Source organism: Mesoplodon densirostris, chromosome 16 (assembly GCF_025265405.1).
Source record: "Mesoplodon densirostris isolate mMesDen1 chromosome 16, mMesDen1 primary haplotype, whole genome shotgun sequence".
Taxonomy (NCBI): Eukaryota; Metazoa; Chordata; class Mammalia; order Artiodactyla; family Ziphiidae; genus Mesoplodon; species Mesoplodon densirostris.
Window position 1 is genome coordinate 84,101,801 of NC_082676.1, and position 69,241 is coordinate 84,171,041.

General features: G+C 49.3%; 3 protein-coding genes across 10 annotated transcripts; all 3 read left to right on the forward strand.

Annotated features, from left to right (window-relative positions):
- The first annotated feature begins 5,718 nt into the window (after positions 1-5,718).
- On the forward strand, positions 5,719-19,760 carry ZDHHC4 (zinc finger DHHC-type palmitoyltransferase 4). 3 transcript variants are annotated; one of them, XM_060077779.1, is made up of 9 exons: positions 5,719-5,782; positions 6,489-6,682; positions 7,300-7,423; positions 7,663-7,695; positions 8,597-8,670; positions 9,169-9,347; positions 11,448-11,573; positions 13,315-13,559; positions 19,379-19,760. In XM_060077779.1, the coding sequence occupies exons 3-9, from the start codon at positions 7,307-7,309 to the stop codon at positions 19,667-19,669; spliced, it is 1,065 nt and encodes a 354-aa protein (XP_059933762.1). In that variant the 5' UTR covers positions 5,719-5,782; positions 6,489-6,682; positions 7,300-7,306; the 3' UTR covers positions 19,670-19,760. The 3 variants fall into 3 exon arrangements, with proteins under 3 accessions (XP_059933762.1, XP_059933760.1, XP_059933761.1); XM_060077777.1 differs by having other exon boundaries at positions 6,489-6,656; XM_060077778.1 differs by lacking the exon at positions 7,663-7,695 and having other exon boundaries at positions 6,489-6,656.
- A 1,383-nt stretch (positions 19,761-21,143) lies between these two features.
- On the forward strand, positions 21,144-35,150 carry INTS15 (integrator complex subunit 15). 4 transcript variants are annotated; one of them, XM_060120643.1, is made up of 6 exons: positions 21,144-21,645; positions 22,090-22,311; positions 24,349-24,514; positions 29,100-29,624; positions 30,420-30,459; positions 34,532-35,150. In XM_060120643.1, exons 1-6 carry the CDS (start codon positions 21,454-21,456, stop codon positions 34,542-34,544), a joined length of 1,158 nt encoding a protein of 385 aa, XP_059976626.1. In that variant the 5' UTR covers positions 21,144-21,453; the 3' UTR covers positions 34,545-35,150. The 4 variants fall into 4 exon arrangements, with proteins under 4 accessions (XP_059976626.1, XP_059976625.1, XP_059976624.1 ...); XM_060120642.1 differs by having other exon boundaries at positions 21,144-21,615; positions 34,343-35,150; XM_060120641.1 differs by having other exon boundaries at positions 21,145-21,645; positions 34,343-35,150.
- Positions 35,151-50,009: 14,859 nt separating this feature from the next.
- ZNF853 (zinc finger protein 853) lies at positions 50,010-55,964 on the forward strand. Of its 3 annotated transcripts, none has more exons than XM_060077840.1 (3): positions 50,010-50,413; positions 51,199-51,321; positions 53,824-55,964. In XM_060077840.1, the coding sequence occupies exons 2-3, from the start codon at positions 51,237-51,239 to the stop codon at positions 55,962-55,964; spliced, it is 2,226 nt and encodes a 741-aa protein (XP_059933823.1). In that variant the 5' UTR covers positions 50,010-50,413; positions 51,199-51,236. The 3 variants fall into 3 exon arrangements, with proteins under 3 accessions (XP_059933823.1, XP_059933822.1, XP_059933824.1); XM_060077839.1 differs by lacking the exon at positions 50,010-50,413 and adding an exon at positions 50,958-51,099 and having other exon boundaries at positions 51,204-51,321; XM_060077841.1 differs by lacking the exon at positions 50,010-50,413 and adding an exon at positions 51,059-51,099.
- The last annotated feature ends 13,277 nt before the right edge of the window (positions 55,965-69,241 follow it).

A 69,241-nucleotide genomic window follows, 5' to 3' on the forward strand; every position in this document is an offset into this window, starting at 1 on the left:
GCTGGCTTTCGTCATAGTTACAAGTTAAGGGAAGTGAAGCTACAGGCTTCCTCCTTAATATCTTTAGTCAATCTAAGGGAGAGGAGACACCACTGGAAAGGAATCCTAGCTTCATTCTAATTGGTTCACTTGCATCCCAGAGGCTGGTCATGCATTCCAGACATCGGTTTTTGTTTTGAAAAATTACTGTGATAAGGAGGATAGGATTATCCTGATTGGCTGAGACCAATTAAGACCCACTCCTAGTGGTGGGGGTAGTTCAGTCATACCCAAAGAGCATGCATGGAGGTGTGTGGCTTACATGTTGGGTAGGAAACACCAGTGTTCACTGTTTCATGTGGAACGTGTGCAGAAGATTGCCATGAAAAGCAGGAAGGTGAGTTGTAAGGCAGTTGAGAATTTGATACAAACAGTCCTGACTTAAAATGGTTCGACTTATGATGGTGCAAGAGAAATCATACTTCGAATTTTGAATTTTGATCTTTTCCTGGGCTAGTGATATGTGGTACAACACTCTCTTGTGATGCTGGACAGTGGCAGTGAGCTGCAGCTCCCAATCAGCCACACAATCATGAGGGTGAACAACAGATACGCTTACAACCATACTGTGCCCATACAACCGTTCTGTTTTTCACTTTCATTACAGCATTAAATAAACTACATGAGATATTCAATACTATTATAAAATAGGCTTTGTGTTAGATGATTTTGCTCAACCGTAGGTTAATGTTAAGTGTTCTGAGCACGTTTAAGGTAGGATAGCCTAAGCTATGATGTTTGGTACGTTAGGTGCACTAAATGCATTTTCAACTTAACGACATGTTCAACTTACAATGGGTTTATTGGAAGGTAACTCCATTGTAAATGGAGAAAGATATATAGATACATAATGCCTTGGCTACACACTTTAAATGTTTCCTTTCCCTTCTGAAATGATCTCAGCCATCAGGGGAAGAAACTCCAGATGAATTCGAGATAAAAGTTTAAATCAACTAGAAGAAAACACTGGAGAATATATTTGTGTGTATGAGTGTGTGTGCTTTTTATTTTTGGTATATGTAATATGGAGAATACCTTGCTTTGGGAGTTTGGGATTAACATGTACACACTGCTATATTTAAAATGGATAACCAACAAGGACCTACTGTATAGCACAGGGAACTCTGCTCAATATTATGTAACAACCTAAATGGGAAAAGAATTTGAAAAAGAATAGCTACATGTATACGTATAACTGAATCGCTTTGCTGTACACCTAAAAGTTAAAAAAGAAAGAATACCTTGCTGAATACGATACAAAAACAAAAGCCCCTTGGTACTTCCCTGGTGGCCCAGTGGTTAAGACTCCACGCTTCCACTGCGGGGCGCGGCCAAAACAAAACAAAATAAAACAAAACAAAACCCAAAAGCCACAAAAGAAAAGGCTGATAAATGTGTGTACTTCAGAATTTAAAATCTCTGTATGACAAAGACACCATAAACAAAGTTAACAGAGATGTGATCTGTAGGAGAAAATATTTGGAATTTATATCACAGACAAAGGATTAATATCCAGAATAAGATAGAGAATAATTTCTATTTCTTCCTTTTAGAAGTAACAACCTTCCAAGTGTTAGCTAGACACACAGCAGTACAGCCAGAGACTACATTTCCCAGCTCCCCTTGCAGCCAGGTACGGCCATGTGACTAAGTTCTGGCCAATTGGATCTGAGCAGGAAAGACTAAGTGCAACTGGAAAGTTCCATTCTTGAAAGTGAACAGCCTTTCATTTCCTTCTTTCCCCTACTCAGGGGCTGGAAGGTAGTGACCTTGGCGTAAGGGCAACACCCTAGTGCTGTGGCTCCATACTGTGCCCAAAGTGCCGGGGGTGGGGGTGGGGGTGGGGTGCCACAGCAAACTCATGGGGATGCTATGGGATATCTTAAAAATTTGAGAAAACAAAGTAACATCTGTGTTGTACATGAAATGCTAGCTTGAGTTAGTTCACATTTTCAGCCGTTAGATGGAGAAATTCCTGACGTCTCATCTTTGTGAAGATGGATTTAGAAAGCAAGTGCTGCTGGAATGTGGAGCAGGAATGAGAATGGTGGTTTTCAACCTGATTTTAAAGTTTGATAAACTGTGCAGTGTGCAAGGGGCACTAAGTTGTTTGGACACAAATACTTATGAAGTTGTTCAGAGATAATTATTTAATAGATGGGATTATTAGATATTTCTTTTGGCTGAGATGCTCTGTGAAAAAAGTTCTAAGTCCCTGAGGGGTGTTGTAATCAGAGAAAGTTTGGAAATTTTTACCGAGTAGTGGAGCAACAAGATAGGAAGGATCTGGGTCTTTGTGTGATCGCATGGATCTCCTGGAGCGGAACTGCCTACCACGCCTGGACTGTCCACCTACCTCTGGACTATCGCATGCGAAAGAAATAAACTTCTTTCCTAATAAAACCATTGTGTTTTGGGGTCTCTCTGTTATAACAGCAGAGCAGACACTGTAGGTGCCCTGCCTGTATCCCCACAGCCCTCCGTGGAGATGGATGGCTTCCTGAGTGTCTGCCTGAGGTGTCCTCTGTAGGTGGGGCTGGGCTGGCCTACGTGTGGGCAGGCTAGAAGGACTAGGGAGTTACTGTCCCAGGAGTAGCTGCTCCTCCATGGGACAATTCTGAGGCGTGTTCTGTGGAGCCTCTCAGATGATCCCCAGTGGGACTGAGCCCTACATGCCCCCCTCTACTCATCAACATCTGCTTTCCTGGCTTTCCTCTCCTTTCTCTCACTCCCCCAATCCCTCACCATGTTCCTTGGGAATCTCTCCCTAAACAAACTACTTACACCAAATCCTTGTCTTGGGGTTCGCTCTTAGGGAGCCTGAACTAAGAGAAGCACCTTAGCCTGTTCCCTAACAAACACATAAAATATGTAAATAAGTACCACAATGCAACAAGAAAATGGTAAACAAATAAAAGTGGCAAAGGATAATTGTAAGCAGTTCACAATAGAGGATAGACAATTGGCCAATAAACACACAAGATGTTCAACATCACTAGAAACCAGCCAGCTGTAGTGAAGACAGCCCAGCACAGCAATTAAGCACACTGATTCTTTAGCCCAATGGCCTGAGTTTGAATCATGGCTCTAATACTTTTTAACTCTATGACCTGAAGGAAAATTATTTAACTTCTCTATGCCTCCATTTCCTCATCTATAAAAGTGGTATTATATTAATAATAGTACTTATCTCATAGAGTTACTATAAAGATTAAATGATAAATATTTTAAAATATTAAACTAAATAGAACGGTACCTGGAACCCAGTAGGTGCTACATAAGTGTGTGGTGAGCAAATAAATAAAATGCCATTTAGCCCATCAGAATGTACATAGTAAAGGAGCTGATCTGGGAATTCCCTGGTGGTCCAGAGTGCTGTGGCCTGGGGTTCTACCCCTGGTCAGGGAACTAAGATCCCACAAGTCTCATGGCAGGGCCAAAAAAAAAAAATGCAGAAGCCGATCTATCAAATGTTGTTAAGAAACAGGCTCTCTCAGACATTTGTAGTGCAAGGGCAATTTAGTATTTATTAAAATTAAAAATGCCTATATATTCTGTGGCCCAGAAATTCTACTTCCTGTAGCTGTCCTAGAGAAATACACCTACTTGTGTGTAATCAAGTTCATGAAGGTATTTTCACTTCAGCACAGTTTGTAATAGCAAAATGTGAAATTAACCTAAATGTTTAGTAATAGGACCATTATATTAAAGGTCGCAAACTGGTGGCCCTTAGGCTAGATTTGTCCTGAAGGTATGTTGTGCTTAGCCTGAATAGTGTTTTAAAATCTTGAATTAGTTGCCAACATTAAAAAATTTGATTTATGTCATAAAAATCCAGGTTTTCAAATACTCTTAAAACACTGGAATTCAAGTTAACAATCCTTTGGTCTGCGTAAATAGCTACTTCTGCTTCGAACAAAACACACCTGCTCCACTTCGTCACTTTACTGATTTGTTACCTGCATATCCCCTGTAGGCACTAGAGTTTGGGACCCTGGCAGATGAGTTATGGCTCAGCTAAACAATGAATTGCACATAATGAGGTAAATACGATATAGCAAATATATACGTATTGGTGTGGAAGGATCACCAAGACATATTTTGGGGAAAATAAAAAGAAAGCAAGATGTAGAGCCATTATGTATAAGATAATGCTATTTCGGTAAACAAAAAATTATAAATGTGTATGTACAATCTAGAATGTAAACTATGAAGTTCAGGGGTTTTTCTGTTTTATTGCTATGTTCCCAGTGCCTAAAACAGTGCCTGGCATATACTGTGTACTCAATACATATTTGTTTAATAAGTATATATGTAAAAATGTATAAAAGAGTTGTGGAAGATACACACTAAACAAGTGATTAATCCTGCCAAGGGACTGAGATTTGGGAGGGGTGACGGTCAAGGGAGGTTTCTGGTTTTGTTTTGTATAGTTTGACTCTTTTACAAGGAGAACACAAGATTGTATCACTTGCATAAATTTTAAGAAACGAAAGAAAAGCAGTCCAGCGCAAAATACCACAGGTAATCAAACGAAGATTTAAAGTTAGGCTCAAATGAAACTATCCAGAGAAAAAAATGAATGGGGTTAAAACTAAAATTCGGCATTTATGAGTGAGGAAAGCTAATCAAAATACTTAACCACCGGCTCAGAATTAACCAGCAGGGCGAGGAGTCAGCTGGAGACACTGATGAAGTCCAGCCACTCTGCATACGTGATGAGGCTCCATCCATAACCACAGTCCTCCCTGGTGGTATCACATTTTCTGACTTGGGGGTTTTGTTTTTCAACTCTGTGTCCACAAGTTCGTGAAGGCCTTTCACACAATGTACCAGAAAGTGCCCAGCTTGGTAAGTTTTTTAAAAAGGAAAAAAAAAAAAAAATTGAAGCTGTAAGCTGGGTAGGTAGCAAAGGCCGGAAAAGAGAAGCGCTTTAATGCCAGTGTTTGGAGATCACAGACATTTCCCCTCAAAAGGAGGATAGGCCTGGCTCAGTTACAGACAGGTTTTCAGAGGCATCGAGAATAGACTGGTCTCAGCGGATTCAGAGGCGTTCAGGGTAAAAGGGACACCCCACAGGGGACTTGTCAATGCTATGTTTGGAAGCAGCTTTTCTCACTCCAGGTTCAACTATCATTAAACAGCCTTCCTTCTTATCCTCTAGGTTTGGAGTCAAACAATCGTCATCCTCCCAGGGGCAGGATGTTCAGAGGCGTTCTGAGACAGCTGGAGCAAAGACACTGGAACGGTTCAGACAGGTCCCAACGGTGTGACTGGCAGAAAGCAAAGCGAACTCTGTCCACCACTAAGACACAGGGTATGAGCCCCTAGGTGTGCCTGCCCTGGGGTGCCCGGGGTCCCTGCTCGGCTGGGAGCCGAGCCATGACTGGGCTCTACACAGGCCGGTGGGCGGCTCGGTCCGCTTCACAACAGCGGCGTCCTCGCCCGCACCAGGCCTGGGACAGTCTCTTTGTAAGATTTCTGGCAACGGCTCTATAAAGTTGGACCTCCCAGCCGTCAGACTTGACCACATTCTGGAGGAGCCAAGGCGGGAAGCGAAAGATTACTCCGAGGGTGCACAACACAAGCGGCAGCCCCGCCCCACCGGCTGTCCGCACGCACTTCCGTCGGAAGTCGGCCTGGCCGACGGCGTCTCGTGATGACGTCACGGCTCCGCCGGAAGTCTGGGGAAGCGCCCTAAAGGCGCGGCCCAGGTGCTGCTGGCGGTAGACAGGTCTCGGCGGTAAGTCTGCCTCCGTTGGGCTCTTAGACACCCGGGCTGGCAAAGGGCCCTTCGTCTGCCTGTCTGACCCGCCCTTCCCCCTTGTGTATGGAGCTGCAGCCCCACCTCCACCCCTCCCGGCGCACAGACACCCCCAGTGTCCCCTCTGATCTTTCTGCACCCTCCATCCCCCCAACCCCGGTTTCGGCTCCCGGGGAAAGCTCCGGCCAGGCCCACCCGCTGGGATCTTCGGACGGAGAGTAGCCTCGGGAATGCTCTTCTGTCAGGTCCCCAGCGCGGGCTCCTCAGGTATAGGGATAAACACCGAGATCCAAGGCTCCCGGGTTATTTCTTCCCAATGAGCTTTTTGTCTAGAAATCTTACAGCCCCGTTCACCCTGCGGGGTCTCAACATCCCTTGACTTCCAAATTCTTTTTTTTTTTTTTTTTTTTTTGCGGTATGCGGGCCTCTCACTGTTGTGGCCTCTCCCGTTGCGGAGCACAGGCTCCGGATGCGCAGGCCCAGCGGCCATGGCTCACGGGCCCAGCCGCTCCGCGGCATATGGGATCCTCCCAGACCGGGGCACGAACCCGTATCCCCTGCATCGGCAGGCGGACTCTCAACCACTGCGCCACCAGGGAGGCCCCCAAATTCTTTTACACGATGTATTCCGCCCCTGACTCCTAGCCTGTCATATTATGTGAGGGTTGAATTGATGTCTCTGCAGCCAGATCCAGCTTCCTAGAGGAGCCATGTCTCCTGCAGCTTTGGGTGCCACCTGTTGTGCCAGGCGCACGCCGCTGAACACGAGGAGATGCCGTTTGGATTCTCCGTGAATGTTCGGAGGAGGAACGCCAGAGCTGCCGGCTGAAAACTATCCAAACAAAAGAAATATGTAGGCTCGGGACCCTGAATCACCTCGTGAGAATTGCTGCTCTTTGTTTCCTCTGTCTTATCTCGTCAGGAGTTTCTAGTTTGGTTATCTTAATTGAAAGTTCTGCCCAGAACCATATCTGCCAAGGCCAATAGTAGCCATTTCCAGTTTCTTAATACAGGCCTGTGTGTTGACTCTGGTCCCCCTGGGTGATCCCTGATTGTTGTGGTCACTGTCCTGGAGGGATCTTCATAGGACAGCATGCCTGATCCTGGCTGGGGGCCCCTGACTGCCTCTGGTGGATGCTTGTTCCAAGGGCAATGCCAGCAGATTCTTTTGGGTACATTCATATCAATGTCATTGTGAATATTTATATTCAGGGGAGTAAAAGACGGATTTATCGTTGTGGGAGGGAAGGGGGTGCATGTTGCATATTCTTCCCCACTTATTTTGGGATTTGCAGGCAGGAGATGCCACAAGGCGGACCACAGTGGTTTGATTAGGAAACTTTTGAAGGGTGACCAGATGGGAAGCCCCACTGAGAGGCAATTTGCGCTTGAAGGATGAAGAATTCTGCTTGGAGTCACTTAGGGAATTGATGTCTGAGCATATGTGTTGGACTATATCCCTCAGTAATAGTCACACTCCTTCTGTTCCTTTGTAGCCCCAGGATGGACTTTCTGGTTCTCTTCTTGTTCTACTTGGCTTTTGTGCTGATTGGTGTTGTTACGATCTGCATCTGCTCGAACACCCATTGCTTGAAAGGCCTGGTCAGCAGAGGAGCACAGGTAACAGTGATGGTTGGAGACCACGGGATTTTGAATACCACCAGTCTAAAAGGCTCACCAGTTTTCTGCCAGACAAAAAAGAGATGCCATTTTTTATTCGTTCGTTCACTTGTTCTTTCATTTATGGCACTTGCGGAATATTCGAAAGTCTCTCTCTCTGTTTTTGTTACTGTTGAAAGTAATCTTTTTTAAAAAAATTATTTAATTTATTTATTTTCCTTTTTTTTGGACTGTGTCAGGTCTTAGTTGCAGCACACAGGATCTTTGTTGAGGTATGCGGGATCTCTTCATTCCAGTGCTTGGGTTTCTCTCTAGTTGCGGCGCTCAGACTTCTCTCTAGTTGTGCTGCGCGGGTTTTCTCTGACTAGTCGTGGCACGCGAGCTCCAGAGCATGCGGGCTCTGTAGTTTGCAGCACGCAGGCTCTCTCGTTGAGGCTCGTGTGCTCAATAGTTGTGGCACGTGGGCATGTGGGATGTTAGTTCCCCGATCAGGTATTGAACCTGCATCCCCTGCATTGGAAGGTGGATTCTTTACCACTGGACCACCAGGGAAGTCCCGAAAGTAATCTTTTGATGATGCTTTAAAAGAAGATAGCATTCTCAAGGTCGACTGTTTTTTTCTAGAGTTGATGCCTGTAATTGGTCATGGGTGTGAGCAGTGTCTGCCTGGAGGGGCCTGATGGGTGAAACTGGGGGTAGTGTGAGTAGAAAGCTGAACATCGGGCTGCCCACACTCCTCCAGGGATCAAAGTGATTAGAATTGGGGTGAGCGGCCTTGGGAAGGGGTTGGCCTGGTGGGGGGACCTGGGCTTATGCTCTGTGATCTGGAGGTGGACTCTGGAACCTAGGATTGAACCCAAGGCAGGGAAAGGCTACATTAACAGTTCACATCAGCATTACCTGATCCGGCCCCTCTGCTCACCCCTCTTTGCCTGAAGACCCCGACTTAGTGCCTTGTTTGGGGTCAGGATGGAAATGGAGGAGTTGACATCATAGGAAGGCCAGCTGAGGGAAGCCCTCCTCTTTATTCTCACTTAAATCTCTTCTCTGCTCACATGCAGAAACATGCCGTAATATCCCCAATATTGCTGGCTGAAAGTGAAGCACCTAATTTGTTTAGGAGTGGGGAGAAAGAGAAATGAAACTGAACCTTCCTCTTTTCTTTTGTTTCAGATAATTTCGTATATAATTCCAGAATGCCTTCGGAGAGCCATGCTAAGATGGCTTCATTACCTCTTCCATACACGGTATTTATATTTCAGAGTTTAAGTATTATCTTCTTTTCTGTTTCGATTGTTAACTGTTGCTGTCCTCTAGCTCTAGGAGGTTCCTTGTTTGTTTCCAGCATGATACAGGGAGGGATGCTGGAGGGATCGAGTCCTGGGCTCAGAACCTCGACTGACAGATAATCTGCCTTTTATCTCTGGGGTTTTGACGTATCAAATTTTAAGTATCAGTACTTAAAGAACGGGAAAGTATTGACATGCATTTCTGTAAAAAGAAATATGTACTGATACTGAGACCTCAGTTCCCAACAGAGGTGATGATGATAATAGATAACATTTATTGAGTACTTACTACGTGGTAGGCACTAGGTGAAATGTTTCACATGATTTCTAATGTAAGTCTTACCGTTGTCTCAAACCCAAAGGAAGTGGTTGTCCGTTGGTCCACCTTCTGTAGCGTGGTGTGATGTTTTCACAGAGAAGCCCCTGTGAACAAGTCATGTACCTGTGTCCTTTCAGAAACCACACCTTTGTTATCCTGCATCTCATCTTGGAAGGAATGGTTTATACTGAATACACCTGGGAAATATTTGGCCTCTGTCAAGAGCTGGAGTTCTCCTTGAATTACCTTTTTCTGCCTTATCTGCTGCTGATTGTAAACCTGGTTTTTTTTGCCCTAAGTTGTGAAACAAACCCTGGTAAGTTGAGGCTCTTAGTGTAGAAAATGGTGACAGATCAACTGTCTGTCTCACTGACCGTGCTGCAAACAAGCAGTGATCCCTCCAAGGGCTTTGCAACAAATTGGGGATGTAGGGTTCGCATGATCTTTCAGTTTTGAATGTTTTCTAGGTTTATTTTTTTCTTCTTTGTCCCACAGATTATTTAGAACTATTTAAACATTATCACTTAACTGTGTTATATACAGAGCTTGCAGTCTATATGAAACTGTTTCTTTTAAAGTTGTTACTGATATTTGCATTATGCCCAGGCATGTGGTCAGTTTCTGTAAATGATCCATGTGTTCTTGAAAAGAGTATTATATTTTCTAGTTCTTGGGCACAGGCAACCATATAAGTCCATTAGATCAAGATGTTAATTATGTTCAGATTTTTTATATTCATGCTTATATTTTTGTTTGATTACTGAGAGCGGTATGTGATCTCATTCTGTTGGTAGATTTGACAGATTTTTTCCTTCACGTATTTTGAAGCTATTATATGTGTGTGTCTGTGTGTACAGTAGTTATATATACTCATATTAGATGTATTCAAGTTTAGAATTAGTATTATCTCTTGAATCTTTTTTCAAAGTACAGTGAGCCCCTTTGTTACTAGTAATACTCCTGGCTCTCAAGTCTCCTTTGTCTGATACTCATATTTATTATTACACTGTTTTTAGATATATACTTGCTAGGTATTTTTTTTCCCATCCACTTATTTTAATAAATTAAATTTATTTATTTAAAATTTTTGGCTGCGTTGGGTCTTCATTGCTGCGCGCGGGCTTTCTCTAGTTGCGGTGAACGGGGGCCACTCTTCGCTGTGGTGCACGGGCTTCTCATTGTGGTGGCTTCTCTTGTGGCAGAGCACAGGCTGTAGCTGTGCATGGCTCAGTAGTTGTGGCGCACGGGCTTAGTTACTCCGCAGCATGTGGGATCTTCCCCCACCAGGGCTCGAACCCGTGTCTCCTGCATTGGCAGGTGGATTCTTAACCACTGCACCACCAGGGAAGTCCCCATCCACTTATTTTAATCTTTTCTATCCTTGAAGGACCAAATGTCCATTAATTAATGAACAGATAAATAAAATGCGATATACCTATTCGATGGAATGTTATTCAACCATAAGGAGGAATGAAGTACTTATACATCCTATAACATGGGTGAACCTTGGAAGCATTATGCTCAATGGAAGAAGCCAGATACAAAAGACCACATATTGTATGATTCCATTTATATGAAGTATCCAAAAAAGGCAAATCCATAGAGACAGAAAATAGATTAGTGGTTGCCAGGGGTTGTGGGATTAGAGAAATGGAGAATGACTGCTGAAAGGATTTCTTTTTGGGGTGATGAAAATGTTCTAAAGTTAATTGTAGTGGTGGTTGTACAACTCTGTGACTATAAAAACCACTGAATGGGGGCTTCCCTGTGGGCGCAGTGGTTAAGAACCCGCCTGCCAATGCAGGGGACATGGGTTTGAGCCGTGGTCCGGGAAGACCCCACATGCCGTGGAGAAACTAAGCCTGTGCGCCACAACTACTGAGCCTGTGCTCTAGAGCCCGCGAGCCACAACTACTGAGCCCACATGCCACAACTACTGAGCCCGCATGCCACAACTACTGAACCCGCACACCACAACTACTGAGCCCGCACGCCGCAACTACTGAGCCCGCGTGCCACAACTACTGAGCCCGTGCGCCACAACTACTGAAGCCCGCACACCTAGAGCCCGTGCTCTGCTACAAGAGAAGCCACCACAATGAGAAGCCTGGGCACCTCAACGAAGAGTAGCCCCTGCTCACCACAACTGGAGAAAGCCTGCGCGCAGCAATGAAGACCCAATGCAGCCAAAAATAAATAATAAATAAGTTAATTAATTTTTTAAAAAACCATTGGATGATACACTTTAAATGGGTGAATTGGGTTTATGAACTATACCTCAAAGCTGTTAATTTAAAAAATAAATTATTTGGAATATTAAATACAGCAGTTTTAGTTGTCCTTTGCCAGGACAGATTGCGTGAACATCTGGTCCACTGTATTGCTCGAAACTGACACTTGTCCCTCCTTTTTTCAGGTACCATAACAAAAGCAAATGAATTACTCTTTCTTCAAGTTTATGAATTTGATGAAGGGATGTTCCCAAAGAACGTGAGGTGTTCTACTTGTGATTTAAGGAAACCAGCGCGATCCAAGCACTGCAGTAAGTCTGTTTCTGGCCCCTCCAGCTCTGCCCTCGCACAGTGGACAAGTGGGCTTCATCTGTAAGGGAATGTTACATAAATCTAGAAGCAGGGCCATTTGACCTCCAGACATGAGGCGGCCTCTGCTGGTAGGGGATAGTTAGATAGTGGTTTCTTTGAGATGCGTAGAGGTGAGGTCTTGTGTTCTCCTGTAGTGGGTAACCTTCAGCTCTGGGCAAAACAGCCCTTCCTTTGCCACATGGCAGTGCTTGCTGCTCAAGAGATGTTTCTGTAGGATGTTGTGTTTGCAGACTTCAGTCCTGGCAGAGCCTACTCTTCTGGGCAGTGGCCAAGATTTCTAGATTAGTGCTGTCTAACAAAAATATAATGTGAGGGCCTCCCTGGTGGCGCAGTGGTTAAGAGTCCGCCTGCCGATGCAGGGGATACGGGTTCGTGCCCCGGTCTGGGAGGATCCCATATGCCGCGGAGCGGCTGGGCCCGTGAGCCATGGCCGCTGGGCCTGCGCATCCGGAGCCTGTGCTCCGCAACGGGAGAGGCCACAACAGTGAGAGGCCCGCATACCGCAAAAAGAAAAAAATATATATATATATAATGTGAGCCACCGATGTGATTTAAAATTTTCTAGTAGGCATGTTGCGAAAGTAAAAAGAAATGGGAAAAATTTATTTTAATTATATGTCACTTAAGATATCTAAAATACCATTTTAACATGTAATCAGTATAAAAATATCATTCATGGATTTTTTTATATTCTCTTTTCATACTAGTTCCTTGCAATTCTGTGTGTTTTACATTTACAGTACATCTCAATCAATAGATACTAAATTTTTATTGGAAACTCTTGATCTGTATTTAGATTTCATAAAATTTATAGTTGGAAGAGCTATTAATACCGAAGCTATTCTAGACATTCTTAAAAGTTTTTCAATGACTGAATCAGTATCAAAACATCATTTTTCTTGGGACTTCCTTGGTGGCACAGTGGTTAAGAATCCGCCTGCCAATGCAGGGGATACGGGCTCGAGCCCTGGTCCAGAAATATCCCACACACCGCAGAGCAGCTAAGCCCATGTGCCACAACTACTGAGCCTGTGCTCTAGGGCCTGCGAGCCACAACTGCTGAGCCTGTGTGCCACAACTACTGAAGCCCACGCACCTAGAGCCCGTGCTCTGCAACAAGAGAAGCCATAGCAAGAGAAGCCCGCGCACCGCAACGAAGAGTAGCCCCCACTCACCACTGCTAGAGAAAGCCCGTGCGCAGCAACGAAGACCCAACGCAGCCTAAATAAATAAATAAATAAACAAACCAGCATTTTTCTTTAATATCCATATCTATATTGACATAATGGTTTGTCTTTATCAGGAGAATTGATTTGACTTTAAAGCAAAAGCATCAGTTTCAAAATTATGTCTGTCCAAGTTAATAAGTTCACTATTTTGTCATCTCAGCATTATTCACATTGATCTCAAAGGAGCAATGCATAATTGAAAAACAGCTGTGAATTTATCAATATCAACAAAGTATTCTTTGAAGTTTCTCTTGTAGCCACATTTCAAGTGCTCATTACTCACATGTGGCTACTGTATTGTCCCCTTCGGTTCTGAAAGCTTGGTGACAGCAGCTGCCATTGACACTACCAGCTCATACTGCTAGTGTCAGTGTGTGAAACTCTCAGTAGGAGTGCACGGTGTCGTTACCAAGGATCAACGCAGGGTTGTGGCTCCCCCATTTCTGTGCAGGTGTGTGTAACCGCTGTGTGCACCGCTTTGACCATCACTGTGTGTGGGTGAACAACTGCATCGGGGCCTGGAACATCAGGTACTTCCTCTTCTACCTCTTGACGTTGACGGCCTCGGCTGCCACCATGGCTGTGGTGAGCACCGTGTTTCTAGTCCAGCTGGTGATGATGTCGGACTTGTACCTGGAGACTTACGTCAATGACTTTGGACACTTGCAGGTGGTGGACACTGTCTTTGTTATTCAGGTAATTAATATTCAGGTAATTATGTTGTGGGCTGTATGTTTCTGACTTCAGGTTTCAAAATTGGAAAAAGGGCATTTGTTTTCTGAGTCAAAACATGAAGGCATTCCTTTTTTTAAAAAATTGATACATAATTTAAAAAAATCAATATATAATTCACACACCATAAAATTCACCCTTTTAAAGTATACAGTTCAGTGGTTTTAATATATTCACAGAACCACGTAACCATCACCACAATCTAATTTCAGAACATCTCATCATTTGCAAAAAAAACTCATATCTATTAGCAGTCACTCCCCATTCCCTTTTTCCCCAGACCCAGGCAGCCACCAGTTTACTTTCTGTCTTTATGGGTTTGCCTTTTCTGGTCATTTCACATAAATGGAATCATACTATATGTAGCCTTTTGAGCTGGTTTCTTTCACTTAGCATAATATGTTCAAAGCTCATTCATGCTGTAGCATGAATCAGTGCTTCATTCCTTTTTATGGCTAAATAACATTCTGTTGTAATCATTTGAGGAACCACCAGACTGATTTCCAAAACATTTGCATCATTTACATTCCCACCAGCAATCTATGAAGGTTCTAATTTCTCCACATTCTTAACAATACTTGTTATTATCTTTTTTTTTTATTATAGCCATATAGTGGGTATGAAGTGATATCTTACTGTGGTTTGATTTGCATTTACCCTAATGACTAATGATATTGAGTATCTTTTCATGTGCTTATTGGCCATTAGTATATCTTCTTTGGAGAAGAAAGTTTAAGGAAGAAGCAGCTCATTTTTATTTGGGTTGTCTTTTATTCTTGTGTTGCAAGAGTTCTTTTTTATATTCTGGACACTTGACTCTTATCAGATACATGATGTGCAAATATTTTCTTCCATTCCGTTGGTTGTCTTTTCACTTTTTTGGTAGTTTTCTTTGAAGCACAGAAGTTTTAAATTTTGATGTTCAATTTATTTTTTTCTTTCGTTGCTTTGGCTGTAGTGTCATAGCTAAGAAATCACTGCTTAATCCAAGATCATGAAGATTTACACTTAAGTATTCTTTAAAGTATTTTATAATTTTAGCTCTTACATTTAGGTCTTTGATCATTTTGAGTTTTTTTTTTTTTTTTTTTTTTTTTTTTGCTGTACGCGGGCCTCTCACTGTTGTGGCCTCTCCCGCTGCGGAGCACAGGCTCCAGACGCGCAGGCCCAGCAGCCACGGCTCACGGGCCCAGCCACTCCGCGGCATGTGGGATCCCCCCGGACTGGGGCACGAACCCGCATCCCCTGCATCAGCAGGCGTACTCTCAGCCACTGTGCCACCCACCAGGGAAGCCCGAGTTAATTTTTATATATTGTGTTTGGTAAGGTTCCAACTTTAGTCTTTTCTTTCTTTTTTTTTTTTTTTTTTTTTGCGGTACTCGGGCCTCACTGTTGTGGCCTCTCCTGTTGCGGAGCACACTCTCAACCACTGCGCCACCAGGGAAGCCCCAACTTTATTCTTTAGTTTGTGGATATCCAGTTGTTCCAGCATCATTCATTCATTCATTCATTCATTTATATTTTTGGCTGCGTTGGGTCTTCGTTGCTGCACGTGGGCTTTCTCTATTTGCAGCAAGCGAGGGCTACTCTTTGTTGTGGTACACGGGCTTCTAATTACGGTGGCTTCTCGTTGCAGAGCATGGGCTCTAGGTGCATGGGCTCAGTAGCTGTGGTGCACGGGCTTAGTTGCTCCACGGCATGTGGGATCTTCCCAGACCAGGGCTCGAACCCGTGTCCCCTGCATTGGCAGGCAGACTGTTAACCACTGTGCCACCAGGGTAGTCCCCCAACATCATTTATTGAAAAGACTATTCTTTGCCCATTAATTTACCATAATGTAAAAGTCAAAGCCATTCTTTAAAAACTCATTTGATTGCTAAAAGATTTCTATTTCATTTATTGGAAATGGCTTATGAGCAGTCTTTTTTTAGGTAACTGCCTAATTCTCCTTGAGTGTTTTTTTTCTTTTGTTTCAAAGAAAAGAAAATGAGCAAGTGGGACGTATTAAATGAATGCAAGGTTGGTTCAATATTGGGAAATTGATTAGTATCTTATACAGCATTATTAAGTATTAGGAACAATGATATGATTATTTCTCTAGATGCTGAAAAGCCTGTCAAAAAATTCAATACCCATTATAATAAAAGCACTTAGAAAATAGGAATTGAAGGATAGTGTGTTAATATGATAAAATACACACATAGTCCTAAAGCCTGCATCTTTTTTTTTAACTCTTATTTTAAAATAATGATAGATTTACAGGAGGTTACAGGAATCCTGTGCACCCCTAAGCTCCTCTCCCCATGCCAGAATCCCTATGCAAGCACAGCACAAAAGCAAGAAATTGACATTGGCACAGTCCACAGTGCCAGTTATATATGTGTTCGTTTGTGTTGTGTGTGTAGCTCTGTGCAGTTTGTCACGTGTAGCTGTGTGTAATTACCACCACAACTAAGGTGCTCTTCTGTCCCATCACCACAGACTCCCTGTGTTATCCCTGATACCCACATCCTCCTCCCCACATCCCTAATGCCCGGCCACCACTCATCTGTTTTCTATCTCTGTTATTATGTTATTTATTGTGACATACATGGAACCCTACAGTAGCATTTTGTGATTGGTTTTTTTCACTCAGCCCAGTTTCCTTGAGATTCATCCTAGTGGGTGCACGTATCAGTAGTTCATTCATTCTTACTGCCGTATAGTTTTCCATGGTGAGAATGGATCACAGTTTGTTTAATGAGTTAACCTTTGAATGACATTTGGGTAATTTCCAGTGTTTGGCTATCACTAATGAGGCTGCTGTGTGAAAAGAAGTCTTCAGTGTGATTGTTGGGTTGTATGGTAAGTCCGTTCTAAGTTTTTTTTTTTTGTGGTACGCGGGCCTCTCACTGTTGTGGCCTCGCCCGCTGCGGAGCACAGGCTCCAGACGCGCAGGCCCAGCAGCCACGGCTCACGGGCCCAGCCACTCCGCGGCATGTGGGATCTTCCCAGACCAGGGCACGAACCCGTGTCCCCTGCATCGGCAGGCGGACTCTCAACCACTGCGTCAGCAGGGAAGCCCCATTTTTAGTTTTGAAAAGGAGAACCACGCTGTTTTGCAGAGTGCTTGTACCTTTCTACATTCTCCTCCCCAGAGACGGGGGAGTAAGTGTTTTCTCTGCATCTTTGCCAGGTTTATCATTATCACTGATTTTCACTTCAGCTGTTCTCAAAGGTATGTCATGATACCTCCTTGTTGTTTTAACCTTGAGTAGTTTTATTCTCAAGTTTTTTCCCAATTATGTAAATTTGTAATCATACTGAAAAGTTAAAAGAATAACAGAGTGACTACCTATATACCTTCCACCTAGATTTTAAAATTGTTAACATTTTAATCTGTTCTCTTTCTATGCATGTGTATATATTTCTCTGTATTATTAGAAATAAGTTGGAGACGATGTTGCTTCACCCCTAAATACCTGAGCATGCATTTTTTCAGAATGTCAACATTCTCATACGTATCTACAATTCTATTATCCCATGTAAGAAAAGTAATAATAAGTCTATATACTCTCTAGTCCATATTCAGATCTCCCCATTGTTTCAGATATATCTTTTATAGCTCTTTTATTTCCTTGAACCAGATTCCATTTTATAGTTATGCATTACATTTGAATATTATGTCCTTTTATTCTAAAATAATGCCCCTGCTTTTTTTTCATTAAATTGACATTTAGTAGTCTAGTTATCTTTTAAAATGTCCCATGTTCTAGATTTTTCTTTTCCTAATTGTCATGTAATTTTTCTCTCTTCTTTATATTAGTGTAAACTGGAAGTTAGTTCTAGAGCCTTGATTAGATTCAAGTTAAATATTTTTGGCAAAAATGCTTCCTAGGTAGGGATGTGTATTTCATAGTGCATCCCATCAGGTGACATAGGAGCAGTGAAGCCCAGGTTGATTCATTGGTTTAAGGAGGTGACCACCAGTTCCCTCCACTCGTGAAGTGCATTTTCCCCTTTGCAATGGGTAATCTTGTGTATATGGTTTTGTTTTTGTATTTAGGACTTTCTTTAGGATAGATTTCCAACAACATAAATACTGGGTCAAAGATTGACAACATTTATAAGTCTTTCGATATTTATATATGTTGTCAAATTGCTTTTTAAAACCTGGGGTTAGAGCAGTGTGTAAGTGTTCCTTTCACTGCATCAGACCAGGCATTGATGATGCCTGGGATGGGAAGTGCTTCTAGTTTGCCAGAATATGGTTTACCCTTTTTTACAAATTACATTTCTTTCATTACGTTTGATTATTTTCCTTGTCTGTCAGTCATTTGTATATCTTTTTGTGTGAATTCTGCCCTTTGTTTACCTATTTGATATTAGAATAACTTTTGATTTGAGGTCTTTGGATAATAATGATAGTTCATTCTTGTTATATTTGTTTTCTGTTTGTGTGTCTCATTTTTTGTTGTTTAAAAAGCTTTAGACATTCTTCCTCATCGAATCTGTCTCTTTTCTTTGTAACTTCAGTTAGCAAGTCTCGACCATCAGGAGTTTTGATGGAGTTTTGATAAGTATCTACTTCTTTTCTGCTAACTTTCAAAAATATTGAACTCTTTCAGAATTCTTTGTCTATCATAAAAACGAACTTATAGAAATTCAAGTAGTCCAGAACTTTTAGGGGTGGGGGGAGGTGGGGGAAATAAGTGAAGGTAGTTATTCCAATTGAAAGATGAATAAGTCCTGGGAATGTAACGTACAGCATGGTGACTGTAATGAACAATACTGTATTGTACATTTGAAAGTTGCCAGGAGAGTAGCTCATAAAAGTTCTCAACACACACACACACACACACACAAATTGTAACTGTGAGGTGACAGATGTGTTAACTAACGTTATTGTAATCATTTCATTATATAATATATATAATCATGTTGTATATTACATGCACCTTAAACTTTCATAATGTTATATGTCAATTATATCTCTATAAAGCTGGGGCGGGGGAGAAGAAAATTTAAAACATCTTGGACAAAAATAAAATATAAACTGGGAATTATTCCCCTCCCCTCCCAACAGTTTCATTCTCCAGAGACAACCACTTTTATAGTTTGGTGTACATTTCAGGCTTTTTTGCTGTGTTTATTTATATGGCCATACACTTTCATCGAGTTAGTTTTGTTTTTGCACAAATAGGATTCCATTGTGATTTTTGCATTTTGTCTTTCTTGGGCAATATATTACCAACATCTTTTCCAAATTAGTACATACACACTAACCTAATTTAAAGGCTCCTTGTTGTTCGATAGTATGACTATCCCAGAGTTTTACTCTTCCTCCTGGATGGACATTTAACTTGTTTCTTTTGGGAAGAGGGGCTGTTAAAATCAGTGCTACAGTGAATACCCTTGTACGTGTATTTCTGTGGTAATATTGTTTTCAGAGAGAGATTGATCTCTTCTGTCCGTCCGGACTTTATGTTGATGCATGAACTGAGATCTACATTCATTTCTCTGTTTATTTTCTGAAGAGCTAACTGGCATCATCTCCTGAGTGTCCTTCCCCTTTTCCTTCAATGCACACACTTAATTTATCCCATATGAAATTCTTCCTGGGTTGTTTGTCAGTGCTGTTTTTGGTTCTGATTTTGTGTTCAGTGGGTCAGATGTGTATGGAGGTGGGGGAGCTGGGAAGGCAGTTCTGAAGTGTATATGGATGTGACCATGGCCGGTAGTTCCTGACCCCGACTCGTGTCACAGCCCAGCTGCCTAACGTGCTGCTTCTTCTTTGCCCCCAGTACCTGTTCCTGACCTTCCCGAGGATTGTCTTCCTGTTGGGCTTTGTTGTGGTGCTGAGCTTCCTCCTGGGGAGCTACCTGTGCTTCTGTCTGTACCTGGCCGCTACCAACCAGACCACTAACGAGTGGTACAGAGGTGCCCGAGCCTGGTGCCAGCATTGCCCCCACGTGGCCTGGCCCCCATCAGCAGAGCCCCAGGTTTACCGGAACATTCACTCCCGTGGGCTTTGGAGCAACCTTCGTGAGATCTTTCTACCTGCTGTTGCACATTATGAGAGAAAGAAGAAATAAGAATGGGAAGAGTGTTACTGCCTTTTAAATATAGTATATGTTTATTTATACATATGGATACTTTCTTTTTAAAAAAATTTTTATTTATTTATCTGGTTGCGTTGGGTCTTCGTTACTGCACGTGGGCTTTCTCTAGTTGTGTCAAGCGGTGGCTTCTCTTATTGCGGAGCACGGGCTCTAGGCGCGCGGGCTTCAGTAGTTGCGGCTCATGGGCTCTAGAGTGCAGGCTCAGTACTTGTGGCGCACGGGCTTAGTTGCTCCGTGGCATGTGGGATCATCCCGGACCAGGGCTCGAACCCGTGTCCCCTGCACTGGCAGGCGGATTCTTAACCACTGCACCACCAGGGAAGTCCTGGATACTTACTTTCTAAGCATTGGTTTATTTCTTTTTTCCCGGTTTCCGCTGTGTTTATGAATTGGTTCTCAGTAGCTAAGGAAGGGAAGGGAAAACTAGTGTTTACTGAGTGCCTAAGCCTTGCCAGGTGCGATGCTAATAAACCCTGGGGCAGAAATACCCCTTGCTCATCCTCTGTTCATTCAGCCGGCTGGAGTGGAGCATCTCTGAAGTCCTGGTGCCAAGGGGCTCAAAGGTGAATTCCCAGAGGTTCCAGTTGACCTTGGTCTCCCACTGGGCTCCTGGACAGGAGGGGCCTTATGGCTGTGTCCCCTGATATGCAGGAGGGTCTCCGTGACTTGAAGTTGTCCCAGCTGCACCCTCTTTAATGTCCTTTCCATCTTTCCCTGGGAAAGACCTTGGCTTTTTTCATCTCCTTGACCACACCAGCATCCTCTCCTAGGCCCACCCTCAGGCCAATATGGACCTTTTACAGAAGGCTCATTCCTGTGGCCTCTGGCCTGCCCTCCACCGGCCTCTTGTGGCCACATTCAAGTCATTTCTGCCGTTTTTAAAATCCCAGGCTAACCCCGCTGTTCATTCATTGCAGAGAGATGAATGCAGAAAAAGGAATTCACAGAAAGTGCTGAGGGTTTTGAGGTTTTGAGGTCTTAGAGGTCAGGCGCAGGAGACCTGATTCCTATGGCCCTCCCAGGCTAGGCGGGGCCCATCTGGAGGGGGCTGGGGAATAGGGACTCGCAGGTAGGCAGGCATCATTTGTCGTCGCAGCCCCGAGTTCAGACTAGATATAACGTTAAAGATGAACGGCTGGGGCCTGAGCCACGGCCCTGCACCACAACCCTATCCTTGGAAAAGCTCCATGAAATCACATGTGTAGGCTTTGAACGCCGCGCAGAGAAAGCAAGGGGAGATCCGGGCGGGCCTTGCGGGGCTGGGGGGCGCGCACAAGACCTAGAGTGCGTTCTCTGGTGTATGTGGCCCCCAGCTCGGCCTCTCGGGACCCGCTCGGCGGGCGCGGGGCCCAGGGGCGGGGTTCAGGGGCGGGGCCCTGCCGCTCCCGCGGGCCAAGCCGCCAGGGGGCGCCCTCAGGGGGCGGGCCCTCGCCACCGCCTGCGCTTGGCCCTTGCGGGCCGCCGTTGCCGCGCTCGGCATCTGCCGCCTTTCGACTCCGCGGCATCGGGTTCCCAGGGATCTTGGTGGTGCCGGAGTCGCACACCCGGGGCGCCCGCTGGCCGCCGGCGGCGGCGGTGGCCCCCTGAGCGGGCCCGAACGGGGAGCGGGGAGCGGGCGGGCGCCGCGGCCCTGACCCAGGGCCGGCGGGCGGAGGCCGACTCGCGGCCTCTTTGTCTCGGCAGCGGCGGGCGCGTCCGCGGGGCCCGGGGCGGAAGTCCCGCCGCGCTCCCGGCGCCCCGGCCGCAGAGGTGGCACCATGAGCGACATCCGCCACTCGCTCCTGCGCCGCGACGCGCTCAGCGCCGCCAAGGAGGTGCTGTACCACCTGGACATCTACTTCAGCAGCCAGTTGCAGAGCGCGCCGCTGCCCATCGTGGACAAGGGCCCTGTGGAGCTGCTCGAGGAGTTCGTGTTCCAGGTGCCCAAGGAGCGCGGCGCGCAGCCCAAGGTGCGCCGGGCGTCCGGCTGCCGCGTCCCCGATAAGTAAACTCCGGTTCCTTTTTCCTTCTCGGTGACAAGCGTCGGCCAGACCCCAAACGCTCTTCGGATCGGGGTCTCCGTCCTCGCCCTTGGCCTTGCTCCTTCAGCAGCAGCCAAAATGCCCGTTTTGCGGGGCTTGTGACAACCATGTCTCAATGGTGTTAAAGGAAGAGACTTTAAAGTCCTGTTACCGAGAATCTCAAACCGCTGTAGGTCATCCTGAGCCCCCTAGGGTGATGCATAATGACGTAGAATGGTATTTCTTGAGATTAACAGTAGAGAGTTCTACTCCGTGGGACCCGGGCTTTAGGGAGGTGAAAAGTTCCCTGGTGTAACCAGTGTTTTCTGTTTTCTCACTGTGTGAAATTAATAGGCTGAATTTCTCATCGCTTCTCCTGGATTTGTTTTACAGAGATTGAATTCACTTCAGGAGCTCCAACTCCTTGAAATCATGTGCAGTTATTTCCAGGAGCAAACCAAGGACTCTGTCCGGCAGATTATTTTCTCATCCCTTTTCAGCCCCCAAGGGAACAAAGCCGATGACAGCCGAATGAGCTTGTTGGGAAAGCTGGTCTCCATGGCAGTGGCTGTGTGTCGAATCCCAGTGTTGGAGTGTGCAGCCTCCTGGCTCCAGGTACGTCTCTAGAGATAGCGTCTCTGAGAGTCTCTGAAGAGGTGTTTTGTGTCAGGAAGTTTAATTTAATTTCTGGAGGGGTATTTTCCACATGTTATCTCCTTGATGTTTCTGCCCTGTATGCTGATACCCCACACCTGTATATACAGGTGATCACCATTCTTGAGAAAACAGTAGTTTGTAACGGTGAATGAAGGCTCCATCTTCAGAATAAGTGAAAAATCATTTTTCTTAGTTGAAAACAATAAGGTAGGATTTTGAAAACAGCTATGCATGCAGTCTCAAAGATTGGATTCTTTTTTTTTTAAAGGTCACTATGTGTCAAACTGTGACAACGTTTGCTTGTTTTTTATACAGTTAGATCAGTAAACATAGGAGTTGTTCCAGGGTGCCATTTCAAAGCTGATGGCTCTTCTAATGGATATGGACATAGGAGCCTTCTATAGTGTTTTTAAATAGCTTTAAAAAAAAAAAAAAAAGTATTTTCGTAGTAGACTTCGTGTTAGATAGTTTTTTGGAAGATCTGTTTTGCTCTTTTGTTACTCAGAGTTGTTGAAAAATTCATAATCCACTTACAGTAATTATTAACTCAAATTTTTGATTAACATGATCCTCAGCTAATCTAACAAAATTCACTACATTCAGTTTTTCAAACCTGCTTCATTCCCAAAGACTTGACATCATTTGGGCTTTTTTCAATTTATTTAAATGTTTTTCCTGTGATCTTATTTATCTTTAAAATTTGGCTAGTAAAAATATATTTTGTTCTTTGTGATACACAGGTAAATCTCAAGGGAATCTATACCTTAATGGCCACCATTCTGATTTCTGGGACACCTGACTAAATCTTGTGTGTTGTATTTAATGTCAAGATTATCTCTATCCCTTGACAACCTGATGAAGTCAAGTTTAGCATCTTGAAATTCATCATATAATTTTCCATTTATCTCTCATGGTGCTGTTGCGCTGGCATTTTGGCAAAGTGAAAGCAGATGTTAACAACAGGAAAGGGTCTTGTGGCTTGGGTCAGGGTTTGCCACACTGGGGTGTAGGGCTGCAGCTTCCTCCAGAGGAAAGGGTGGAGATGGCTGGTTTGGTGCGTGAATGAACAATCTGGCCTGATGCCTCCTTGCAGTTTGCCCTGCAGGCCGTGTTGTAGCCCTGAAACTGTAGCATCCCGAACAACGGTTAAATGTGGCTACAGATGGGCAACTGACTGGGAAGGAAAAAGACGGGAGGGTGGTGATGTAGGGTTCAAAAGTATTAATGGAATTCGTAATAGGAAAGGATTGTAGGAAAATTTGAGAAAGTACTGCGCTAAATCATGTGATAGTTCACAGACTCTCCTAAGTCACATCAAAGTGGTACCAACTGTTAATTTTTACCTTTGGAGTCTCACCTGTAGGGTTACAAAGATTGTCGTTTCCTCACTTGAAGTCAGGAATGATTTTTTCTGAAGTAAACGTCAAAGGTCGGCAGGCCTTTCATGTAAAGGGCAAGATAGTAAACATTTTAGGCTTTTTGGGTCATATAATCTCTCTCTCTCTTTTTTTTTTAATATTTATTTATTTGGCTGCTCCGGGTCTTAGTTGCTGCATGCGGGATCTTTGTTGCCACGTGCGGGATCTTTAGCTGTGGCATGCAGGATCTAGTTCCCTGACCAGGGATCGAACCCGGGCCCCCTGTACTGGGAGCGTGGAGTCTTAACCACTGGACCACCACAGGGAAGTCCCTCGGGTCATATGATCTCTGTCACCCCTGCTCAGCTGTGCCCTTGTAGTGCAGGAGCAGCCTGAGGCAATAGCAAACACGTGAGCAGGGCTGTGTTTCAATAAAACTTTATTTACAAAAAGAGGTGGCAGGGTGGATTTGGTCTGTGGGCTTTCATTTGCCAACCTCTGCTTCAAAGTAAGCTGTTAACGTCGTCTTCCCCTCTTGGAAGGGGTTCTGCCAGTTCCGATTTTCACCATGTGTACATAGTTGCTAGTCTCCTGGCTCACGACACCTGTAGTTACATGGACTGTGGCTTCTTTCCAGCGGACGCCTGTGGTCTACTGTGTGCGGTTAGCCAGGGCCCTCGTGGATGACTATTGCTGTCTGGTGCCGGGATCCGTTCAGACGCTGAAGCAGATATTCAGTGCCAGCCCTCGCTTCTGCTGCCAGTTCATAACCTCAGTCACCGCGCTGTATGACCTGTCGTCAGGTAAACTTTAAGCAGATTGTTACCCTTAAAGAGGCTTCGGCCGATTGCTAGTTGTATTTACACTGAACACCCAGCCAGCGGATGGCCTTTTTTGCTTTTTTTTTTTTTCTCTCTGAAATGTGTATTTTATTTCAGGCTGAAAGCTAAAGGGATGGGCCACCTGCGCCTCTGGAATTTGCTAACAAGGAACTTTCCTTAGCGAGTCCCATTTGCCTGACTCAGAATGGTCCAGGTGGCAGACAGCTAATAAGCAAGGGTCTGGTGTCTGGGACAGATGTGGCTTTCTCCCCAGACATGACCTGCTTTTTTGGGGGGGGGGTGGCGGTTGGGGAACACACCACTCAGCATGTGTGGTCTTAGTTCCCCAAGCAGGGACTGAACCCGTGGTCCCTGCATTGGAAGCACAGCATCCTAACCAGTGGGCCACCGGGGAAGTCCCCATGACTTGCTTTTTTATTCCCAACTTTTTATTTTGAAAAATTGCAAAACTTCAGGAAAGCTGCAAGAATATTACAACAAAGGTTTGTGTATCTCTCACCGAGGTTCACCAGTTACTAACATTTGCCATATATTCTTTTTTTTCTCTTTTCCTTTTGCTCTCTCTTTCTTTCCCCTTCTCTCCACATACACACTCACAAGTATTTTTTTCCTGAACCCTTGAGTTTGTTGCCAGTGTCAGGTACCAAGTACTTAAATGTGTATCTAAGAACAAGAACATTCCCTTACACAAACATGATATCATTATCACATGTAAGAAATTAAATACTGACAGAATACTTTTATCTCATATATAGCTGTTGTTCAGATTTCCTTGATTGTCTGAATAATGTCTTTTATAGCCTTTTTCCCCCCTTTTGAGGGACCAGGAGAATTCGGGATCCAGTCAAGGCTCATACATAGTTGTTATGTCACTTTGGTCCTTTTAAAATAGTTCCCACACAGACGTAGAGAATGGAATTGAGGACACAGGGAGGGGGAAGGGTAAGCTGGGACGAAGTGAGAGAGTGGCATGGACGTATAGGCACTACCAAATGTAAAATAGATAGCTAGTGGGAAGCAGCCGCATAGCACAGGGAGATCAGCTCGGTGCTTTGTGACCACCTAGAGGGGTGGGATAGGGAAGGTGGGAGGGGATGCAAGAGTGATGAGATATGGGGATATATGTACATGTATAGCTAATTGACTTTGTTATACAGCAGGAACTAACACACCTTTGTAAAGCAATTATACTCCAATAAAGATGTTTAAAAAAATAAAATAAAACAGTTCCCAGCCTTTAAAAAAATCTCTGATACTGACATTTTTTGAGAGCTCAGCCCTGTTGTTTTGCAAAATGTCCCTCAATTTAGTTTTTTTTTTTTTTGCGGTATGCGGGCCTCTCACCACCGCGGCCTCTCCCACCGCAGAGCACAGGCTCCGGACGCGCAGGCCCAGCGGCCATGGCTCACCCATGGCTCAGGGGCCCAGGCGCTCCGCGGCACGTGGGATCCCCCCGGACCGGGGCACGAACCCGCGTCCCCTGCATCGGCAGGCAGACTCCCGACCACTGTGCCACCAGGGAAGCCCTCAATTTAGTTTTGTCTGTTTCCTTATGAAAGGTTCAAGTTAAACATTTGTGGCAACAATATTACCCAGGCCGTGATGTGTCCTTCCTGTGCTGGGAGGCAAGCGTGTCTGTTGGACTGTGGGTGATGTTCTGAGACTTCCTTAGCAAGGTACCAGGAGAGGGCCTCAGGGAGGCCATTAGATGGCATTTGACTTCAGCTGGGAGAAGCCCACGTCCGTCGTCCCTGTCCAGCAGCAGAGCCCTCTGGACCCCCAATAAAGAAAACCAAGAGAAGTCGACCAGCTCTGGTTGAATTGTGGCAGGGGTCTCAGACCCCACCCCCTGGGCCCTGCTGCCCACTTTCCTCCCCCAGGAGTGGGTTCCAAGGAACGTGGATTGACAAGCCCTGAGTCCTTCTACATCTGTGTCCTTGAATGACCCCCACAGCCCTTGCGACCCCTGGCTAGGGCTGCTGCCCTCGCTTTGCATTTGGGGAAGGTACAGGCCTCGCCCTTGTGAGCAGCTTTCTCTGCAGAGGCAGACCCGAAGCCCGCTGTTCTAGTTCAGGTTCCTCCTCTGCCCTCAGCTCTGGCCGCCCAGAGGGCTGGCAGGTAACCTTTCTTCTCCTGGTTTAATAGCTAACCCAGCTGCTGGAAAGCCTTAGCAGCATTCTCCACTTTTGTTCAGTCCAGCATCGGTCTCCTGCCAGCACCCTGATTGTATTTGATTCTCCTTTTATTTGTAACTTTTTTCCTTGCCGTTAGACTTTTTAGTTCTCTTGAGAAAGTTCGCATGGACCTACCATGAACGTTTAAGTGTGTATCATACCCGCGTGTAATCGCATACTTTGCTTTCGTCGCTGCATGCCGCTCGCTGGGGTGGGTGGCAGGGCTTGTGGGCGCCCTGCTGCTGGAGTGGAGTCTTCCCTGGCGCTCTCTTAAGAGGCTTCTCAAGAGCCCTTAATAGCTAGGAACGTATTTAGGTCTTTTGTGTTCCCATAGGAAAGATTTGCAGCGTTGTAGTTTCTCTTTCAAGTCATCGGTTATTCCAGGGCAGCAAGGACAGAAGTTGGCCTTAACGTTGGGAATGGATTCGTGAACATGTGGAGAAGGAAATAACGTTCAGAAAGTACCGCTAACGTTCTAGGATGGACATGGGACGTGGTATTTTTCTCTTAAGTCAATTTGCCAGTCTGACATGTCAGTCTTTTCTTTAAGCCACTGTGTCGAGGTAGGATTGACACAGAAAGAGCTATGCATTTATATGTACAATTGGATGAGGTTGGAGATACGGAAATCCCTGGCTCCGTGGTGGTGGCCCAGAGGGTGGGCCTGAGTCCGCTGGCAGCAGGGCGCTTGCCGCTGCTCTCGGTGCTGTGGCTCACGGGCGTCTGTGCCTCCAAAGCTGAGAAACGGAAGGGGCTCACCTAACTGAACAGAACACCCTCTGGCCTCAGTGTCACAGGGAACTTGGGTCTCTGCACACAAAGGTTGTGGAGATTATTCGCGCAAGTACACACGCTCACGTGTACTCACCGAGCGCACGTGTACACAGCATGTGTGCATATGCCGCCTTCAGGCTCCGGAGATGCCCCAGCTAGACGTGTGTGGGGCGGGGGAAGGGCTGGGTTGCTGGAGGAGTGGGCCTGAGACTGGCGTGTCCCAGACAGAAACGTTTCGGGGAGTCAAGGGGCCAGACACAGGGTCACCACTGTTGATTTTGCCAAGTAAAGGTCATAGATGACAACTCCCTCTTGTCACCGTCATTTCGTAGCAGAAAGGAAGGGCGTGGGTCAGCCCCCAAGCAGTAGACAGTCCCAGGGGAAAGGCCGGTGTCTCCCGAGGAAGAGCAGTTGGAGGCTTCACACCAACACCGGGCTCCCTCTGCCCCTGACTCTCTCTTCTCATGCTTGACCCTGGACCTCAGTAGCCTGGAAGGGGCTCCGTCATCCCCAGCTTCTTCATAAGCTGAGGTGTGCACAGCCCCAGAGGCAGGAGGCTGGGGACCCGCTCCCACGCACACAGACAGCCTAAGGGCAGTACCCGCTGACCCCAGGATGGGCGGTGTAGCCTAGTGGTAAGAGCTGGGCCACCTGGGGTCAGGTCTGGGCCCACCACGTAGTTTTTTTTTTTTTTTGCGATACTCGGGCCTCTCACTGTTGTGGCCTCTCCCGTTGCGGAGCACAGGCTCCGGACGCGCAGGCTCAGCAGCCATGGCTCACAGGCCCAGCCACTCCGTGGCATATGGGATCTTCCCGGACCGGGGCACAAACCCGTGTCCCCTGCATCGGCAGGCGGACTCTCAACCACTGCACCACCAGGGAAGCCCCCACCACTTAGTTTTAATGAGTCTGGAGAAAATGATTTAACATCTCTGTGCCTCAGTTTCCTCATTCTCTATATAATAGTTGGTTTGTTTGAGGATTAAGTGAGTTCATCTGTGTTAGGACTTAACCCGGTGCCTGGCACGTCATAAACTCAGAATAAATGTCAACTTTTGTTTTTAAAGTTACTGTTCTCTGTCTTGCCATAGAATGTACTAGATCTCAGGAATCAGAGGAGGCCAGGCCTCGCTTAGAGGTTCCAGGTTTGAGGCTGGGATGGCTCCTGGCAGCTGACAGATCATTGTCTGGACTCTGAGCTGCTCCCTGAAGGCCACCGTAGCTGTCACCGTACCACTGAGGGGACACCAAACACAGGGATGAAACCTACTCACAAGGGAAGGGATGAAGTGTGGTGGAGGTAGTTCTGGACATTGATAGTGGACTTTTATTTAAATTGACACATAGGATCACAAGGCGTAATGGAGTTCTAGGGAATTGTTGGCTTAATGTGTTGAGTCCAACCATGGCCAGGCTTTCCTAAGTCGGATGAGAGCCCAGCCCTCTCGGAGGGGATGTTCCAGGAAAGGAGCCAGAGGGTAGGTGAGGACAGAGGTGTGTCGCCTGGATGTGGGGTGATGAGTACTGTGAGCTTGAAGGTCTGTCTTTCCCTGTCTCCTGTCCGTGGGGCTGAAGACCCTTCTGACTTTGTGTTGCAGACGATCTCATCCCACCGCTGGACTTGCTTGAGATGATTGTCAACTGGATTTTTGAGGACCCGAGGTTGATTCTCATCACTTTTTTAAATACTCCAATCGCAGCCAATCTCCCCATAGGATTTTTAGAGCTCACCCCGCTCACTGGATTGATCCGCTGGTGTGTGAAGGCCCCTCTGGCTCATAAAAGGAAGAAGAAGCCCCCCTTAGCCAATGGCCACGTCACTGCCAAAGTCATCAAGGACTCGGGGGGGATGGACAGAGATTCCCACCTCTTGTACTCAAAGCTCCACCTCAGCGTCCTGCAGGTCCTCATGATGCTCCAGGTGCACTTGACCGAGAAGAACCTGTACGGCCGCCTGGGGCTCATCCTGTTTGACCACATGGTCCCGCTGGTGGAGGAGATCAACAGATTGGCGGATGAACTGAACCCCCTCAACGCCTCCCAGGAGATTGAGCTCTCCCTGGACCGGCTGGCACAGGCTCTGCAGGTGGCCATGGCCTCTGGAGCCCTGCTATGCACGAGAGGTGGGTGATTGCCTGGCCAGGCCTCCCTGGGGCGGGTCACCACCACCCGTCGGAAGGAAAATAGGGGCTCCTGGACAAGGACTGTGTTGCGCTTTTAGGACTTCTTTCCTCTCAGTGAACGCAGGGTAGGTGGGCAGAAGTCGCAGGACGCGCCCAGGTAGAATCCTGTGGCCGTGGCATCTGGGTGTCTCCTGGCTGTTTTGCCCAGGCCTGGGGATGCCTCCAGAGCACAGATAATAATGGCTTAATCTCCTTCCTCTTAGGGAATCTTTTCTTTTTCTGCAGTTCTTTCCCATTGCGGCATAATTTACGTACAATGAAATGCACCTGTTTAAGTGCAGGAAACGTTCCCATCACCTGTTCAGAGGGCTCCTTAGTTCTGCATTTCAGTGCTTGAACTCGCCCAGAAGAATGATCTGATGCTAATGACACACTTCTGTTGGCTTTTTGACTGTTGGCTCACGGACGTTGCCTGAGGCCCATGCAGTAGTCCCTGGAGACGGGTTTCCCTCTTATCTCGCTCTTAGCCTTGGGCGTCTGATCTGTTGTCTCTGGGCCTTTTCCCAGCCATCTGACAAATTGCCAGTAGAGCTGCCCCCTTTCCTAAGTGATGTCTTCTGTTGAGGGCGTGTGTTAAAGCTAAAATTGAAGAAAAAGAGAGCCCCGCTTCTAAATGATGCTCGGAAGCTGAGCATGAGGGACTGTTACTGTCTTGCTAGCATCCTTGAACAAAAGCAAACCTCTCACCTCATCATCTTCAGGCCGTCCCTTAATTCTGTGTCTCCTTCATTTCAGATGACCTGAGAACCCTGTGCTCCCGGCTGCCCCATAATAAGTAAGTACCCTCCCAAGACTTCTAGTTGGGTGGGTGCGGGGGTGGGTGCGGGAGTGGTGGGGTGCAAAGCAGGGCAGACCCCTTGTCCTGGCTTCCTGGGGAGACCTGGTCTGCAGGGTCTACAGCGTCTGTGAATGAGGGGCCCCCCAGAACCTGACAGTAAGTGGGGGAATGGATGTGATAGCGTAACACAGGAGAGGAAGCTCAAGCAGGGAGTCCGTCAACGAGGTAAGAAAAGTGGCCGTCCTTCTGGGTGTCAAGGAAGAAGCCGGAGCGAACTCGGGGGGCCTTTACTGCTCACTAAGTCAGCGTGCGTGTGGGTCGTGGTGATGTCGCGCGCTATTGGCGACATTGATTGCACAGCCCTTAGGGAAATACTGTGTCGGTTAGGCCAGCGCCTTGGTCTCGGGTGGCACAGAGCGGGGTTGTGTCTGTGGTTTGCTGTGACGCCGGGGCTGACTCTTTTGCCTTGGTTTCCCCCCTTGTAAAATGGGGACTGCAATTCACCTGCCTCACAGGCTTGTAGTGAGGTTTAAATGAGGTGGTGTTTGCAAAGTTCTTTGTCCACGGCACACGGGCGTCTCTCCGTAAGTGGTGGTTATTGTCCTAATTTGGGGGGAAGCAGTGGTAATCGTGGTGAAAAGCAGCAGCTGTGTGGTCCTAGCAGCTTCTGGTGAGAATTCCACCCCTACTACCTCCTATCTGTAGGACCCTGGGCAAGTGCCCACTACCTCTGTTTTCTCTATAAAATCAAGAAAACAATAGGACCTGCCTCGGGTCCCCCTGCCTCCCCCGCCCTGCTCCCGTCATAGGAGTTTTGTGAGGATTAATCGAGTAAAAACATAGAAAACACTTAGAATGGTACTTGATATGTAAATAACCTAAGAAGTGTTAGCTGCTGTAACGTTTACTGTTATTTGTGTAACGAGTTTCTCTTAATCGAATTAATTTCACTGAAGCTAAGAAGCAAAAAGCTATGTGCACAAAAATGTTTCATGCAAAGGCAGTCTTCTCAGTAGCAGAAGTCAGAAACAAGCTAACCATCCCATAGCATGGGGATACTTAGTAAGTTAGTAGTGATACATCAGAAGGATGGAACATTATGTGTCCACGAAAAACAGTCATTGTGGCCACCGTGCGAGGAGATGTTTATAGTTGAAGGCAGAACTGCCCTGCTCCCTGCTGTGTGCACCTGGGCAGGGTTTACAGGAAAGAAGAGAGCCGAGTTCTTTCTGCAGAGGGTCGCACTGGTTTCTAAGGTGGATAGTGGGGCTCCAGGGCTGGTGCTGGCGGGCAGTGCGGACAGAGGGTGAGCAAGCCCACCGGGCCCCTCGGCACCGTGTGTGCTCCCAGCCGCCCAGGGCCTGACCCACCAGCCCTGCCGGGGCCCGGGAGTGGGGCAGGTGTGGCAGGCTGAGCAGAGGCTTAACCTGAGGCCAGAAGATGGGCCAGATGCTACTTCCCGGGCTGACAGGAGGGGAGCTGCAGCCAGAGGGCCGGGAGCTTGGCGTCGGGCTCCGAGGGGCAGGCAGCTCCAGGCAGGCCTCTGGGTGGTTAAACGGGGGTTTCTGGAGCAACCGAATGGTCCACCTTGAGACGTGACATCAGCAGGGTGGACCGCTTGTCCAGAGGCCACCTCGCCCTCGGGAGCCCACGCTGCGCCTTTGTCTCCCTCTCTCCGTCCCTTCCTTCTTGCCTTTCTTCCCTCCAAGAAGGTCTCCTGCGTCTGAGGACATCGTCAGTGCAAGTGGCACCTGTTCAGCTCCTTGCACTCATCCCTTTGTAACCTTTTCCTTCTTTGCGCACAGCTTTTATTTAACGTTTAATGTTTTCAGGGCATTAAAATCATGATAGGGTATGAATCGTTTATCATCCCAGTGTTATAACTAGGGGTCCCCGTGGGAATCCTCTGGAACTTCTAACAGCCCGGAGGGACCCCACCCCCGGGGCCTGTAGCTGCTACCTCGAGGTACAACCCTGGGCCCCAGTCCCCCGGGGGCAGCCTGACACTGACATGGGGAAAGAGTGGCCCACAGTCGCTTGGACTACCTCTTTGATTTCTGATTGTTCCTTTTGTGTTAATTGTCTTCTGGACTAGACCAGAAACTTCCTGAAACCCCTTCTCCCTCTGGCAGGGTGTGCAGGTTCAAATGAGCATATGACCTACATTTTGCCTCCACAGTATTCCCTCCTTAGACTTACTTTTTTTTTTTTTTTTTTTTTTTTTTTTGTGGTGCACAGGCCTCTCACTGTTGTGGCCTCTCCCGTTGCGGAGCACAGGCTCCGGACGCGCAGGCTCAGCGGCCATGGCTCACGGGCCCAGCCGCTCCGCGGCATGTGGGATCTTCCCAGACCGGGGCACGAACCCGTGTCCCCTGCACCGGCAGGCGGACTCCCAACCACTGCGCCACCAGGAAAGCCCAGACTTACTTATTTGTTTGCTTATTTTCCTTGAATTTCTTACCCAGAGTTATTAAACCGTAGTAGTTATTAAAACGTAGTGAAAAGAGTCAGAAGAGCTTCAAGCCACTGAAAGGCACCAGCTTTCTTCACACCTGGGTTTACTGCCTGGGCCCCTCCTGGGGGCCCAGGGTAGCAGACTTTGTACTTGGGGGGTGGGAGAGCGTGAGGGTCACTCTGCCAAAGACCTAGGCCCGCCCCCCGCTTCATCTCAGAGCTCCAGGAAGCAGCCGACCATAGTCAGTCGCCCAAGGGTGAAGTGGTCCAGCGGGGTGGGCTTTCACTGGGCCAAGCAGGACAGCATTCAGGGAAGGTGCGGCCTCGTGGGACCGGGAAGCTGAGGGGCAAGTGGTGGGCATGAACGGGACCTGGCAGGCGGGGTTTGGTGATGTGGAGGGACAGTGTAGACACTCTAGAGACAAGACCCAGCCGGAGCCACGGCCCTGGGTGAGGCTGGGAGAGCAAAGCACAGAGGCCAGGGGATCCGGGGGGAGGGCAGGGCTGGGGAGGGGCCCTCTGTCCTGAAGGGGCGTAACTGGGGGAGTTGGTTATTTCAGGCTGAGTCCGGACAAGCTAGAGGTGGAGAGAAAGTTAGGACGCTCTGCCGATCGTGCTGAGAGGGGAGGGTGGCGTTAGATAGGATGAGACTGACGAGAGGAAGCTCTTCAAGGGGTCTCAGAAGGGACCAGCATAGGAGGCGACGTTGAATTCAGGAGCGGGAGGACTTCCTGGAGGCGGAGGCTGTTGATGTGCTGAGCCACAGAGAGCAGAGCACAGGCCAGGGTGGGAGGGGGTTGGGTGGGGGGAGGACTAAGGCTCCTGGGGGTGGGCGTGGGGCAGGAGGGGGCCCTGAAAGTGGGTGAGGGCTGGGTCCAGGCCGGGGCCATTCCTGAGGACTCCGGACGTCAGGGTCATGTGAAAAGCCACCTTCTGTGCGGCTTGGCTCGGAATTCAGTTAGGACTCGGTCATTAGGAGCGGCTTGGAGAAGCGTGGCCCTCTGTCCTTCTTGCTGTGGCTCCTCCGTCACAACCCCCGAAGGTGTGGACAGGTGAGGCTGACACCAGTGCCCACCTGCATGGTCCCCAAGCCACAGATGCCGAGCTGTGTCCGGAGCTTCCGTGGACTACAGCCTCCCTCCCGCCCTCCCCGTCGCTGCCGGAAGGATCCCGGCTTTTCCCACTGCGGCCCCTCACCTCTCCGGGCCCCAGTCTGTCAATACATCCCGCTGCCTCCAGGTCACCCCCTCCTGCTGCTACCCAGCCACGAGCCACCCTCCGTCCTTCCTGGAAACTTGGTGTCTGTCCCGGCACAGGAGCAAGGCCCACCACGGCAGCCTAGCCTGCCGCCACCCATAGCGCCACGGGTCGGGCGGACGCCACGGTTGGCACCAGCGCATCCTAACCCTTCTCCTTGTGTTTGCAGCCTTCTCCAGCTGGTGATCTCGGGCCCCGTGCCACAGTCGCCACACGCGGCGCTCCCTCCCGGGTTCTACCCTCACATCCACACACCCCCGCTGGGCTACGGGGCTGTGCCGGCCCACCCTGCCACCCACCCTGCCCTGCCCACGCACCCCGGGCACACCTTCATCTCAGGCATGACCTTCCCGTTCAGGCCCATCCGCTAGGCTGGCCCCCGCGAACCGCTGAGTGGCACCGTGCCTTCCATGCCTGGTTGGAGGAAGCCTTCCCAGGAAAGGACGACCGATCCATAGGAGAGGGCTCGGGGGGCAGCCGGGCGGCCCTTCCTCGCTGCAGAACCACAGAAGCGGGTCGGTGTGGAAGTTCTGCGACGTCGCCGTCCAGGCGCCTCCTACCTGTCTCATTCGTAAAAGTCCAGATAGGATCGATGAAAGGAAACGTCCAGCCCTCTGCGGAGCGATGCGGGCATCTTTAAAAGCTGCCAGGGCTGTGAGCCTGTGGTCTGGGGTGTCATTGCAGACACACGCCCTGAGCCTGTGCCGTCGGAGCACTGGTGGAGGAGCAGCGTCCGCGAGTCCACGTGTCTGGCTTCCCTCCTTGTGGACGGGCTGTGTCCCACCAGGAACACAAGGCACTCCCATGGCTCCGGGAGCGCAAGGCTGAGCCGTCGGCATGGCAAGCTCTCCCCCAGCACTTGGTCCCCACGGGTCAGGGGAACCTGTGAGCCTGGCCCCCATCAGTAGGGAAAGGAACGTCTCTGTTTTATTGGGGTCTCTAAGTTTTCCTTCCATATGTTCAAATAAATTTTTTCTAAACAGTTTCATAGACTTTATGGACTGTATTTTTAAAACTTAGTAGCTGTGAGCCTTGGAGATGTCCTCCCCAGTCTGCAGCGATCCTGGTGAGAAGATTGGATGAGAGAGAGAGAGAGAGAGAGAGAGAGAGAGTTTGTGTGTGTGTGTGTGTCTCTCTCTTGTCTTTATTTTTGTCTGGAGTTTACGGCATCTCTCAAGGTAGTGCAGTTTTGCTGTGAGGGCCATACTTGGCCTCCGGGGTCCGTGACCATGGGTGCTTTCCTAGGGCCACGAGCTCGTGGTCTTCCGTGGGCCCCGGGAATGCTCAGCCAGGCTCCCATTGCCCCAGCCGGTGTGTAGGAACCAGCCTGCAAGTGAAGCCTATCAGGACCCTGCTTTTAAGTTGCTTTTGAGAGCCGTGCACTAGAGAGGAAATTACCTTTTCTTTGAGTTTGATTTCATTATCCCTGTGTTTCCTGTTGCCTGTATAAATCTGCGGATGTCAGGGCAGGAAGCAAAGTCAAGTCTCTGTTTCCATCTCTCTTGGTGGGACTCATCCGTGGAACTTAGCACTTGCTGGTTCTTCGTGTTCAACTCTGGTACCAAGTGTTTCTGAAAAGGGTGGAAAACGAGCTCTCACACTGCTTCCTGGTTGGAGAGGATCTCTAAACCTGGCTCTGTCTTGGAAGGTGGTGGTCACCATCCGTGTCCAGGGCTAGATAGTCTTAGCTCCTCTCAGACCCAAGGTGGTTTTTGCCAAAATAAAAATAAGAAGGGTAAAATGTAGGAAATAAAGCCACTAGAGCCACAGACTTCCTTTGTGGTACTTTTAGCAGTATGTGGGCAATTAAGTCAGCAAATTAAAAACGATGGACCTCCTGTTGTTATGTGCAGGCACTTGCTAAGGGTTTTACATCCATTAAAAACTGACATGTGAGAAAATATTAGGCAACATATGAAATAAAGTGTATCCACCCAGAGTGTATAAAGAAACTACACATTAATCCAAAGACATTCCAATTTTAAAACTGAAGGACATGAACAGAAAATTCATAGAAAAGAAAATACAAATGGCCAATAAATAAGAAAAGATCCTAAAACTGGTAACCAGGGAAATATAAAAGTGAAATGCCATTTTTTTACTTACCCATCAGATCAACAAAATAGAAAGTGTCGCTAAAGGTGTGGGGAGAGAAGGATCGCGGTTTGTGGTAGAGAATCAGTTTAGCTGCTCTGGAGAAATTAGAAGATACGGTGATTCTGTGGTCCAGCAATACTAGAAAGAGATGTATAAGGGTGTTCAAGGCTGTGTTGTTTGTTTTCTAAGTAACGGTTTTATGGGCAGATAATTCACGTACCCAGTTCACTAAAGGGTACAATTCAGCGGTTTTCAGTTTATTTACAGAGTTGTGCAACCATCACCACTATCTGTCTTAGGACATTTCACCATCCCAAAAAGAAGCCCTGCAATGATTACCAGTCACTGACCCCCTACAGAAAGTAGCACTTGGCAACAACTAGTCTACTTTCTGTCTTCGTAGATTTGCCTTTTCTGGACATTTCATATAAATGGAATCATACAGTATATGTTCTTTTGTGACTGGCATATTTCAATTAACATAATGTGTTCAGGGTTCATCCATACTGTAAAGTGTCAGTTCTGGATTACTTTTTATGGCCAAATAATATTCCATTGTATGGATGGACCACATTTTGTTTATCCATTTATTAGTTGATGGACATTTGAACCCTTTGGCTCTTATGAATATTGCTGCTATGAACATTTGTGTACAAGGTTTTCTGTGAACATGTTTTTGATTCCTTCGGAGAGAAAGATATACGTATATATACACATACATATGTATATGGAAATGCTGGGTGCAGTATTTCTTTAATAAGGAAGATCCAGACACACCTCAAATAGGCATCAATAGAGGACTGTCCGACTAGGTGCTGTAAACTTGGACGTCTCTAGGGACCAGACAGGTGATGTCAAGGGATGAAGCTTCCAGAATTAGACCCCAGCGGGGACTGGGTTCCATGCTAAACTAGAGAACACCCAGAGCTGGTCGTTGCCAGACCTGGTCGCTTGGGCCAAGTGAATGTTGCCAGGACTTCTGAGTTTTCACGGAAGATGGAAATACGATTTTTCATGTTGTGTTTTCTTAATTTAAAAACCACATTTGGAAACCAGTCTCTGCTGTTAGAAGTCAAGATGGTGGTGGAGGATGGGTCGTGACTAGTTGAGGCTGGTTACACAGGTTTGTGCACTTTTCCATATGTCGTTATACTTTAATAACAAGTGCCTCCCCCCAAAACCCCACAATACCATGTGGGCTGACCTTGACATAGTCTTTAACCAGATTTGACCCAGAGGTTTCCTGCTTCTGCCCCTTGGGCTCCTGATAAGGAAAGTTCCTCCAGAAATATTTGCCAAGTGAAAGCTTGGATAGCATTATGAAGAGTGTAATGCCTAAAGTCATGTATGTAAAAAATAAAAAGACAAGGTGATACTACAGCTTTCCCACAGGTATACATGGATGTGTATGTAAATGTGTTTAAAAATGGTATACACCAAACTGAAAACAGTGGAAACCTCTGGGGGGGGGTACTAGAAATGGGGTGACGGCCTAAGGAGAACTTTGCTTCTCTGTACAGTTTTAAAGTTTCGATTTTATTTTTTAATTCTTAATTTAAAAAAATAGTCTGGGGACTTCCATGGTGGTGCAGTAGTTAAGAATCTGCCTGCCAATGCAGGGGACACAGGTTCGAGCCCTGGTCCAGGAAGATCCCACATGCCGCAGAGCAACTAAGCCCGTGCGCCACAACTACTGAGCCTGCGCTCTAGAGCCCGTGAGCCACAACTACTGAGCCCACGTGCCAAAACTACTGAAGCCCACACGCCTAGAGCCTGTGCTCCACAACAAGGGAAGCCACCGCAATGAGAAGCCTGCACACCACAAGGAAGAGTAGCCCCCGCTCACCACAACTAGAGAATGCCCGCGCAGAGCAACGAAGACCCAACGTAGCCATAAAAAACAAACAAGCAAAATACTCTGAGTCATAATGAAAGACAAGACTTGAATCAGCCCCTGACTACTATAAGTAAGAGAAGCCTGTGTCTGGCATATGTCCTAGCCAGTACTGCACATATTTTACGTTTTTATAAGGATGATGAATTCACATGTTACTTGTCTAATTAAAAGATAATTTTTAAGGGAATTTTAGGACTTCTATTTCTGGTAGTGATGGGCTAGATTTTTCAGACCAACCCTTTTACTTTAAATTAAAATGCTGGATAAGAGGGCCTCCCTGGTGGCGCAGTGGTTGAGAGTCCGCCTGCCGATGCAGGCGATACGGGTTCGTGCCCCGGTCTGGGAGGATCCCATATGCTGCGGAGCGGCTGGGCCCGTGAGCCATGGCCGCTGAGCCTGCGCGTCCGGAGCCTGTGCTCCGCAACGGGAGGGACCACAACAGTGGGAGGCCCGCATACCGCAAAAAAAAAAAAAAAAAAAAATGCTGGATAAGATACAAAAATCTATTGATGAGCCAGCAGGTTGTAAAGAACATCCAGGTGAGGTGCCAAGGGAAAGCAGGTAAGGTGCACTAAGACACTTTTACCCTGAGGGCCTCAAGGGTTAAGGGCTCAAAGTGGCCGTCTACTAGGAGACCCTCTCTCCATTTTGCTGGAACCCCCAGGGCTGTACCTTCAGTAAGAACAGAAGACAGCATGGAAGGTTTCCCTGGTGCTGAGCAGAGCCTGAGAAAAACCAAAGGAAAGTCTGGTTCCTGAGAAGTGAGGGACAGGGGTGGGTCCTCACCCTGGTTGACAGCACTGGTTACCCCAGGGCACCTCCCACAGTGACCTCAGTCCGTGGGGGTCCTAGACTTGCAGTCCTCCCAGGTGCCTGGCAGGAGCAAACACACATCCTCTGGAGGAAAGTCATTCATCCTAGGCTCAGCCCGCAAATGACTGTCCAAGGAGAACGACTGATAACCAATGAGAAGTGAACACGGTGCCAAGAGTGGGAACCAGCAGAAGGTCTTCCAGTGTCACAGTTATCAGAGTCGGACTAAAACAGTCATGTTTAAAGGAATGAAAGACGAACGTGACACTATCTCCAGGGAAAAAGAAATTGTGAATTACCTAGCAGATTAAAAAAAAAAAGCTGGCTAGAACTTCAAGAAATGAAAAGTAGAATCACCTACTAAATTCAGTGGAGCTGGTGGAGATGCAAAATGGTATAACCCCTTTGGAAAGAAATCTGGCAATATTTAGCAAAATTATATATGTGTTTTCCCTTTGACCCAGGAACCTCCTTTTAGTTCCAATGGCAAAATTAGGAAATAATACATATACAGGTCGTTTCATTGCAGCATTACGTGTAATAGCAAAAGACCAAAAACTTCCTGTGAGTCTATCAACATGTTTTTTTATCCACATGGAAGTGTATTATGCTACTGTTTTTTGGTTTTAGTTTTTAAAATATTCTGCCAGGGAGTGACTGCTAGGATTTATTAAGTTAAAAGAAAAAAGCAAGGCCCAGAAAAGTGTGTATAGTATGCTACCTTTTGCAAAAGGAAGGAGGCGGGGAAATATAAATTGAAATAAAGGAAGGATAAAGGAAAAACTAATAAAATCGTAGCTTAGGGGAAGGGGGAGCAGCAGAGTGAAGTGATAGGAATGGAAACGAGGCTGCTGAATGTACCTTGTTTTGTAGTTTTGACTTTGGGACCATGTAAATGTTTAACTTCATTAAATCAGACAGAAACACAAAGCAAACTGAAGCAGGTGAAATTAACTTGGTATTCGAATCGGTAGCAAAACCACACAGAAAAGAAAATGTCCAGTTTCTTTAAAATACAGTATTTTAATTATACCTATGCCTTCTTCAATTAACGAAATCCTGTTCAACATCACTGAGAATTTTTTAAAATGCAAATTAAAGCGAGATCATTTTTGCCTATCACATTGCCAGCTGTTAAAAAAAATGTGTGGTTAGCAAGTGTATGTGGCAGAGCTGTTAGCCATCTACCAGCCATCTGTCTCCTAAAGGACCTCAGTTGGGGCAAATACTTGACAGGCACCTGCTCCGTGGAAGCTGGGCCCCTCCCTTGGAATGAATTGTGGTTGGTCTAAACCAGCATGTCCTTCCACACCTCTGCTCGGAATTTGGTTATGTCATGGGCAGGGGATGTGTTTCTGGCCAGGGTGGGGGCAGGTCTGAGAGAATGGCTTTCTGGAAAGTTCTCTAGCCCAAAGGGACCAGAAATGGGGACACAGCCGTTTTGGTGTTGGTTGGACACTGTCGTCGAGGGTATGGCACCTCTATTCTTAGGACATAGGCATCTTGCAGTCCTCTTGGGACTCCTCTTGGTCATTGAGGTGTCCTTGGGCCACTAAATTGACCAACCCTAGAACCCCCTCCATTGCACTTCTTGTTACATGAGATAATGGCGTCTTCCTCTCTAAGCCAGTTTTAACTGTTCCTGAAATTTGGAACTGAAAGTATCCTTGATGTGGCAGAGTGGTTGGGAAACAGGCACTTTTATTCTTGGCTGGTGATGGTTTAAATTGGTACAACTTTGTCAGGGCAATATCTATCAAAATTTAATATATCTGTTTTTGGGAATTCCCTGGTGGTCTGGTGGTTAAGACTCGACCCTTCCAACTGCAGGAGGTGCAGGTTCAATCCCTGGTCGGGGAACTAAGATCCCTCATGCTGTGCAGTGTGGCCAAAAAAAATAAAGTAAATAAAATATCTTTGGCCAGCAATTCCACAAGTAGGGCTGTATCTCACAGAGGAACTCTCACAGTTAAATTAAGTTTCATGTACAAGCATGTTTGCAGTAGCAAAAGATGAGAAACAGCTTAGATAGTCATCAGTATGGGCCCGGTTAAGTAAATTAAGGTATATTCTTGCAATTGGATTCTAAGAGGGAGTTTTTCTAATTAGGTAGGTATTTGTCCTACATGGGAAGATGTCCAAAGTATATTTAGTTTAAAGAGCAAGTTGGGAGTTCCCTGGTGGTCCAGTGGTTAAGACTTGGCGCTTTCACTGTCGTGGACCGGGGTTCAATACCTGGTCGGGGAACTAACATCCTGCAAGCCACAAAAAAAAAAAAAAAGTTGTTGCAAGTCAATATGTATATTATGATCTCTACTGTGTAAACACATTATAAATAAATAACAATATATTCTAGTTATGATGTATCTCTGTTGTTTCTGCCCATTCAAAACTCTGCCCCTTTTTTCCTGCTAGTGAGAGCATCCTGACTTCACCCCTGAGGCCCTGGCTCCATCCCTGGCCCAGGCCTGGCCTAGCTGAGCTCTGCAGCCCCCATGGTGGTTGCCTGAAAATGAACCCATGAACCCAATGAACCTTAATGAAACCCAATTCTAAGACTTGAGCCAGGGATTTCCCTGGTGGCGCAGTGGTTAAGAATCTACCTGCCAATGCAGGGGACACAGGTTCAAGCCCTGGTCTGGGAAGATCCCACATGCCGCAGAGCAACTAAGCTTGTGCGCCACAACTACTGAGCCCACGTGTCACAACTACTGAAGCCTGTGGGCCTAGGTCCTGTGTTCCGTAACCAGAGAAGCCACCACAATGAGAAGCCCGCACACCACAACGAAGAGTAGCCCCCACTCGCCACAACTAGAGAAAGTCCACACGCAGCAACAAAGACCCAACACAGCCAAAAATAAATAAATAAGTTTATTAAAAAAAAAAAAAAGACTTGAGCCAGAACTACTGGAAAGAGAATCTGTCTTTTCACTTGAAGCTGGGAGGGTGTAAGTCCACAGCTGGGGTGGGAGAGGCGGGGGGGCAATCACGTGGATGGAGGGTGACCACACAGAGGAACACAGAGCTGAGAAATGAAGAGACCCGAAGTCCTTATGATGACGCTTGTGCCCTGGATCTTGACACGCCTAAACATGGTTTCTATACCCTGGGCTTCTAAATTATGAATCAATAGATGCTTCCCAACTTTTTTTTCCCCAAATCAGTTCAGGGTGATTTTCTTTTACCAGCAACTGAGAGATTCCTGATGAATTCACAAATACATATACCTATGGATTTTTATAAGAAACATCTGGAAAACTGTGTTCTTAGCTGTTAAGAGGGGTTGTCTCTGGAGATTGGGATTTTAGGAGAGTTAAACTTTTTTTCTGGCCGTGCCACGCAGCATGTGGGATCCGAGTTCCCGGACCAGGTATCCAACCCAGGCCCTGGTAGTGAGAGCACCGAGTCCTAACCACTGGACTGCCAGGGAATTCCCTAAACTTTCTAAATTATGGCTTTGCTGTCCAACATGGAAACCTGTAGCCAACGTGGCAGTTGAGGAGCCCTTGAAATGTGCCCAAATGGAGATGCACTGTGTGTGCAGAAGACGTATATAAAAAGAATGTAAAAGTTCTCATTCATAATTTAAAAAATCAATTACCCATTGAAATGATACTATTTTGGATAGATTGGGTTAAATAAAACATATTACTAAAATTAATTTCACCTGTTTCTTTTTACTCCTCTCAATGTGGCTACAAATTTTTTTTCAATGACTTTTATGGTTTGCATTTGGCATCACACTTCTGTTAGGGCTGGTAAAGAGAGCACATGAAAGCCAACCTGTAAATCTTCGCCGAATGAATATCACGTTTAAAGTGTTTGCAACATGCAGTATTAACTTTGTGATCAGATCAAGAAAATGAAGTCGAGAAATGTTTAACGCAGTTGCTGATATTTGCGTGGTGACCCCAATTGCACCTCAGCCCCTGGGATTTTGCGTCACCTGCTGGACTAGGAATTAGTTGGTGGAGTAATCAAGAGCATGGGCTTTAGAATTCCACAGACCAGGATCTGACCCCAGCTCGCCCTTTGTGGCCTTGGAGGAGTTCATTTAATCCTCTGAGCCCTGGTGTTTTCAGCCACAGAATGGGGCGAAACACGCTTTCCTCCATAGGTGTAGCTTGACAAAGGCGTTTGAAAGGAGAACTTGTGCCCCTTTGTTCCCTGGGCTTGAGCTACCAAGCCCTAAGGTGCAGTTTCCCTCCTAACTTTGTGGAGCTGAGATTGCTGGCTGTCCACCAAATCCATTTTCTCCTTCCACCAAAATTAGGTGGTAGCTGAACACACCACTAGATTCCTTTTCCCCTCTGCCTCCCTGGCACGTGATCCCTGTGCCTCGGGCAATGTAGATTGGACAGCCAAACTGAGCTGAGCCATTCAGAGTCTTTCCTCGGAGTTTAGATGTGGCGGCCAAGAACATGTGCCTCCCAGGTCTCCTGCTGTGGGAGCACAGCTGACCTACAGCCCCAATCAGATTTTAAACTCAGAACCAGGCAAGCACCTCAGTTCCAGTTCTCTGAGAGTGAGCATCGGGGGATGGGAGGGTGGGGGGTTGGACCTGGGGAAGCGATGCCTGACGTTTGCCCACTGGTCACCACCATGCACGCTTTACACACACCCTGGGCAGTCAGTGCTGCCCGTTCATCGGTCACTCTTCCCCAGAGCATATTCTGGACCTTCTCCATCATCCCCAGCTGGATGCAACTTTCTGCAGCCCCAGAGTTGCCATCTGGATGCAAGTCTGTCACATTCCACTCCCCCTCCAGGCCTGTGTAATTTCCTCTTTCTGTCTCTCCTTCTCTCTGTTTCTTTTGCACACGGTCTCTGCCTCTCTCAGGAAAGAGAAAACCAAAAGCACCCATCCACCAGATTTTAGAAACTGGAACACAGATGACCTAGTGGACCTGACTTAGCAGAGTAGAGAAAGCTGAAAGCTAAGCTGTCAGAGGCAGAAGCCAAGCAGCAGCCACCTGAGCTCCCCAGACCCCCAGAAAGCCTGCAGAATCCAGGACTTCCTAAAATCAGGAAGATTGGTACAAAGTATTAAAAGGAGCCATTGGGCCCCCAGACCTCCCCTCCCACTTTGTATCCAGCTAAGAGACCCCTCCTCCTCCACCCTGGCAGAAGCCTGAGACCAAATAGGCTCTGATTTGGGGAACACCAGGCAGAGCCAAAGGCAGGGAGAGTTCATCTTGAAAGCAGGGGTATTTGATGAAAACTGCTTTCTGTAATATGAGAATGCTCTTTTCCCTGTTAGGCTCCTAGAATGCTCATGATCAAGTTACTTCTCCAGGCTAGAGCTTAAATGAGTCCTTTCTAGAAAAACTGAGTGGCCTAAGAGAAAGTACTGACAGGTGTTCAAGGACACCCCTCCCCCTGGTGAAGTTCTCCAGTTGTTCAATTCCCTCTCTTGTATGCAGAGTGACTCACTCCACGCATATGACTGAACAATCCAGGGTCACCTGGCAGGCTAGGAAACCCTCCAACAGGAGAAACAAACACATTAAAAAACAAACAAACAACAAAAGGAACTGCAGCAAACAAAGATGACAGAGGGAGCAGGAACAAAGTTAACTGTCCTCAGAGAGATGAGAGCAAGTATTGTAATCATGAAACAAGAACAGCAAGTATGAGAAAAGCAACAGCTTGAGAATAAGAAAGCACTGGGAAATTGAAGACAGGATAGCAGAAATAAAAACATTCAACAAAATGCTTAGAAGAAAATGAAGAGAACATCCTCTAGATCTGCGTTCTAGAAAGTGCACTGATTTTAAGTGATGAAAAATGGAAGAGGAGTTAAAATGACTTGAGAGGATTAGAACAGAAGGTCCAATATCTTTTTTTATATATAAATTTATGTATTTAATTTATTTATTTGGCTGTGTTGGGTCTTTGTTGCTGCATACAGGCTTTCTCTAGTTGCAGCCAGCGGGGGCTACTCTTTGTTACGGTGCATGGGCTTCTCATTGCAGTGGCTTCTCTGGTTGTGGAGCACAGGTTCTAGGCGCGTGGGCTTCAGTAGTTGTGGCACATGGGCTCAGTAGTTGTGGCTCGTGGGCTCTAAAGCGCAGGCTCAGTAGCTGTTGCACACGGGCTTAGTAGTTGTGGCTCGTGGGCTCTAAAGCGCAGGCTCAGTAGCTGTTGCACACGGGCTTAGTTGCTCCGCAGCATGTGGGAACTTCCCCGACCAGGTCTCAAACCTATGTCCCCTGCATTGGTAGGCGGATTCTTAAGCACTGTGCCACCAGGGAAGTCCAGAAGGTCCAATATCTGAATAATCAAAATTCTGGAAAAGGAGAAAAGAAAGCAGAAGGGGAACACTATCAAATAAATAACTCAAATTCATTTCTCAGAACAGAAAAACATGAGTTTCCAGATTGAAATAGCTGCTTGAGTGTCCATTATGGAATTTCAGGATACAGGTTAAAAAAAAAAAAGATTTACAAGGTTCCAAAGAGAAAATACCAGTCACGTGCAAAGGATCAGGTATCAGAATGGCCCTGGACATCCACAGTAGCAATACTGGAAGCCAAAAGGCAATGAAGCAGTGTCTTTCAAATTCTGAGAAACAATTGCCAATCTGTAATCCATACTCAGTCACATGAGAATGAAGGTTTTTGCACATGAGGGTTCCCCAAAATTTACTTGCCATATACTTTTTCTGCTGCAAGACTTCAAACTACATTTCCCAGACTCCCTTGTCTTGGCCTCGGGCTAGATTCTATTATACTAGTGAGATGCACTAATGAGAGATGGAAGAGAAGACATTTCCTGTTTCTGGTGGTGCCTTCACTGGTGGCTGGTGGGTCTGGGCTCATGAGATTGCTTTGGACTCACAGTTCCAACAGTGGGTACAACAGGCTTGATGACAGAACTCCCTGAAATATTGTTTTTCCCCTTTGCTCCTCCAGCCCCGAGGGCACTAATTTCTGAGTGGTCTCATCTTCCCTCTTTGTAATACTGAAGCCCTTTTAACATGTTTGTACCATTTTCCTGTATTAAATGTTATGTTTAATTACTTGAGAATTCTGCTGTTTTCCTGAATGGATTTTCTGGGCCTTGGGCTGACTGAGATTCCACTCTTGTAGTTGTACCATCTGGAACACATCTCCTCCAAGGCCACATGGCAGCAGAGGAGTGAGATGGAGGAAGCACACCAGCTCGTAAGAGCTTTGTCTTAGAAGTAGCATATGTCACTTCCTTTCATAGTCCCTTGGCCAAATTATTCATTTAACCCCAATTTAACTGCATGGAAGGCTTGGAAATATAGGGGAGCTCTTGGAATAGTTGTTGAGCACGAAGTGTCTCTACTACAATGAGAAAGATAAAGACGTGGTATGAGGAAACAGAATGATGCAAGAGAGAAAGAGAGAGAGAGAGAGAGAGGGAGGCAAAGGATAGTCCCAGATTGATGGCAGTGGAGAGTCCCAGGCTGATGGCAGCAGCCCTGAGGGCAACCTGCCCAATTTGGATCCCAAGGAAGGAGGCTCCAGAAGGGATGTCTCTGGAAACAAAATGAAACAAATAGATTTTCTGACCAGTTTCACCAGGTGGAAAGTTGTGTTGAGAGGCATGTATAGAGCTGAAGGAAGATGTGAGGAGACCTAACTGTTGATTCTAAGAATGAATCAAAGAAATTTAAGAGAGAAAGAGAGAAGGAGTGATTAATTCCAGGAAGAACCAAGAGTTGTATAAGAAGGAAACTAAGAAAAATAATTCACTAGGCTGAGCAGTGAACAACATTTGCATAGATATAATTATGGAAACAGTAAACATGGATTTACCAAAACTGATGAAATTGTGTTGAGAGGTGTGGTACTGCACTGCAATTCTGATACTGACCACCAGAGTTGGCACAGACTCCACAAGTTAAGGACATGATCCTCAACAAGACTGCCCTGACCTCAGATATCCACTGCAAGTTTGGAGTTTCCCAGGCCACCTACACTTCTGACCAACTGGCTGCAAATTCAGGGGTTCCTATGACCCACTCGGGTTCGATAATGCACTAGGTCAACTCACAGAATTCAGGAAAGCACTATACTTATGATTACAGTTTTATTATAAAGGATACAAATCAGGACCAGCCATGGGCCATGAAGGGACCCAAGGTCTGGGAGAGTCTTGAATATGGAGCGCTCTGTATCCTCTCTCTGTGGAATCAGAATGCATCCCCCTCCTCTGATTATCACCAACCAGGAAGCTCAGCTGAGCTTGGTGTCCAGAGATTTTATTGGGGTTTCATTACTTAGGCATGATTGACTGAATCATTGGCCATGAGACTGACTTCAGTCTCCAGCTCCCCACCTTCTCCCCAGAGGTTGGGTTGATATCACTGGCTCAAACCCCAGTTACAGAATCACATAGTTGGTCTTCGGGGTATGACTAGCACCCACCCTGAAGCTATCCAGGGGTCCAGCAGGAATAACAAAGGCATTCCTATCACCGAGGAAATGACTAGGGTTTGAAGCTGTATCCCGGAAAATGGGATAAAGACCAGACTAATGACTGGACAACAGGAGGATGAGAGGGAAAGTATGCATGTGTCTGTGTGGTTTAAAGAGTTAAATCTGCACCTTGCAAAGTGGGATGTCCATAGATACCATCTAAACTGGAAAAATCAAGTAATAGCATTAGAAGCATGTTATTTAGAAATATGGCAAGAGATACTAGAAGAAATGGGAGTGGACTCAGAAGTGAGGAGATACTTTCCTTGTTGCTACAGATTTCGTAGAACTATTTGACTTACACAGCTCGGTATGTGTGTTACCTTGATTTAAAAAAAAATCAAAGGGAGGGAATTCCCTGGCAGTCCAGTGGTTAGGACTCCATGCTTCCACTTCAGGGGCACAGGTTCGATCCCTGATTGGGGATCCTGCATGCCCTAAGGTGCGGCAAAAAAAAAAAAAAAAAAAAAAAAAAAAAAAATTAAAGGGAAAATGAGGAAGAAAGGGAAAGCGTGGCTGTGGTTGAGCCAGTGCTCAGGTATGGACCAGAGAAATGATGCTCTTAGGGAGAGAACTGCTGACCTGGGAAGACACCTTACTGCAGGTTTGCAGGATGTAAAGGTGAGCAAGAAGCCTGTGGTAGGAAGCAGAGCCTGAAAAGGCAGCAGATCGGGAGGAAGGGGGAACCAAGGGTGTTCTCCCAGCAGCCACCAGAGAGATGTCCAAAGCTGCCTAGAGGTGGAATGAGATGAGAGATCCAGTGACATGGAGGTCCCTGGTGACATGAGGGAGTTATCTGGGTGGAGTGATGGGGCGGAGGCGAGGCTGCAGAGAGGGAAGGAGGGACAGGCTAATGGGGATGTGGATGGAACTACTATGGGTCATCTTTCCGGGAAGTTTGGGCACCCAGGGCAGGAGAGAGAGGGGATTGTATGTTTTTAAGACGAGAGAGCCATGAGAGTGAGTAAATGCTGTTGGAAAGCAGCCAGCCGAGGGGGAGGTTAAACATTCAAGGGGTGAGTGGATCCTCTGGGTATGAGGTCTCCCAAGAGGCAGGAGAAGGCAGAGACAGCTGTGCCCTCGGCCCTCCCAGGGGAGCGGAAGGTGCACAGCTGCCCTGTGCAGGAGGGAGATGCTCACTTATCCTCAGACACCCGGCTACTGGGGTGCAGTCCCCACCCCACAGATGGAAGGCAGTAATTGGCCTCATTCCATGGCTGGAGAAGCCCCTGGGAACCCAGATTTTTCTGTCTCCAAAGCTACGCTCTTACTGCACTTGTTCTGCGGAGGAGGAAGATGTGGCCCTGCCCTCTGGAGCTCCTAGTCTGAGGTGAAGCTGCCAGACAGAGTACAGGCAGTTCAGGCAAGGGCCAGAGGGGAAGCCCCAAACTCCATTGCCTGAAGGGCCAGGACGAATCCAGAAATGGAACAAGGGGGCCACACGTGTGGCAGCTATGTGAGCATGGAGACAGTAAGGAGGGGAGGGGGCTGTGACCACATGAGGGCTCGTGTCCCCCTCCAGCGGGGTATTCCCATAGTCCACCCAGGAGCAGCTCCCTATGGCCAGCTCTTTGGGTTTTCAGAGAACTGGAGTATCCCGATTTCAGGGTGAACTCATCTCCAGATCAGAGAGACATGGGATATTGAGATGGAGGGGCCCCTGACCAGCCGGGAAGTGGCTAGGCACGTCCAGGGAGGCCGTTGCCAGGTGCTGCTGGGGTGGGGACTGGGGAGGGCAGAGGGCGGGGGTGGGGCGGGGGGCCTTGTGCACAGAGGAAGCGAGCAGGGGGCGCAGAGAGGGACGAGCTGACCAGGGTGGCCCGAGGGTGGCCCCTACGACGCCATCTGGTCCTTTGGGACCCACGCCCACCGTCCTGGCTGCAACACTCCCCGCCTCCTCAGGCCTGTCCTCGCCACTCCAGGGTCCAGGACCGGGGGTCCAAGGTGAGGAGGGGGAGGCCTCTTCAGGTGGCCCAGGATGGGGCTTCACTAACTGAGTGTCATCTAATTGAGTGCTAATTATGCCCAATTTGTACCCTGGCCAGGGGCGCCCTGAGGCTGTGCCTGCCCTTCACGGGGCGGCAGGGCCCCAGCTGAGAGCCTCCCACCCTTCCTACCACAGGCTCCCGGCGACAGTCGCCAACCCCGGCGCGGACGCGCGCACCCAGGGATGCGGCCGGGCGAGTGGCCGGGCGGGGAAGGGTTAAGCCCACCGAGCTTGCGGCTGCCTAGAGCGGCGGCGGCGGCGGCGGCGGCAGCGGCGGCAGCGGGGGCCGGGGCGCGGGGCCGCGCGGGCGGCGGGCGGGGGACAGGATGCGGATGCCGGGGGGACTTCCTGTGCCGGCCCCCGCCGCCCCCGCCCCCGGCCCGGCCGCTGCCCGCACGGACGCACGGCCGGCGGGTCGCACGCTCGGGCGGGCGGGCGAGCGAACGGGGACCCCCGGCCCGGCCGCGGCGCCCGCCGCCCGCGGGGCCCGGCCCAGGCTGCCCGCCCGCGGGCTCCCGGCACCTGTGGCCGCTGGCGGACCCTGGCCTGGCCCGCGCTGCCCCAGGCTGAAAAGACACCGGTGGCACCCGGCCCCGCCGACCTCGGGCTGGGTCGTCCACCGGGTCCGCCCTCGGGGCCGCCCCGTAGCCCTCGGCTCCCGCGATGGTCCCGCACGGCCGGCCCTGAGCCCCGCGCTGGCTGGGGACTCGGCCTCCTCCAGCCCCACCCTCCAGGGAGCCGACACCAACTTCTGCTTTTGAACTCCGCTCTGCCCCCTTCTTTTGGCCCCGCGCGACCTCGGCAACCCAGACCGCGGCAGACCCTCCTGAGTCCCCAGAAAGGCCCCCGGGTGGCCTGGTGCCTTCCCGGCTCTTTCTGGATGGAGGCTCCTCAGGAGGGTGCTGGCTGAACGCTTTGGCCTTCACCTTCCAGCCCCTGCTGACCACACCTCCCCTAGTGCAGAGGCTGCGTGAGGAGCAGGAAATGCTGTACCAGGTGAGGCCCAGTGGGTAGGACAGCTGGGTGAACCTAGGGACGCTTCTCTTAAGAGGCTTTGGACTGGATTCTGCAGGGCTAGGGAGACCTGGAGTCACCCTGTTAGGAGGGCAGGGAGGACGGGACATGGGCACACCTCTGCAGGGACCAAGGTGGACGCAGGAGAGAGGCGGGGAGCCCTCCAGACCTCAGGACTGCCTGGGCACAGGGCCAGACAGGCAGCCCGCCAGTTCCGTGGGTCGTGGTACCCTGGAAACCTGCCTTCCTGGGAGCTGAGGTGGCACCTGGACTGACCCACATGGCCTGGAACCGCTGGTCTGCTGGCGGCCTGGGAAGGTGGGGTGAACCCCCAGAGCAGCCTGGGAGGCAGGAGGCCAGGGAATTGAACAGACTTGTCAGTGCTTGGAAGGGGGCTAGGGGAGTGTGAGATGGACAAGTCTCTCTTTTTTCTGCAGACTTCCCCAAATGTCCTTTCTGGGAGTGCACCTAGCCACCTTAGTGTCGTCCCTCAGTGACGCACAGCTGCATGGACTGCCCCGGGTGTGGGGCTGAATGCGGGCCCCGCAGAGAGTCTGGAGAGGCAGGACTCCATGTGCAGGCGAACGGGCTGGGGATCCAAGCCTCTAGGCCACCCCTGCTCATCCCTTTCCCGGCTGTGGACCACACTGTCCTCCTTTCCAGCAGGGGTGAGCTGCCAGCTCTGGGGGGTGTCAAAGGAGTTGGTGCCCCTGGGCGTGGGGCTCACAGCATTCCCACGCATCTGAACAGCTTCCTTCCTTCCTCAGCACAGCTGGCTCCCTGGGATCTCCGTCTGACTGCCAGGATGGAGGTAGGGCCGGCAACCAAGACCTTCGTGCTGGAGCTTCGATGTCTTGAAGATGGGGGCTCAAGGCCTGACACCCTCTCAGGTGAGTGGCGGGGGGGGCCTCTGACCTCCTAAACCAGGAGGTGGTCCTCAGGTCCCCAGCAAGGATCCTTTGACAGAACCCAGGCCTGCCACAGCTGGGAGGGAGCCCTGAATGGTGGTGTGCAGCCTGCTGTCTGGAGGGGCACCCACCTGGCAGTTTCGGGGTGTGGAGGGCAGGCTGCACCCACACACATCGGCAGGTTGAGAGCAGGTGGCTCTCGCAGACTGCAGTCTTGCTGGTGAGGGCTGCCTGGCAGTGCAGACGTTCTCAGTCCCTGCCCCGGACCTGGATAAGTGCTGGCTGGGACCCTCTGCTGTTTCCCCAGGACTCACACAGCCTCCATTTTCCTCCCACTTGTCCCTGGCTCCAGACTCAAGGTCCCAGATTGAATTCAGCGGCAGGGGGGCCCTCTTGTCATTGGCCGCTTGGCTTTTCTTTGGCCTCTGACCTCGTCCACTTTTCCTTGACCTCTGCTTCCATCCAGCTTTCTCCCCTCTTGCCCAGAGGCAACCGTGGCCCTGCAGAACCTTCCAAGACCCCGTCTCTCTCTGGGACCTGCTCTGGGCGAATCTTTCCATGGTGGCCACGCTCGTGGGACTCAACTCCCCACTCTGGGCTTCGAGGGTGCTGAGTGAGGGGCTGGGGCAGGGTTGAACAGAGCATGAAAAGGACCAAGGGAACTGGAGGGGTTGGATGGGGATGTGTGGACTTAACTAGGACTCTTTTGGCTATTTTTTTTTTTTTTTTTTTTTTTTTTTTTGCCCGTGCTGCGCAGCTTGCAAGATCTTAGTTCCCTGGCCAGGGATTGAACCCGCACCCTCAGCAGTGAAAGCTCCGAGTCCTAACCTCTGGATCGCCAGGGAATTCCCAGGACTCTTTTGGCTTAAATATTTAACTGACAAAAATCTCGCGAGAGCAGACATATCGGGTGACACTTAAGTATACATTTACTACAGCATTGTTGTTAACAATGTTTAAAATGCCATAAGAAGTCGGGAGTGGCCATATGGCCGAGCACTGTCCTAGATATGAGAGGACCCACACAGAGGCGTGATGTGTCCCTGCTGCCCCCAGAGGTGGTGGGAGAAGGGAGTGTCCATGTGACCTTCGATTTGCCGAGAAAACAGGTTTTCATGGCTGTCTTCGCTCCCTTCCCGCGTACTCCCACCTGATGTGAGTGTTTAGGGAAAATGCAGTCACTGATCCATTAGTCTAAGCAAAGGTTATTGGAAGTAGTTTCCTAAAAGGGAATTATTTACATGTAGATATCCCTTGGCTTTATTAATTCAATATATTCCTTTTGATGATATTGTATGAAGAACGGATGTTGAAATCAGACTTGGGAATGGAGAAAGCCTCTTCGGATTTTCTGATAACACAGCAGGAATGCTCAAAGTGAGAAATTGCGTGTGGGTTTTGTGAAACAGCAATGGAATGAGTCCCGTTTAGCTGAGCTTACACTACGTCCTGTAGCGTGCTGGGGCTGCACATTTATCCCCTCTAATTCTCATGATTTCCCTGAAAGGGATTTGTCTGCTTTAGCAGATGGGGAAATTTAGGTTCCCAGAGGTTAAATAATTGGCTAGTTGCCATGTTGACTTGGGGCTGTGAGTTGGTCCTTTCCATCCCAGAATAACAATCTAAAACACTTCCAGCCTAAGGACTGTTTCAGATGGAGCTAGTTATATCCTCAGTATTTCCAAACTGTTTGTTAGTTTTCAAACCCATTCCAAACCCACAGGGAGAGGGATTTTTCAAGCACCTGCTAGGGGTAATGTCAGGGCTCTTCCTGCTTCACTCATTAAGCTGTTGGGGTGGGTGTCACTAAGCTATGTTACAGACAAGGAGGGCCCTGAACCTGCAGGAAGTTAGACAGCTGCTAACTGGTAGAGTTTTTCTGAACTGAGGACTTCCGACCTGGAAACCTCGTGTTCTCTCTGACACTTCGGTGACTTTTAGAAACTGCCACGGAAACACTTCCAGGCAGCCTTACAGAAATTCTTTATTAGGTACAGAGAAGGTGAGTTCCATTCATTTAAGATGTGACCTTAACTGAGGTCTGAGTTCAGCATGGGCTTGTGGCTTAGCCGTGGGAATGGCTGGTTCACTGTTTCCTACTGGATGGCAGTTAAGCCCAAAGGACTTCTCAGGGAGTGGTGCTAGGGAGCCGCAGGCACCCACGGTGTCACTGCCAAGGTCTAAGGCATGGAGACTGTGTGGCAGAAGGCCCAGAGGAGAGGTCAGGGGGCTGGGGTCCAGAGTGATGTGACCATCTGTCCCTGAGGCACATTTCCAAGCCAACTCCACACCTCTGGGCGTTTCCGTTTCTACCATACCGCCATTGTCACTTGGTCCAGTGTTTTGGGGTCCCTGCTGAGGGCTCAGGAGTGTATGGTAGAGTGACTGTACATGGGGCAGGATAAGGGGGGAGATCCTGGGAGTCTGGATCGGAGAGCTGCCTGTAGATCTTTCTCTCCTGGCTTCCTGCCATTTCCACTACAGGTGGCAGCGGTGGGAGTGAGAGTCAGGAGGAGGAAGAGGCTCAGGAGAGGAGCAGTAGCCCACCACGGCCAGCAGTCTCAGCCCCGACGGGGGCCGGTGCAACCGCTGAGGGAGCCCCGCTAGAACAGCAGGAGTTGCAACCCCAACAGTTAGAACAGCAGCCAGAGCTGCAGTGGCAGGCACAGCAGGAGCAGCTGCAACAGCTGCAGCCACGAGACCAAGTGTCAGGACATCAGCCAAACTCGCAGCAGCAACAGCAGCAGCAAGACGGGCAAGAGCAGCTGCCTCGACCACAGCCGGAAGAACCCCAGTCTGTGCAACAGGAGCCACTGCAACCACAGCTGCAGCTGATGCAACAGCAGAAACAGTTACAAGAGCAGCACATGCAAGAGCACCAGCTGTCACAGCAACAGCAGGAACAGTTCCAGCAGCAGCAAGATGGGCAACAGCAGCTGCCTCGACAGCAGCAAGAACTACAGGAAGATCCCCAGTCTGTGCAACATGAGCAGCGGAAACCACAGCCGCAGCGGCTGCAACAGCAGGAACAATCACAGGAGCAGCAAGTGCAAGAACAGCAGCTGTCGCAGCAGCAGCGGGAACAGTTACAGTCACAGCAGCTGCCACCACAACAGCAACAGTTGCAACAGCAGTTACAGCAGGAACAGTCACAGCTGCAGCAGCAGGAACAGTTACAACCGCAGCAGGAACAGTTACAGCTGCAGCAGCGACAGTTACAGCAGCTGCAGCAGCAGGAACAGTTACAGCAACAGCAGAAACAGTTACAACCGCAGCAGGAACAGTTACAGCTGCAGCAGCAGCAACAGTTACAGCTGCAGCAGCAACAGTTACAGCAGCAGCAGCAGCTGCAGCAGCAACAGTTACAGCTGCAGCAGCAGGAGCAGTTGCAGCAGCTGCAGCAGCAGCAGTTGCAGCAGCAGCGGCTGTTGCAGCAGCAGCAAGAACAGTTACAGCAGCAGCTGTTGCAGCAGCAGCAAGAGCAGTTGCAGCTATTGCAGCAGCAGCAAGAACAGTTACAGCAGCAGCTGCTGCAGCAGCAACAGTTACAGCAGCAGCAGCTGCTGCAGCAGCAGCAAGAACAGTTGCAACAGCAGCAGCTGCAGCCCCGGCCACTGGAGCCAGAGGAGGAGGAGGAAGAGGTGGAGCTGGAGCTCATGCCGGTGGACTTGGGGTCGGAGCAGGAGCTGGAGCGGCAGCGGCAGGAGCTGGAGCGGCAGCAGGAACAGCGGCAGCTGCAGCTCAAACTGCAGGAGCAACTGCAGCAGCTGGAGAAGCAGCTGGAGCAGCAGCAGCAGCTGGAGGAGCAGCAGGAGGTGCAGCTGGAGCTGACCCCGGTGGAGCTGGGAGCCCAGCCGCCCGAGCTGCAGCTGGAGCTGACCCCCGTGCCGCCGGAGCTGCAGCTGGAGCTGGTGCCCGCCGCGGGGGGCGGTGGTGCCGCCGGCCCGGGGACGCCCGCCGCGGTCGTGGTGGCGCCCCCGGGCTACCTGGTGCTGCAGGAGCTCATGGTGCTGCCGGCCGTGTCGGCGCCCTCGGTGGTGGCCATCCCGGGCCCGGCGGGCAGCGCGGCCCTGACGCCGGCCCGGCAGCGGCGGCGGCGGCGCGCCCGGGACCGGCCGACCATCTGCGGGGAGTGCGGCAAGGGCTTCAGCCGCAGCACGGACCTGGTGCGGCACCAGGCCACGCACACGGGCGAGCGGCCCCACCGCTGCGGCGAGTGCGGCAAGAGCTTCTCGCAGCACTCGAATCTGGTGACGCACCAGCGCATCCACACGGGCGAGAAGCCCTACGCGTGCCCGTACTGCGCCAAGCGCTTCAGCGAGAGCTCGGCGCTCGTGCAGCACCAGCGCACGCACACGGGCGAGCGGCCCTACGCCTGCGGCGACTGCGGCAAGCGCTTCAGCGTCTCGTCCAACCTGCTGCGCCACCGCCGCACGCACTCGGGCGAGCGGCCTTACGTGTGCGAGGACTGCGGCGAGCGCTTCCGCCACAAGGTGCAGATCCGCCGCCACGAGCGCCAGCTGCACGGCGCCGGCCGCTCCCGGGGCCTGGGCCTGCTCCGCGGCGCGCGCGCGGCCGCCGGCGGGGCCCCGCGCGCCGAGCAGGCTGCGGACAAGGCGCCGTGACCCCGGGCGGGGGCCGAGGTCGGGGAGGGCGCCGCTCTCTCTGCCCCCAACCCGGGAAGCGCCGCGCCCGCTAGGACGTCTTGACCCAGTTCCGGGGTCTCGGGGCGTCCTGGAATATCGCCGGGAAAAGGCTGCCATCCTCCCGGGTCAACTGAGTGGTCGGACAGGTTCACCCTCAGAAACACTCCACAGGAGGATGTCGACGAGGCTAAAACAGCACGGATGTTGCACATCAGTACAAACAGCACACGGTTCAAATTCGGCATCGGGTACCGATGGGTGAGAAGTCGGTCGGGGAAGCCTCCCTGGGAAAATCGGACTTACTGGAGATGAGAGCCACAGGGGAAAACTTCCAATGACAAGACGAGATAGTGGGTGACATTCGACAGAGCTCGAACACTAACCAGGGAGTCCGATATACGTGGTACAACGCACATGAAAAGGATTTGGTCCTGGTGAAAATTATTTCATGGGAAAAAAAGGAAATGTATCTGCACTACGTAGAAAACTGATCAAGGCACTAAATTGTCCTCAATGGCATTTGCCTTGAAAATACTTCCTAGAATGAAAATTCATCAGGGTGGATAAAATCCTGATTAAAATGTTTGTGTTCATAAACACAGGGTCCGAGTGTCCGCTGGGTCAATGTGCAAACGCCAGGAAGTCCACTCTGGGCGAAGGTGAAACCTTTCCTCCAGGGCCACCCAGGCAAGCCTCAGGCCGGCTCTAGGCCTCTTTGCTGCCGTGTTCCCATGCCCACAGCCGCTCCCTAATGCCTCTTGAATAGAAGCCCGGGGCTGAAGCACAGGGCATGCTGGGAGTGCTGTCCAAGGTCCTAAGGGGTGGTCCCTCCATCCTTCCCAAAGAGCTCCGGGTAGCGCCACCCTGGCCTCCCTTCTCAGATGCCCGTCCAGGGACTGAGGCTATGGGGTCGGGGCCTTGAGACGCAGGGGCAGGTTCTCCCGGGCCAGGCTGTGCAGAGGGCTGGCCCGAGTAGACCCTGCCTCATCGCCAGGAGTCGGGGAGAATGTCAGGGACAGGGATTGGAGGCAACAGAAATGCTCTTTATGACAATTTTGTAAACATCTGGGGCTCAGTCAAAGCAGCAGCGATTGTGATGCCTTGTGGGAAGGCAGGATGATGCCAGGGGCGGGGGGCGCCCGCCACCTCAGGCCCCCAAGCCCTTCCTGCTCTCGACTCCCCAGTGTGGCTCCTTAGATGCGGCCCTGCTATCCTCCCTGCTTCTCCTTCACTAACAGAGCCTGCTACGTTTCACAGATGTGTTGGTAAGTGAGAAACAAACAACGAAAAATAAAGTGAGGAAAGACATTGTCCTGCCTGTGTTTTCACCTCTGGGTTTTATGGGGCTTCATTTCTCTGGCACATTTTCCTGGGCGCTCTAGAAACAAGGGACTTAGTATTCAGGCCCGTGCCCAGTGCTTCTCACCCTAGAGCCTGCCTTCTAGCCCGAGACCCTTGGTGGGGGATGGGCTCATTCAGTAAAACCCTCCTGGGAGGGATGAGGACCAGAGAGTGGATGCCGAAGGAAGCCAGTTTGGGCGTCTCCATGGCCTTAATAAATCACGCGCACATAGACCCTTGTTTCAAGGTCTGCTCCTGGGGAGCCCACCTTAAGACTGACGGTGTTGACGGCGGTCTTAGCAAGTGGAGTCTAAAGTGGGGACCCTGGGCTTGGACCACTCGCCCATTGTAGCAACAGGGGCCCCCTTGTGGGTGGTGACCCCTGGCCACTATACTGATGGACAGGACAGGATACCAGGTGAGAGGGGATGCCCCAGCTCGTGCGGTATCTTGAGCACTTCAGAGATGTGAGAAATGGTTATTATCGGTACTGTGGAACTGGTTGGTTTTGCTGAGCACCATTAAAGCCACGATGAGGGTAAAAGAGAGGCTCGGGACCACAGTTATCAGCTGAAGGCACAGAGAGACCGTCAGAAGTCCTCCATACAGTATGTAAAGGGACTCAGTTCTTTCTACCAAGCGTCGACTACCAAGGACTAGGCACAAGGCGTAATGTAAGAGTAGCGAAACTTCTGGCTTGGATCGGGGTGTCTGGGCAACGTCCTTGAGAACACCAAGCCCCCCCATTCCCCTCAACTCTGAGCAGCGGGTGTGACCCGATTTCCCTTGCTGCAAACACCAACTGTGCCTCTTACCTTGTCCAGAGACCATGCAGAGGTCTGGTTGAGGCAGATGTCTTTCAAGACAATACTTGCCGTCCTATACTGAGGTTCTAGGCCCGGCACGGCCTGGCTGGGGCAACGCTGCCTCTGCCAGGAGAGGGAAGGGATTATTCACCAAAGGCCCTGCAAGTCCCGGCTAATACCTACCAGCGGGAACAAGGGGAGCACACCCAGGAGTGGACCTGGAGGTTGAGGGGCTGGGAGTGGGTGGCATATTATAGCCTGGAGATTGAGACACACCTCTGTGGCCCCCCGGGTAGTGCCCTGGCAAGGGCACCTGGAGCTGGTCCTGCTGCTCTGCCGAGACGACCACTGGAAGCTTGGACGTGACGATGGTCCACATTAAGTGAGCTGGGGTTGCCAGGACGGCCTGGGGAGAGTGTTGAGTTCAAGTATCAGAAGTCTGGAGAAAATAACGGTTTTATTCCAAAGAACCCATTGTTGATTATGTTCTGGGAGAGCCCAGAGGACCTTCCCTCCCCGAGGAGATAAGCAGCGTGCAGGTGAGAAGGCACTGGCTTCACTCAGGAGCTAAGCAGGAGCTGCTGTCTGTAGACCTGGGCTGACGTTAGAAGTGCCTTCACGGAACTGGACTCTCTTGTGTCAACAGGGTGGCGGCATCCTTGGAGTAGCAGTGGCCAGATGTAACGCTTCACTACCAGGACAAGGCAGACATAGTTACTGAAATGGGCAGTAAGCTTGGGATGGCGACCAGAAGGCCCAGGCCTGAAGGGATCCATGGTGACGGGTAGCAGACAGTGCTGTCCCCAGGGACAAGATGGGTGAACAGCCAACTAGGCTCTTGCTTGACTTATATTAAAAAAAAAAAAAAAAAAGTGGTGACCTTGAAGGCCAACGTCAGCTTCCCCAATGGAAAGTCACAATCTCTTGCCCAGTTCCTAGATCTGAGCCAGTTCTGAGCCAGAGCCCAGTGATCGCAGGAGAAGCCGGTCCCCTGGGGAAGGACTTTACGATGCAACAGTTCCCAGTATTCGTACAGAGTAGTGTTTCCTTGGTCCTTCCCCCAAATAGATCTGGGTCCGTTTCCCTGAGCAACCATTCACTGAGGGGACAAGTATCCAGATCTTTCAAGCAGGGGCTCTGGCTCCTTGGGGGTAAAGGTCTGAGTAACCCCATCAGACAAGCCACCTAGACCAGCAGAGATGCTGAAGGCAAGGATGGGGAAGATGAGAAGCGTCAGCTGGGGCCTCAAGGGCTGTACGTGACCCCACCAGCCCTTCTCCAGGCAGCGTTCTCCACCCAGAGTGGAATTCATATGGGACACGCAAGTGGATCTGTGTGCGTTAAGGAGGGCCCGGGACAGATGTTGATTCTCTGCCCACCTCTCCTTGGACGGGTCCTTACAGACGTATGGTCCCCGCAACCCGCCCTGCCTAGCTTCCCACAGCAGCACCCGCAGGGGAAGGGGACGGTGCTCCTAACCCTGAGGGGTGTGGGAGTGTGAAAGCCCAGCTCCCTCCTCAGGTGAGGACAAGGCTGCAGCACCATGTCTCCTCCTGAGGAGGCCTGGGATGCCGTGGAAGCTTCCTCCCCTCTGTGTGTCTGTGCCTGAGCCCTCCCTCCCCTCCCTCCCCTTTCCTGTGCTGCGTCCCCCTCTCTCACCAGCTTCCCCTGGCTGCATTTCCTTGAGTAACCACTGGTGCGCAAATGGTCTTCCATGGTCTGGTCCTGGGAAACCTCAGACAGGTGCCAAGACAGGAGGGGGAGGCGAAGCTGGTGGGCGGGCGAAGGTCGTTCTGGCGGCAGGGGTTGAGAGGCATCGCTGAAGAGCTCAGAACCCGGGGGAGAGGGAGACACAATGGGATGGGCCGCGGGGACAGAGCCACGAGCTCTGCCACGGGGACCCAAGTGGCCTCACGGGAGAAGTCTTCCTGGCTCAGAAGGTGTCTTTTTGTTTTTTGTTGTTGTTGTTGTTGTTTTGGCCATGCAGCATGTGGGATCTTAGTTCCCCGACCAATTCCATGCCCCCTGCAGTGGAAGCTTGGAGTCTTAACTGCTGCCGCCAGAGAAGTCCAGAAGGTGTTTGCAAGGTGAGGACTGGAGGGACAGGGCTGGCTGTGGGGTGGGAAGCATCCAGACGGAAGTCACGCTGTGTGTGAAGGATCAGAGCCGGAGAAGCTCTGGATGTGGTTAGGAATTAACAACTCCAAGGGTTTCCCCGAGGGCCAGACAAAGGTGCTATGGGAGACGGGTGTTGGGCTGAGGGGGTGGGCTGGGCAGGGGCTACAGTTTGTGGAATCACGTGATTTTCAAGCCGAGAAGCTTATATTTAATCCTGTGGATCAGTGTTTCCCATACCTTGGACACTGGCATATTGTATCTATTATATTCACCTATACTACCATTGTCTTAATATTTGTCTTAAATGGCTGATTTTGTTCTTAAACAGATGTATGTAAAACGTGAACTGGGTTTCAGCAGTACAGATGGAAGGCCAGTGGGGCAGCTCTGTGTGTCAGCTGGGCTGAGCCAACCACGTTTCCCAGAATCCCCTTTTCTGTCTCTGGTTAAGGAGGCCACACTCAGGGGCCTGCTGGGGGCACACTGGGTGTGCAAGAAAGCAGTTCTAAATATAGTTACAACCATGTGACCTGCTGCAGAAACCAGGGCTGTAATAGTTCTCAGCGTTCCGCCCTTATTTTGATGTGAATCTGTTCATTTACATATTAACCATTGTCTTCCTTTCCTTCTTCCATTTCTCTACCGTCTCACATAAAACACAGTCATAGTAGTTAATTTTATAGCTCAGTATTTAAGTTACAGAGAATTAAAGGTAGAAGGGAAATGACGGCACCCAAAGATGGACAAAGGGGCTCTGTGTCCTCTGGGGGAAAGAGTTGGTGTGCTTTGGTTGCACGGGAGTGGTTGCACCGTTGTAGGTGGACTGGTGTGTTTGCTGGTTAAGTATGGTTTGTGGCTTTGGTTTCACATACATCTGAGGCCATGTTAGTGATTGCGCTGTGATGCATTTTCATCACGTCCTCTCCCTTACGCTGTAAGAATTCCCTGTTGAACCACGGATCTCTGATGGGCTTCACAGGAAAAAACCAACCAGCCACACTTAAAAATAGAGAGCACACATCTGATTTTAATTCCCAACAGTATAACAATATAATTCACAACAGTTAGAAACATATGTGTGTGTGTGTGTGTGTGTGTGTGTGTGTATATCTATATCTCACATCTAAGCAATCATCTTCAGGACGTGGCATTTCCATTTATCACTGGGAGGAGATGTGTGATGCTGAGATGGGAAATTCACAAAAGTTCTGCAGTGCATCCCAGCTCACTTGGAAGGCCACCTGCAGAGACCCCTGAGTCTCCACGGGCAGAGCCTCTTCCTCTAGTCCTGGGAGTTTGCACAGGTGTCCTCTCCCCATCTTCTCTCCCAGAACCCATGGGTTTCCAGCAGCATCCTTGAAGGTGACTGCAGGATTGAGATTGAAGGCCTCCTTACTTGTATGGACAAAACTCCACCAGGAAGCCCAGCCATGAACAATCTCGGGGGACACTCTCCTTCCGACTCCCATGCTGGGTTCTCCGCTCCACGGCTAAATGTGGGCAGGTTCCAGGGTCTGTCCGAGTCTGCTCCTTCCCTGTCCACAACCTTACTCCAGGTGGCCTCGCCTAGCCCCCTGCCTTAATTACCATCCCTTTGCCCCAGACTCCCGATAAGGCTCTGACTTCTCCCCAGAATTTCTCAGCATCTCTCCCACCCCTACTTGACTTCTCCATTCCAATAGCATCTTAGACTACCTAGGCCTGCCCTTTGTGCCTGCTGTCCCCAGGATGACTCCTGAGTCCTGAAGCCAGCCAAGTGTGGACCCTGGAAGGCCCATGAGCCAGGCCCTGCCCCTGGGCTTCCTGCTCAACACTGATCCCCGCCTTCCCCTCTCCTAACCCTCCCCTACCTTGCTTTTGCCAGTTTCCCTCCTGAGCCCTAACCCTAACCCTGACCCTAACCCTAAGTCACGGAGGAGCTCTGCTTTTCTGGGTTTATATCACATCTTGGCCATTCTGTGCTGGCAGCCAGCTAGACCTGACTAATTCATATGTGTTGGGAGACGTCAAAGGAAAACATAGAGACAAGAACATTCAGAAAAGGAGTCTTCCTTGGGGAATTTTGTAAAGGAGTCCAGACCTTACAAGGCTGGCTCATCAAGTGAAAAAAATACGGTGGGAAAAATTGTTTAACCCTCAAAATTACTGACTATAATTAGCCTCAGTTTTTCATATAATGATCGTATCTGCAAGGGTTTGCAAAAGGTAGGGAGAAGGTTGTTTCTATTAAGGGGTCAGGCTAGGACTCAAGGTTCTACCTATTTTAAGCACTAATGTGAAACAGAGGGACCAGGTAAGAAGTCCTCCCTGTCTCTCTGGGTTGTGTTAGTCGCAATAAGGACAGTAGGGCAGGGTGTCATTCTGCTTCTTAGCAATCAGGTAAATATCTCTCTGGGCTGAGCCTTGGGCTGTGTTTGTGCCATATAAGGGGCTGGCTGGCTAAGCCCAGAAGTCTCTGGTAAAACAGAGAATCTCCAGGGAATAAGATCAAGTCAGACTTTGAGTCAGCCTGCCATCTTTCAGAAACTAGCGATGGTCCTCCAGTGAGGACTTGGGGATTGGAATTCTAGCCGCTAGTGACTCTGTGACAACTTTCCTTGCCTTTAAAATGTGAGGAAGAGGGTCTATTGTTCTGGGTTATTGTGTGTCAAACAGGGAAAATAATATGTGCGGATGAACCTGGCATACAGTAGACAGTTGGAATATGTTTGTTACATTGAAAGCAAGAGACCAACACATACTCTTTCCTCTGGTTGGATTTTCTGTGAGATAAGGCTTTCTACTGTTCCAAGATTTAAAAGTTTAGACACTGTAGGGCTTCCCTGGTGGCGCAGTGGTTGAGACTCCGCCTGCCGATGCAGGGGACACGGGTTCGTGCCCCGGTCCGGGAGGATCCCACATGCCGTGGAGCGGCTGGGCCCGTGAGCCATGGCCGCTGAGCCTGTGCGTCCGGAGCCTGTGCTCCGCAACGGGAGAGGCCACAACAGTGAGAGGCCCGCGTACCACAAAAAACAAACAAACAAACAAACAAAACCAGATACTGTATTATTTCTCATGGTTCTGCAGGCTTCCTGGGCTCAGCTGGGTGGTCCTTCTGTTCCATGTGATATTGGCTGGGGCTGTATCACCTGAGGGCTCCGTGGGGCTGAGACATCCAAAAGGGTTCATCACGAGACTTGTAGTCGATACTGGCGTTCAGCTGGAAGCTCAGTGGGGCTGTGTGCCCTGGGGCACCTACACGTAACCTTTCCATGTGACCTGGCCATCTCTCAGCAGGGTGGCTGGGTCTCAAGGGACCTGGGCTTGGAATCTGCAAGACTTCTTAGGATCCAGCCTTAGAAGTTGTGAGGTGTCACTGATGCTACATACTATTTACCGAAGTCGGTCACCGGTCCAGCCCAGAAAAAGGGGAGGGAAACAGAGTCTACTTCTTGATGGGAGGCGTTGCAAACAATTTTCAGGCTTCTTTTATCTACCACATGCCCCATTCACGTGCACCAAGTTTTGCCTTGAAATTAAGCACAAAAGTTTCATCCCAACTCCCTTCTGTATTGTTATTTCTTCAATATTCAAGAATCACTCTGGGGACGTTGATCGCTATTAGGCACTAAAGACAATCTCAATAAATACGTAAGGTTGAAAATGTGCAGGCCGCATTTTCCAAAATAACGCAATATTTAAAGTAAAATTAAATTGTAAAAAAAAAAAAATCACTCTGGTAGTTCTGCTAAAAGCAATAACCCCAGGTCCCCATCCCACTGCTACTCCTTTAGGTCAGGCCACGCTCCTTCCCATCTCTGCCCTAAATTTAAACATGTGTTGAATTTCTCAACCACTGATGATCCCTTCCTGTTCTCTTTGTCCATGTGGACTTATACGTCCTTTTCCTCCTTTACTGTACTTTTAGTGATGTTTTGGGAGGGAAATGTTGTAAACGGATGAGGTCAGCTCTCCATGTTTAATCAGAAATACCTGCCTTCAGTTTCTGGCCCCTTTTAATCCAGCCTCCCCAGCATTTATCACGATGGTGAATTCCAAAGCACCAATCCACCGATGTTCCCTCCTCTGGCTAAACTCCTTCTGTGGCCCTCTTTTCCCTGGACCAATGTTTGTGACTTCACTCATTTTTGCCATATGGACCTACCACTTGTACTATCATGTACTTAGCAACGTTCTTTAAATCCGATCACTTTTCAGCTGAGGTTAATTTATTTTAAGGCGATTATTGATCTAGTTGGATTAATAGCTACCATACTTGTTACTGTTTTCTATTTTTTGCCTTTGTTCTTTGAATCTTTTTCTTCATTCCCTGGTGTCAGAGAATTAAATTTTTTTTTTTTTTTAGTGATTGTCCTGAGTTTACAGTGTACATTTACAACTACTTTCAGCTCAGCTGGGTGGTCCTTCTGTTCCATGTGATATTGGCCGGGGCTGTATCACCTGAGGGCTCCGTGGGGCTGAGACATCCAAAAGGTTCATCACGAGACTTGTAGTTGATACTGGCGTTCAGCTGTGAGCTCAGCGGGGCCGTGCACTATACTAGATCATGGGACATATATATATATATGGATATATATATATATATTTATAACAGGTGTTCCCAGTTCCTACTTCTTCTCCCTTATAACATCCCAGTCATTCATGTCACTTCTCCATTTGGTCCTCCTGGAGGTCAAACTCACACAAGTGCAAGGCCTTCCTAAGACTGGAACCCCCGGAATTTTTTAGTCTCAGACTCACCGCACTGAGGCCCTAACAGTTTGTCTGTTACAGTTTAAGTCTTGCTGCACCAGCACCGGCTCCAGTGCAGTTTCTGTTCCTGCAGGCGCTGTTGCTCTAGGAAGCTGTGATTTTCCGTATCTGCTGTCTGTCTCTCCAATCTTGGGGGCAGTGGTTTGCCCCATGATTTCAATTCTCTGATGGATCTAGGATGAGTTGTTGATTTTCATTTGTTTTCTTGTTGTGATGATGACTTCCAAGCTCCTTAAATGTTGGACCAGAAACTGGAAGTCCTGCTACATTTATTCTAAAAGCTAAATTTACTTACCGTAAATGGAAAACCACTGTCACTTGACATAAGTAGAAGGTAGTTGTAAAAAAAAAAAAAAAAACAATGGAAACAAAACGATGTTGTTAAATTATCTTCGTTTAAATGGGAGATGAGCAAATGTCTGAAAGGTGTTAGAGACCAGGGAGCCCCAAACAGAGACTTTCTCTCTGATGTTATCAGAAGAAGGAGGAGAGTAAAGGTAACAACTGCTTCCGAATGGAATTCAGTGTTACTCAGAGTCCCTTCCCAGCACTTTCTAAAATGATCTCTGTCTCATATGACCTACAGGAGAAAAATCTAAATTCCTTACCTCAGTAAAATGCATTTCAGACTCTGGACGCTTTTTATCTACTAGGCTTTTTCCTACCACATTCTGCCAGGCACTAAAAACTCTGGCCATAACTTGATTTACCCTGCCAGTTTACTTCCAAGTTATTTATCTGTTTTAGGAATAAGTAAACAATGATGTAGTAAGTATATAAACATGAACCAAATTTAAATAATGCAATTTAAACTGCCCACCAATAACTTGTGCCTCTCGCTCCCAGCAGCGTGGCTTACAAGGCTGCTGAGTGACTGACTCAGGGGAGGGGAGGGGAGAAATGGAGTGGGATTAGGTCATCCATGGCCTCAGGGAGCTGCTGGACCAGCCCTGGACCACACTCCTCCTCTGACCTGAGGACAGTCTCATCCTTGGTGTGCATAGATTGTTGCTTAAATGATCTTTCCTGTTACTCGGTGCTGAACTCGATCTTGACTGATTTCCCAAATTCACCTGGAAAAGAAGTAACTTTACCTATTTATTTATTTATTTTTGGCTGCACTGTGCGGTTTGTGGGGATCTTAGTTCCCTGACCAGGAATCCAACCCATGCCCCCTGAAGTGGAAGTGTGGAGTCCTAACCACTGGACCACCAGGGAATTCCCAAGAAGTAAATTAAAACACATCGACATAAGGTGTAAGAAATCGAATGGTCTCCAAAAAATAAATCAGATACTTCTGCATTAATAAAATTTCCTTTCTTATAGATCTATAAACCTTTTAGTGGATGCATAAAAAAATGTATCCACGAAATCAAGTTCATGGCGGGAGTGGGGTGTGTCATCTGCCTAGTTACTGCTGTGCCCTCCACGGGGGATGCTGGCGGTGAGGAGGCTGTCGGCCATCCAGTGACTGCCATGAAGTTCATTCTGTGTGTCAGCCTTCCTGTGGCTCTGCAGCAGGGACACGGGATGTGAGAGGTACGAGGCATCTAGGCGCACTTGGAATTTGTGAGATCCAGGATGTCTCTTTCGGGGCATATGGGCTTTGATCTGTCCCCACCTTTGCACAGACTCATCCACAGGCGTGCACTGTCTTCAAGGGCTGCCCCCGCCCCAGCTGGGCAAACCTCCCTCCCACTAGACTCTTAGAACATGCTCAGCTGTCACCACCTGCAGGTAGTCCTCCTGGGCTCCTCCTGGGTTCTCCTGCTGTGGGTTGGCAGAGTCTGGCACAGAGGAGTGCTGACCAACGTCCCCACCCAGCCGCTCCATGCCCCTTGTAGGGAGAGGGCAGTAGTGCTACTGTCAGAGAGAACCAGAGAACATCACCCAGGGAATGGTGGGGGTGAGGATTCTGATCAGATATCCAGGGTGGGGACTCTGGCTAAACTCACTGGACAGGATTTCTGCTAAAACTGGGCAATGCAAAGATGGACATGGGAGCCCCAAAGTGGAGGTCTAACTGAGATGAGGCTCAGACTAAAAGTTTGGTGTGGGAGAGAGTCTTTGTCACACCCGGCTCATGCCTCATCTCCCTGCAGTCCAGACCCCACCCCTGCCTGTTCCCTTCTGCCTGGACTTGAAGCTCTGCCCCTGTTTGGTGGACATTTTTGTCATTTCTGTCTGCACCCAGGCTGTGAGGGAGCCATCTGCTCTTCCTTTCTGCCCTCTGGCAGTCCCCGTCCAGTCCTGTCCCCAGACCCGGCACAACCACTCTCTGCCAGCCTGCCCTGCACCGCTGGGAGGGAGGCTAGGATGGACTCGGGGCCCCGGGCAGGGGCAGGCATCTGAGGGAGGGGCTGGGGCAGGGAGGGGCTCCCTCCAGAAGGACAATGGGCAGAATTCTTCACAATAGCGTCAAGTATCACAGCACCAGGAGGTGTTCCCAAAGTGATCAGGTTTCCCCCCATCAGCAATTCCCATTTCCACAGCTTAACTCTGTCACCCTGTGCTACAGACTGAATGTTTGTGTCTGCTTCCTGCTCCCCTCACCCCTCAAATTCACTTAGGACGGGGGGGGGGTGACTGTGGGATGTGATTAGATCATGAGGGTGCAGCCCTCATGGAGGATATTAGTGCCCTTAGAATAGGGACCTCCAGAGAGATCCCTCACCCTTTCCACCGTGTGAGGACTCAGTGAGAATGCTCCAGTTGTGAACCAGGAAGAGGGTTCTCACCCGACAATGCGTCAGTGCCTTGATCTTGGACTTCCCAACCTCCAGAACTGTGAGAAATAAATGTTTAAGCCACCCAGTCTATGGTAACTTTGTTATAGCAGCCCAAATGGAGTAAGACACTTTGTTACCTTGAAGCCTTGTCATTGTCCACATGGGTTACCTCAACAGCCTTTGGACAGCACCCTGCATCCCATCTGGACCCCTGCTATTCCCACCCCCCCCCCAACATCCATCTTGGTAACTGACAACCCACCCCTACCTGATGCCATTGCTGGCTGCCTGCTGCTGTGGTGCCCGCGCTGAGATGTGGGGCCGCAGCCATGGGATGGCCCCGCCCCCTCCCCAGACTTGCCCCAAGCTCCTCACCTACAGGCTCTTGCTCAGGCCAGGTCTCCCCTGCCCCATTGCATCCCAGTCTCTGGCCATCTTTCAGGTATGGCGGAAATGCCACCTGTCTCCTGAAGGTGTGGGGACCTCCTCACTGCAGCTCCCCTCAGCTCCTGGCCCATGGCTCTCCCAGTTGGGACCTCAGGACTTGCCCTCCTCTGGGCCTGGAGGCCCTGCGCCCCTCACTGCTCTGTCCACCCTTCACCCCCGACCAGCCCATGTGGCAGGCGCAGGAGGAGCTCACGCTAAGGCCAGCCCTTCCCCCTGCTGCTTCCCCGCTGCCCAGCCCACCTCCACCAGCCCCTTTTCCAGAACCCCCACTAACAGGTTAGTGCTGGCCAGGCCAAGCAGCAACATCCAGTTTGGGTCTCTGTTTTTCTTGTTCTTGCTGCTTCCTGCTCTCTCGGGCTACAGGCCCTGGCGGGCCCTGTCCCTGGAACACACTGCCAACCACCCCTCTCCTCTCTTCTTCTGGCTCAGAAGCAGCTGGTGCAGGGCGGACCAGCCCAGATACAGGCCCACTCACCCTCCCTTTCTCCCCAGGCAGCCTCGTGTTGGCAGAAGTCTCGAGTGGGCTTGGGTCCCTTCTTCTGATGGTCCTTGTGTTTCTGGTCCACCAGCTGCCCCTCACAGAGCCAGGCAGTTGGAAGGACTGAGGAACATCTAGTTAGCCCATCATGTCCCAAAATGGCATCAACCCCTACTCCATTTCCAATCACCCACAACATGGAATACTGAGGCCTTGTTTTCATTTGTAATTGTTTTCAAAGGGCTCTCTATCACTGCCAGGCAGGATCGTATATCTGAGTTCTGAAAGACCCCACAGTAAATTCAGATGGCCCTAAGTGGGTCTCCCTGTGGGTGGTGCCGGGGCCTTAGCTGAGTCTGGACTCACGAGTTGGGTCACCAGGTTCTCCCGGAAACGCAGGGAGTCCTGCGGGCCTTCTCGGTCCTTCTCTTCCTGGTCCCACCCCTCCTAACCTCTCTCCCATCCCCTTTCACGCCTCAACCTGCAGCCCTTCTGCCCCCATCAGGTTCTCACACGTTTCTACACACGATCCTTAGGGCCTGGTGAGCCACGGGGCCCGCCATCTCCCCCGCCCTCCCCACCAAC

Coding starts and splice junctions, on each gene's coding strand:
- ZDHHC4 (XM_060077777.1), top strand. CDS start 6,598: ATGTTCGGAGGAGGAACGCCAGAGCTGCCGGCTGAAAACTATCCAAAC. Junction 7,424..7,662: donor TGGTCAGCAGAGGAGCACAG/GTAACAGTGATG, acceptor GGACTGTGTCAG/GTCTTAGTTGCAGCACACAG. Junction 8,671..9,168: donor CATTACCTCTTCCATACACG/GTATTTATATTT, acceptor GTGTCCTTTCAG/AAACCACACCTTTGTTATCC.
- INTS15 (XM_060120641.1), top strand. CDS start 21,454: ATGAGCGACATCCGCCACTCGCTCCTGCGCCGCGACGCGCTCAGCGCC. Junction 22,312..24,348: donor GTGCAGCCTCCTGGCTCCAG/GTACGTCTCTAG, acceptor GCTTCTTTCCAG/CGGACGCCTGTGGTCTACTG. Junction 29,625..30,419: donor AGCCCTGCTATGCACGAGAG/GTGGGTGATTGC, acceptor CCTTCATTTCAG/ATGACCTGAGAACCCTGTGC.
- ZNF853 (XM_060077839.1), top strand. CDS start 51,004: ATGTGCAGGCGAACGGGCTGGGGATCCAAGCCTCTAGGCCACCCCTGC. Junction 51,100..51,203: donor TGTCCTCCTTTCCAGCAGGG/GTGAGCTGCCAG, acceptor TCCTCAGCACAG/CTGGCTCCCTGGGATCTCCG. Junction 51,322..53,823: donor AAGGCCTGACACCCTCTCAG/GTGAGTGGCGGG, acceptor TTTCCACTACAG/GTGGCAGCGGTGGGAGTGAG.